Raw genomic sequence first — 72089 nt, 5'->3', positions numbered from 1 at the left:
AAACAAACAAAGGTTGAGAAAGAACACAAAGGAGTGAATTGACTTATCCAAAGTTACACAGAAGATCAATAGCAGAACCAGGAATAGAACCCAGGTGGCCTGAGCCCCTGCCCATTGCCTTAATATGGATGTAGGTGCTCAAATTTAGGCCTGCAAGGTTGAGAATTTTGGCCTACATGACCTATTTGTGATGTAGGCAGGTAGTGTTATCCCCATTTACAAGGGGGAAACTGAGGCTCAGAGCTGGAGTGACTTGCCATGGCTCTCATAGAGTCAGTTTCAGCCAGGACTAGAACCTACAGGCTAAGCTTCTGTTTTCCATTCAAATGTGAACATCTGTCCCAAGTATCTGCACTATGAAATGGAATGTTGTCAACTGGATTTAGACATTTTTAGTTTACCCAGGGGTAAACATTTAGACTGATGGGGAGATATTCCCTTCAAAGAGCCATCAGGACATCAGCATTTTGTCAGAATTATGTGGGGGCATTTCTTACATTGAATATTTCTTGGAAAGAGTGACACAACTCTGCTCCATCCCCGTACAAACTCTGTATGCAAACAGAGCCAATCCCAGCACAGTGCAGAGAAAGAAAGTAATGCTTTTTGTAACCGCTAAGTGGCAGTGTAGCTTTAAAGTGGCTGTATTAATCACTGCTGGGAAATATATTCTTTCCAGAGCTATGAGAAGAACTATTGGTTTTTCCTTGAGATAGCTACAGTGTTGAATTTCTCATGATCACAGATGTGATAATGAGAGGAAGATGAGATTGTTAAGGAAGTGTGGATGATGGGAGGATTTTCTTGTCCATGTAGTTGCTATTTAATGTTTAGGTTTGCATCTTTGTTTTAAAATCAGTAGAGAGAGGTTATTATTAGGAATAATGATAACAATACTAATTAGTATATAATAATTAATCCTACAAAATCTGCATGCCTTTTCTCCACCTGAAAATGTATATTTTTGTGGGAGGAAAATTTGGTAAAAATCCATTTTCATTTTACTGAGCTGTCCAAGAATTTGAAAGGGCTAACTGTTAATATAATACAGATAATTATTAATTATAATGGTCTCTTATTGGTCCTCATCTGCTGTGCTATTTAAAATGAGACCAGTAACCTTTACAGGCATACATTAAGGCTTTTTATCTATTTATTTGACAATTATTTTCTTTCAGTTACAGATTTGGTTTTCCCCCCTACTTTTACTCTTTAAACAATTTAATTTTATTTCAATTCCATTTCGTTTATTATAAGCAAGCTCATTTGTTGTCAACTCTTTATGAAAAATAAGACAATGTGTGAACCAAAAAAACCTGAAAGCAAACCACAAATGCACCCCAGAGTTCTCAATTAACTGGGTCTAATGCCAAACTTTCTGCACTGATCTTATCATGTATTGACTCATTCATTTCTTAGCCTTTCCATCCATACTGACTCTCTTTCCGCACAAAGTTCAGCTTCATTTAATTACTGTGATTATTTCCTTTTCAAGGCACTGTTGTTTCAGGATTTGTGTCTTTTACTGTATTGTAGTTTTGGGGGAAAGATGTGTGTGTTTTAATTGCTGGATGAGGGGCTCAATCCAAAGCCCGTTTAGGTCAAAAGGAGTCTTTCTACCAACTTCAAAGGGCTTTTGGATCAGGCTACAGCTCTGGTGTTCATTGATGAGACTATGCGGCCTTTGCTTTTGTTTAATTATACGTGTTTAGTTATGTAGCTATAAGCATCCAGGAATTTTCAGGCTCTTCATATACAGACACTTGTTATTAATTATTATACTTTATCATGATTCGTTTTAAACCTTGCTGAGAACTTGGCTCAAAGGGCAAATACAGGGACTGAGTCTCCTCTCCCTTACACTGGTTTTATACCAGGTAGCTCCAGCAAAGCACTTACTTAGCTTTAAGCATACAGTATGCTTTGTCAAATGTTTTGCTGAGTAGAGATGGACTTAATCATGGGCCTACAGATCAGCACCCACTTAAGTGCTTTTCTGGACTGGGGCCTAAGCTCAGTGGAGTTTTTCCAAGGTGTAGAGTGAGCACAGAATCAGATGCACAGAGTTTGTCATCAAGTCACCTGTTTGAGACTCTGCACCTCGATTCCCCATCTGCAGTGTGAGGATGGGAACGGCTCCCAGGGGTGTGCTGAGATCAGCTGTACAGTCTGCAGCATGGAATGCCATGAAAATGCCTATACATTATGTTGCCTTGATGTACAAATTACAGTTGAATTGGCTTTTGCTTCTCCTCACCTGTAATTACTCATTTCCATGGGACAAATCTTATGCTCTAAAAGTCAGCTCTCTTGTACCTTTGTTCCTAAATTAGAATGATCAGTGGGGTGAGTTAGGAGCTAGGATCAGATGGGAAACTATTCCTTTGATTCCCTGTAAAGTTTTAAAGTCAGGCAAGAATTCTGAATGGCACTCAGCTGCAGGCAGAGAATGCCAGAGCTTGTGAGACTGCCAGTTCAAACCAATTATGATTTAACTGACGTGCCTGGGCATTAAAATGCCTAATAAAACTTGCTCAGTCATTGTAATATGGACACTACATTTCTGTGCTCATTATCTGATTTGGGAAGGTCATGGACCTGCATATACTAGTCCACAGAAATCATTTTGGTGTATAATTAGCTCTGATGGTGCCCAAACTGAGCCTCATAACAAACTTCCACTCTGTGTACAGCTCACAAGAAATATATTGTATTGAGGCTGTGTACCTTGAATGGTCCCTTGAAATATGTATTAACTCCTTATGCTAAACCTTGTATTTAGCAGTGACACTCTGAGTTAGTTTCCCAGACCTGAGGAAGAGCTCCCTGTAAGCTCAAAAACTTGTCTCCCTTACCAACAGAATTTGGTCCAAGAAAAGATATTACCTCATCCATCTTGTTTCTGTATGTCAGGAAGGAATTTATCTTCATGAATGAGCAACATGCTTATATCACAATGGCCTAGTGTGGAATGAACTGTGGGCATGTGAACTAATGTGCATACAGGATTATTTTAGACCTGTCCTGACATCACGCTTTGGAGAATGTTATATAAATCCCCAGAGGTTCAGACTGGAAGTGATTCCAAATCAAATTTCGCACAGAAAAGGAGCAAGTTATATAGTGGGTGATATTGTAACTTCTCCGAGGATTAAGTTTTTCCTGGAGGACTGCAACACTACAGCTACTCATCTTTTCTATAGTAGTTTTCATCCATTGATCTAAAAGTACTTTACAAAGGTGGATATGTATCAATATCTCCATTGTACAGATGGAAAAACTGAGGCACAGTTTGAGGCACTGAGCTTGGCAGTGACATGTTCAAGGTCAGTGGCAGAGCCAGAAATAAAACCCAGGTCCAGATAGTTACCTGTTATAAATCAGCATAACTCCACTGAAGTCAATAGACATGATGCCAATTCACACCAGGATCTGGCTCTCTATTGGATATTCCATCACTAAAGTAATTTCTGTTGAAAAAGCGAGAGGGTCAGATTTTCCACTTGCATATCATAATGGTAACATTTTACACTCACTTGATTTGCCTCTGTATTGCTCTGCACCTTGTGTAATCGATTATTCCAGTGCTAGTGCTTTATACCCAGTTTGAACATGAATGAATGACAGCAAAAGGTACTGGGGACATGAGGTCTATATTTAGGAATAATGCCAATCTTTATTAAAGCAACTACTATTCACATGAATAGACTTGATGCTCACCACAGAACTAGCTTGTCTTGTCAGCCAGCCCTAACAAGCGCTTCTTCTGAAAGCTTTGTATCCTTTCTCACACTGCCCAGCCTTGTTTTACTGCAGTGTATACATATGTTTGGCACTAACCTAATTCCCTTCATTTCTTCTTCTATTGCAGGTCATTACTACGCCCATTGGTAAGCTCATTTTATTGCCTGGAACTGAAACGGGCCACAGGAAATCAGATTTTGGAGCTGCTGCCACAAACAGCTGACGTAAGTGACCTGTCAACGGGTACTCCATAGGTCCTTATTCTGCAAGTGTCCCTTCTGCCTGCACAGAACTCCATTGTAGTCATCAGATCACATCGCAGAATCAGGGCAATAACTGGGTTCTAAGAACAGCATTCAATAGTGATGACAGAACAGTGTCAATGTGAAGTGAAATGAAATTGTGATAGCTCAGTGCTATTGGCATTTTCTTAGATGCATCAGGTGTTTTCTATCTAATCTATCATCACCTACTTATATTGCACTTATCATCACAGTGCAAGATTTTCAAAAGTGACTGGACATTTTGGATACCCACATTTTGAGGTGCCCAGTTTCAGACAGTGCTGAGCATCCACATGCTTTGGAAAATAAGGCCCTTCAACATGCCTCGAGTTAGGCACCCAAAACCACTCATACCTTTGGAAAATCTTGGCCGTATTAAACATCTGAGAAGCTCAGTTTAAAAGGATCCAGCCTGGTATGTAACAGTGCAGGAATGGGATGGTGTGCCTGGGCCCCTTATGACAACCGAATGTGGCTCTGAGGTGGGCACATTTTTAAATTGGAATTGTTCTAAGTCAAGATAGAGTTGCAAAAATAATGGAGGGATTCAATGAAGTGAGGTTAAAGTACTGAAGGCCACAGGTTTTCTTACATGCTTCCTCTCTTTTTAACTTTCGCTGTTACTCTCCCATATATACACATACACAGTCTTTCTCTCTCTCTCTTATACTAACTCACACGCTCTCAGTATCTCTCTCCTACACACTTTGGCTGTGTCTTTTCTGCTAAGAAAAGGGGTGTTTTTACTATGATGTAACTAACACACATTAGCTATCCCGCAGTAACAACACACTGGTGAGAAGTCAAGTTAGATTCACTATGAGGGAAACTAGGGGAGGCCGGTACCGTACCTCCTGCCTGGGGTGACCTCACCTAGTTTACCTTGCAGTAAAACTAAAGTCCCTTATCTCCACTAGCTAATGCATGCTAGTTACCCCATGGTAAAAATACACCTTTTCTCAGCAGCACAGATAAAGCCTCTACCTACTTCACTGTCTTACACAGACATCCACCAATTGGCAGCCACAGAAACTCCTTTCATTTTATGCTAGAGGCTAAGGAAGCCTGTTCGTTGGTTAAGTAACTTGCGTTAAGTAATTATTTTCTAATGTAATATCTTTCAGAAATGTCAAGTGTGCTGTTCCCAAGGCCGCGACCAGAGGCAGTTGGTAAAACCACTTTATCTTAGGAGGTATGTCTTCACTGCACAGTTAACTTGGGTAATCAGCACTGGGTCTGAGTGCTCAGGTTGGCCTAGCTGGGGCAAGAGTAGCCACACTGTAAAGCCCTACTTAAGTGGGTGTGTCTTCATGGGTGCGGCACTCATCTTAATTTACATGCCAACGAAGAGAGATGGATGAATACCTTTTGTCTAGCAGAAAACGTGATTGTCAGTTCTGCCTTGATACAGACTTTAGGAACATATTTGCAGTATGCATACATAACTCCTCACTAGTATCTGTACATACATTGCACCATGATATAAGCGTGGCCCTTTTTCATTTAAGACTGCAAATGATATTCTTTGGTGAACCAGGCCAGACATACCAGGATCAGGATATTCTTGTAACCCCCGGCTAGGTGACATTGAGGGGTTTATGGAAGTTTCTTTTTCAGTGGAAGCCATTTTCTCCTAAAGCTATTGGACCTTTGCATGGAATTGCAACATCTCAGGCTGCAATTAACCCACAGGTATGGGGATTTCTAGGATAGAAAGAATTACTGCCTGTGGAAAACCAGACTGCAGACCCTTTTGGTTTAGAGCTGATGAAAGGTGCTGCAGTGACCACTGGGTATCCTGATGTCTTCTGTTTCTGCCCAGCATGGGTGCAGCACAGGCAGTGTCAGGACCAACTTTCCTCCACCCCTGTTCTGTCTTTTCTGGTGCACCTCAGGCCTTCCAGCTGGGCTGGATCCAAAGCCCAATGAAGTCAATAGAAAGAGTTCCATTGTTAATAGTCACCTCAAGGGCTGATAGATGAGTTCATCTCCGTAGCCTCTTCATTTCTCGTCTTTCTGTTAGGACTGTTATAAAGGAGGCCAGTTGTTTTCTTATCTTCAGCAGAAGGGTGGGCCTGGAACCAGCCCTCAGAGCCTCCTGTTGGCACAGATAAAGAATCACGTGCTAACAGGGGTGGAGTTCATCCAAGGCGAATATGGCGAGCAGAGATCTTAGCAGCTGAGTAAGAAAGTGGGTACTTTTGGATCAGAAATACTGGCAGGACACTGAAAGAACTTCATGGGAGACTGGAGCTAGTACACTTGTCCTTGCTTTTCCAGGACACGAGAGACATGAAACCTTTAGCGCAGCAGCGGTTGCTTTCTGCTGTAATGGCTCATTGGTTCAACAGATGTGAACAAACCTATAGATGGGCTGCATCTCACAGTCTTAAAAGGCATGATCAGCATGTGATCCTCTTGAAAGCATATAAGGACCATGCTTCCATTCAGTCATCTGGTAATGATGTCAAACAGCTATGCTAGATATAGATGGTTATTGATACATTGGCTAACTGTGCCGCTATAACTAACATAAACCTTATTTCCTCTCCTACAATATTGCACTTACTCGTGTGTGTACAGGAATTTTAACAAGTAGTGTAGCTACATCAGTTTGTATCACTGCAGTGTGATGTGAACCTTGTTGCAAATACTGCTGCACTGGTGGAAACCATTACAAAAAGTTTTTTTCTCTCCTGCTGGTAATAGCTCATCTTAACTGATCACTCTCGTTATACAGTAGTGTGTATGGTAACACCTATTGTTTCATGTTCTCTGTGTAAATATATATCTTCCCACTGTATTTTCCACTGCATGCATCCAGTGAAGTGGGTTTTAGCCCAAGAAAGCTTATGCTCAAATAAATTTGTTAGTCTCTAAGGTGCCACAAGTACTCCTGTTCTTTTTTGCCAGTGTAAACCAGCATTAAGTGATCTCTTCTGCCAAGACTATTTTACTAAGGTGATCTCTCTGGTCCCTTTTGTTTGTTGTTCTCCCCTTCTTATTTTTTTTTCACACAACAAATCCAGTTGCCTTCAACAAACTGCTCAGAGACAAGGCTTCTGTATATTTTAGAGCAGAGGCACAGTCCACAAAATTGGGACCCAGATCCACATGCAAATAGGCTGAAAATAGGTATTTCTAGGATTCATAATTCCAGCCTGGGCCTGTTATAGGATGGGTCTGAAATGTGAAGTTCAGGAACAGTCTGAATTTTGGGAAAGTTTATCTCTCTGCAGAAAAGTCCTATGGAATTGAATTGAGAATGAGCTCCTTTCTGTGGGTTTTCTCAGCCATCCTATAGAATATCCCCACTGTAAAGTTCTACAGAATGGTTAAAACAATCCATTCAAAGAATCGCATCCTGTATTTAAATTCTATCGTTTTTTCAGAGTAATTACTGTAGAAGCACATTGGTTCCATCCCTATTAAATTCTATAGCACACATCAGGAAGGAAGAGGAAGTGCTGGCCTGGATTCCTGGTTCAGGCCCATCTCCGTAGTGTATATGGCAAAGGGGTGACAGTTATGTCTTTTGCAGACTGAACAGAGATGAGGCAGAGGTGCATAGATTTGTGTGAAACTGGCAGCTCGCTGCAGTGGGGGTGGGACTGATAGGTACAATGTGTGGCTGGCAGTGGGGATGGGATTGGGGGCTGAAGTATGCATGGGTGGCAGATGCCACATGAAGGAAGCAATTTGAGGATCACCAACAACCCCAGAGGCCACAAATCGAGCAGCCCTCCACTCATGTCTGCTTTGCTGCTGACTCCTAACTGAACCTGACAGGAAGGCAGTTACCGGAACCATTAACTCTCTGGGGAAAAGCTTACAGGAGCTCATTCCCTGGACGCTTACTTCCTGTACAGAGACTAGAGGACTAGTGAGAGTGTGTGTTAACAACAGCTAAGGCTGTGTGGGGAAAAAACAGAGTCACCATCAAACCAGTCAAAGATAAAAACCCTCCTTTGGGACCGTTTGTTGGAAAACCAAAGTGAAGCTTTTACTTTATCAGCAAATCTTGGCCAGGGTTCGAATTTGGCCTGTTTGTTGCAGCTTGGTGAGCAGCTGCAGTAGGTGCTCTGGAATCTAAACTTTCATTTAATAAAATAGGGTCTCCTGCCCTTACAGTTGTGGAGCAAACTTTTAAAACCTGGCCTGAGTGTAACCAGTGCAGCCATATCTGCTTCAGTCTGCAAACAGCCTGAAGCACTAGCGGCTAAGAGACACAGACAAATTATTTTTATGCTGGTTCTCCAGATGTGCTAAATGCTTTCCAGGCACAGTGGGAGATATAGTCTCTGCCATTAAGGAGCATATAGTCTTTCTTTGTTGGCATATTTTCAATTATTATTTATATTACAGTAGCACCTGGGCGGGGTCAAACAGAGATTAGGCTAAGCACAACATATCCTGAGATATGGTCCCTGTCCTGAGAGTTTGCAATCTAAATAGACAAGACAGATGAAAAGTGGGAGAAGAGGAGTGTTATTATCACCCATTTCGTAGATGGGGAACTGGATCACAAGATGAAGTGACTTGTCTGAGGTCACACAGGGGGTCTGTGGCAGAGCTCTCAGATCTCCTAAGTCCCAGTCTAGTGCACGAACCACAAGGCTACCTGTCCTCTAACATTTACAGTTACAAATCCATTATATTTATATGTCACACTTATTCCAAGGCTCTTTAAGTCTGAATCCTAATGATGACAATTTAAATGCCAATTTTAAATTCCTGATCATAGCATCCAAAAAAGGAAAACGGCCATCCTATTGTGAAGATCTGCACAGTCTGCTGAGTAGCGTCTCATTTTGGTAGCATGACTAGGAAGAGTTTGGCTTATGGGCGGAACTTGGGAGAACCACCATCACTTATTTTTCCTGTCTGAACCCTGTTTAAGACCTCACACATCTTGTCTCTAATATTATTATTATTATTATTTATTCTGGGACCTACATGGCTACAAAGTACACTGCATAAGACAAAGTTGTAAGGCATTGTTCCCAGCCTCTCATCTTAGCAAACAGGAATGATATGCTATGTACGTAAGAGAAAGATAAACAGAGATTGATACAACTGGCTAGATGATTATTTGTCACATTATTGACTCTGCTCATTGCTTCTGAGGGGTGGGTTACTAAAGTGGACACCTGAAGGTTAAGGAAGAGCAATAGCAGAAAAACAGGAAATAGAACATAGAGGAGCAGAGGCTGATAAAGGCCTGATTTTCCATTGCCTACACTTTGTGCAGTCATTTATGTCAATGCAAACTGGATGTAAAGCCAAGCCATTGTGATATACGAACATGTGGTGCTCCTTTTGCACTGGGGGAAAATACTGCACAAGATGCAGAGTACCAGCCTTGCAGGCCCAGAAAGAGGTTAGAAAAGAGGAAAATGGATAAGTAGAGAGGTGATGTAGGTGATATTTACGGTCTATGGTATGATCTAGCTTGAAGAGAAAAAATAATTTGCCTAGGTTATCGTTCCTGGAGAGGGTAATTTTTGAGAAATGTTGAGAAAAATCCTATTTCTGTTTTCAAGCTACGAAATGCTGTTTGTGGTGGTAAAACCTCTCTGGCAGAAATGGGATCAGCTGAGCTCCCACAGTCAGATCCTCAGTTGGTGTAAATCAACATCGCTCCATGGAAGTCAAAGCAGTAATGCTGATATACACCAATTGAGAATCTGACCGTAGGTACCAAATTCTGTTCTCAGTTCTGCCTGTATAAGGTAGCAATTTTGCAACAGAAAAGCTTCAAAAACAGACTCCAACAAGAAGCTGCTGAACTTGAATTAATATGCAAACGAGATACCATTAACTTAGGTTTGAACAGAGACTGGGAATGGCTCGGTCATTACACTAATTGAATCTATTTCCCCATGTTAAAGTATCCTCACACCTTCATGTCAACTGTCCGAAATGGGCCATCTTGATTATCACTTCAAAAGTTTTAGCTTCTCTTAATTAATTAGCCTCTTACAGTTATTATGGGTACTTCCACCTTTTCATGTTCTCAGTATGTATAAATATCTTCTCACTATGTGTTCCATTCTTTGCATCTGATGACGTAGGCTGAGCCCACGAAAGCTTACGCTCAAATAAATTTGTTAGTCTCTAAGGTGCCACAAGTACTCCTGTTCTTAAAAGCAATGGAGTTACTCCAAATTTGCACAGGTGTAACCAAGAGAGGAATTTGGCCCTAAGGGTTCAAACTTGTGGTCCTCACTCAGGCTGTTAGCGATATTACAATAACTGTGACTGCCCCAAATGCACTCCCCTACCTTGGGGCTAGCATGATAACGTCTTGGCCAATGACTAAGGCTCCTAGGTGCTAAAGTAATACAAATAAATAATATTAATAATAGGGCTTGCTTTCAATGAGTTCAATAGGCTTTGGATCAGCCGCTATTGCAAAAAAGGAGTGGACCTCATAGCACCCCTCCCCCCTCTCAGAATAAGGAAATCAATATCGTCCAAAAGCAAGCAGGTTCTAACTAGGGTTGTGATGCTTGAACGCAACAAACCACAATGCTGGTTTTAGTTTATTCCATGGCCACATACAGCGCACCTGTTTGGGGAAGAAGCTTGCACATGGACTTCAGCCATACCCAGCTAAACGTGGCAAGGAGACTTGTAACTGGCACCTTGAAGTCCGCCCCGCTGCCTTGGCTTCCAGTCCTTGCAAACATCTTTCCTCCAACCATCTGTCAAGAGATGCCTACGTTGCGCGAGTACAGGAAAACTCTTGCTAACCAAAAGCTCTCGCTCCATGGCAACCTTGCTCACCTGCCTCGTGCTCATCTTAAACCCCACTGACCATTCTGAGTAGCCAGAGAAGCTCTTTTTTTCATCCAGCTTCAATCCAGAAGACACCCAGTGAATGCAATGGGCTGGGTCTGATGTAAACAGCAAGCACCTTGTAGATTATCTCATGTCGAACCTCCTGGTTTCTTGCTTTGCCAAAAACAGTGGATGACCGTCTTAGGATGTTACATGGAAGATGCATGCACCTGTTGCATAAATGAAGAACCAAGGATTTGCCACAGTGTGAATGGGGAGACCTCCAAGCCACCAAACACATTGTGAACAAGTGTCCCATCTTTCTATCACCAGGAGTTCTAGGAAAAGTGCACTCTGCATCTCCTGAAGCTCTCAAATGGGTTTTGGACCTTTCTGTTAACTTGTAAAAGTTGCTAGTTCCATATGAAAGAAGAAAAGTAAGGAAAGAGAAGAAGAAAGACTTGGACCCAGAGTTAGGCACTCCATTGATTGCACGTGCCTAGGGCGTCAAGCGAAGGGGGCGCCCTGCCGGTCCCTGCGAGAGCGGCAGTCAGGCAACCTTCGGCGGCGCGCCTGCTGGAGGTCCACCAGTCCGCGGATTTGGTGGCAATTCAGCGGTGGGTATGCTGAAGCCGCGGGACCGGCGGACCTCCTGCAGACACACCCGCTGAAGGCTGACTGGCTGACTGCTGTGCTTGGTGCGGTGAAAAAGCTAGAGCCACCCCTGAGTGGGAGTCAGGCACCTAAATACCTTTGACTATCTGGGCTTTGGGGTCTGGTTTTCCAGTGTAGTTACTGCTGATTTCTACCACACAAGGCTGGTGCAAGGAAGTTTCATGCCCTAGGCGAAACTTCCACCTTGTGCCACCCCAGCCCTGCAGCAGCTCCCCGCCCTGCAGTGTGCCCCCCGCCCCCGTGGCAACTCCTCACACCCCGCGGCAGCTCCCCACCCCCTGGCCCGAGGAGCCCTGCAGTACCTCCCCACCCCAGCTTACCTCTGCTCCGCGTCCTCCCCGAGCACGCTGTCCTGCTCTAATTCTCCTCCCAGGCTTGCGCCGCCTAATAGCTGATTGGCACTGCAAGCCTGGGAGGCCGGAGAAGTGAAGCAGCGACTGCGCAGTGGAACCCCAGGGCTGCCAGCAGCACGCTGACCCAGGGGAACCCCTGGACTGCCAGCTGCCAGCAGCGATGTGCTGACCCAGGGGAACCCCTGGGCTGCTGGCGGCAGCGCGCTGACTCAGAGGAACCCCTGGGCTGTCGGCTGCCAGCGCACTGACCCAGGGGAACACCTGGGCTGCCGGCTGCCGGTGGCGGTGTGCTGACCCAGGGAAACTCCTGGGCTGCCGGTGGCAGCGCGCTGACCCAGGGGACACCCTGGGCTGCAGGCTGCCGCGGCAGCACACTGACCCAGGGGACACCCTGGGCTGCCCGCTGCCATTGCCGCCGGAAGCTCAGACTCCCTCTTCATCCCAGCAGCAGCGGGCCGCTCAACCACTTAAAAAAAAATTGGAGGGCGCTGCTTTTTGGCGCCCCCAAATCTTGGTGCCCTAGGCAACCGCCTTGTCCGCTTAAATGGTTGCACCGGCCCTGCTACCACAATAAAGGTGAGGAGAATCAGGTTTCAGGCATTTCACTTAATCTGTACCATTCTTCTGGATCCTTGTCCCCTGTTCAGCGCAGCCCACGTTGAACAGAACAGCCCTCCACTTTCTATTTTAAAACATCTGTTAGTCTTTAAGGTGCCACAGGACTCTTTATTGTTTTAAAGCAGAAGCTGCATCTACAAAACAACCTTGTTAAAATATTGTCCCTTGGGGAGGCTGATAGAAGAGACAAGGTGTGTTCAGAATGGGTGGGCTCCTATCTCTTTGTAACATATCTATGGCTAATCCACTATCCTGCCAGCACCCGCCCGAATATCTGGTTGCTGCCTGAACAGCAGCAGGGAGATACAAGCTGAGGACTGGAAACACACAGCTGTGTGTAGGGGGGTACCCTTTCTGATCAATCTAAAGTCACCATTTACCAGTCGGAGTTAGAGGGAAACTTGCGGAGGAGGAGGCAGCATATGCAGGACAGTGTACAGCGGTGGAGGCGGAGCATTGGTTTTATCCTCTTTTCCCGCATTTTTATGCATTGTTCTTAATCTTCCTTGTGCTCTGGTTCCAAAACCAGATGGGCACCTCCACAGACTAACTTGCCCCTGCTGCCTGGCATTCTTTGCTTAATATAGATGGTAAATCCAGAAGGGACCATTATGACTCTTCCAAACTTGTTGGGTTGTAGGTGTTCTATTAATTAAGATACTTGCATAGTCCTGATTACTGTAATGATAATTCAGGCACCTCCAACTCACTAATGACCATGCCCCTTGTCTAGAAAGTCTGTTTTATTACCTCCCTTCCCTTTTTTACAGGTGGGGAACTGGGGCACAGAGAGATGAAGTGACTTGCCAAAGGGCACACGGCAAGTCTGTGGCAGTCCCAGATTTGAACCCAGATTTTCTGAACACTAATACAGTGCCTAAAACACAAGATCATTCTTTTCCCCCCTCCATTCCAGCCCATTGATTTCTATGGATTTAAGTCTGCTCACACTTATAAACAGAACTAAATTGAGGACCAAGGCAGAAAGAAACCAACAAAATGCAAGTTCATTCCAGAGAAGTCACTTCTACATGCATTCCCTGTCCTGGCAATATGCCTTGGAATCACAGGCACCACTTCAGACAGCTGCACCTTCCCCAGTGTTTCCTGAGGGCTTCAAATCAGAAAGGCAAGGTGACAAAGAGGTTTGGTTAAGGGAGAAATACAAAAGTGGGCATAATTACCCAGTTCTATATAACCTCTCTGTGTTATATTAATCCACCATGCTAAATGATGACCAATTATTTCAGATTATGTGCAGTGGGACTTCAGGAACAATGCCCATTAGTCATTTTTTAGCCTCAATACATATGTGAAATCATTGGGGGCTACATGAGTATAGAATCTAGCTGCATAGCTTTAATGGAGCTGCATTGTGTAGATTCTCTCTTTGGTTTCTACTCATGGTGGGACCATAGTCTGATTTTAGTTACATGGTGTGACGCGGTAGGGAGTGGGGTGGATTGACCTGGGAATGTCGTCTAGTTTTACTGGGACTGTCCTCATTGGGGATAGGATAGCAGGGGATGACTTTATTTGAGGGACAATACCTGAGCCTGTAACCTGAGCCAGGAGAGGGGTGGGGCCAAGTGACACCTTTGCCCCAGAAACTGGACAAAGGGAGAAGAGGAGCCAGGGGGAGGGGAGTGAGTTGGCTGCAGGGGGTTTTTTAGTTTTGGGCTGGCTGGGAAGAGGCAGGGAACCTCAAGTCTGGGGTCTAAGCTCCTTCCCCCCAGAGGGACCTGGCTGAGGGGTCCTGGTTGTACCTACATGCCCTGCGGCTGCTTGGGACTGTGTTCCTGTTGTCTAATAAACCTTCTGTTTTACTGGCTGTCTGAGAGTCATGGTGAATCTCAGGAAGGGAGGGTGCAGGGCCCTGACTCCGTGACACATGGGTATAAATGTGGAGTATCTCTACAGCAGTCAGGAATGCTTGATTCTCTCTGAGTTACTTCAGTTTTGTGCTGGTGTAACTTTTCAGCTTGGAAGAGGGGGGATATGATAGAGTTATATAAAATCATGAGTGGTGTGGAGAAAATGAATAAGGAAAAGTTATTTACTTGTTCCCATAATATAAGAACTAGGGCCCACCAAGTGAAATTAATGGGCAGCAGGTTTAAAACAAATAACAGGAAGTTCTACTTCACACAGCACACAGTCAGCCTGTGGAACTCCTTGCCTGAGGAGGTTGTGAAGGCTAGGACTATAACCGGGTTTAAAAGAGAACTAGATAAATTAATGGAGGTTAAGTCCATTAATGGCTGTTAGCCAGCATGGGTAAGAAATGGTGTCCCTAGCCTGTTTGTCAGGGGATGGAGATGGATGGCAGGAGAGAGATCACTTGATCATTACCTGTTAGGTTCACTCCCGCTGGGACACCTGGCATTGGTCACTGTCGGTAGACAGAATACTGGGCTGAATAGACCTTTGGTCCGACCCAATATGGCCATGTTATGTTGTTATTGTTCATTGATTGCAAAGGCATGGCATTCTGGTGTAAATCTATTACTCTGTAATAGACCTACTACCTAGATGATGATCTTTTTATAGGCTATAAACCTATTATTGTCTGGTAAATCTGGAGCAATGCAGTGGTCAATCAAGCCAACAAAATTACTCCAGATTTATAGTAACTGAGTTCAGTATCTGGATCATGTCCTGGGAATCACATGATTGACAAAATTCTACTTTTCTCTGCAGCAGTTATGTCTTTGTAGAGAACTAATGTTTTGCATTGCTGTTTTTCTGTTATGAATCTTAAGTTGTGGAATGCAGGAAGCACTTTAGAGAAGGGTTACAAATACAAAGGTGTCTTACGCTGCTATTTGAGTTAGTGGATTAAGCTGTGCTGAAGAAACAGAAGATGCCTTTGTTTGTTTTTATGGCATTTGCCAACATTATGAAACTGAAATAGGGCATAGACTGTACAAGTGAACTTTTTTCCCCCGCTGATTTTTCTTCTCCAGTTAATCAGCCATAATAGTTAAATTTGTCTCAAATGGCCCTGGGCTAAGGCCTGATCCTGCAAGATTTATCCAAATGAGTATGCCTTGCTCCTGGGAACAGACTCATGAAAATCAAGGGAAACTGGTAGCTTGAGCAAGGAGTGATTGCATAAGTAAGGCTCACAAGATCTGCCCTAGGGTCTGTCTTCTACTGTAATTGCCTGTTTTTTATTTACCTTGCCAACTGTGTCAGATGCTGCATGCAGAGGACTTTGGTTAGAATCAAAGATAGATGAAGGTATGAAGTTCAGTGCTGAAAAAAAGAGGACGCCAGAGAAGGGATTCAAAGAGGAGAGCTGAGGTAGGAAGGGCTATGAACACAGATAGAGCATTTTGATAAGGGGAGATGCAGGGGGCTCAGAGAGGAGGAGACCATAGTAGTCATGGCACAGATAGAAAAGGTGTAATGTAGAGGAAGGAGCAGGATTTAACAAGAACCTAGAGGTGTCGAGGGAGAAGGAGAAAAAGAGTCTACAGTGTACCTCAGACTTGGCTGTTAGCAAATGCAAGTTCATTGATCTTAGTGAGATGCACTTGCCAGCACTAAGTCTTACGAGTTTGTATTACTCGGGAATGGGAGATTCTTTGCACCAGGAGAATAAATAACTGGCTGGTAACTTTCCTTCTTTCCTGATAGATGAAGTACCAGAGACTACAGAGGCTATGGTGTTGTACCTTATGAACATTACTCCATATGACCCTGGAAATGTTCAGCTGCCACCCATGTTTTTTAATTTAAATGAAGAGAGAAGCACTTCTTGGAAAGCTGTCCAGCTCCCATTGAAATCTCTTAGGCCCAGATCCTCAAATGCATTCAAGTGTCTAAATCCCTTGGGAGTTAGGCACCTAAGTGTCTTTGAAGATCTGGTCCCAATTGACCTCCGTGGAAGAGGAGGCCTATTGGGCAGATAATAACTAGTCATTAGCAGAGGCAGGTAGAATGTTCCCAGCTCAGTCTCCAACTGGGTGAATCACAGCTAGCTTTGTGTTCCATTAAAAACTGAAAGCCTAACACAGCCTTGTCAAAACCATCTAAGAGGGAAGCCTGAGCCCAGTTTAAAGGGAGCATAGGGAGGATTTAGGTGTAGGAACCAACCCGACCTTGCAATCTTTGTGCAATTTAAACCAGGTGATGCTTAATGGCTTCTGATGAGCTTCACGTAGGGGTTTGGTCCAGACCTGCAGTTCAAACAAAGAGAGTATGAACCTTTATTAGGTTAAACTAAAGAAAAGGATCACGTGACTGCTTGGAAACATCACCAGTCATCTTTCACCCAGACCTGGTAAAATGAGGTCAAATACATTTCTGGTGTAACTCAATGAGGGCTGCCGGAGATCAGCACCTCACGGGATCTGGCCCCAGCTGTGTTAGGGAACAAAATATACTAATAGGAGCCCTTGAGTGAAAACCCTTAGAACATAAGAATCCATACTGAGTCAGACCAAAGGTCCATCCAGCCCAGAATCCTATCTACTGACCTTGCTTCTTAATGGTCTGAACCTGGGACAAGGCTGGCAAGAAGAGGCTTTGGGGATCAGAATCAGACACAAAGCTCAGCTTCACTGCTTTATATAATTACCTAAGATTTCAAAGGTGTTATAGCCTAAATGCAGGGCTGCCAAGTTTGGTTGGACATACCCCTGGAGGTTTCATCACATGATGTAATCTTTAATTAAAGATGAATCTTTAAATCCTGGAGGCTCCGGGACCATACCTAAACTGCACGCAGTGCATTCATTCGAATCCACCTTTCGAAGCGAATGCCTCAATACCGTACTTAGTGCTTCTGTGGGTGTCTTTCACTCATTGACATGTAATATAATTATCTTCTATAAAACATATACACACAAAGGATGTGTGCTATAACTTGCCATTAGATGATGTAATGCTTCTGAAGGCTAGATTGCCTTACAATTAGTCTCATGCCAATTAAACATAATGGTCCAAATCCTCTTCTCAGTTACGCTGCACTGTCCGCTTCAATGAGGTTGTAACAATGCAACTGAGAGGAGAGTTTGGTTGTGAAAGGGGAGGAAAGCCTCCATATAATGTCAAGTATCAGAGGGGTAGCCGTGTTAGTCTGGATCTGTAAAAGCAGCAGAGAATCCTGTGGCACCTTATAGACTAACAGACGTTTTGGAGCGTGAGCTTTAGTGGGTGAATACCCACTTCGTCAGACGCAGGTAGTGGAAATTTCCAGGGGTAGGTATATCTATGTGTGTGCTTGCTAGCATATATATACCTACCCCTGGAAATTTCCACTACCTGCGTCTGACGAAGTGGGTATTCACCCACGAAAGCTCACTCTCCAAAACGTCTGTTAGTCTATAAGGTGCCACAGGATTCTCTGCTGTTTTTCCATATAGTGTGTTAGTGAATGGCTGGAGAGTACGTAGCTTACAAAGAAAAAAATCCTGCTGGATCTTGTAGATAACCAAGACTGTTTTCGGTTCCCAGAAGGGTGTCCTCCTGCCCTGCTCTAAGCCAGACGCTCCCACGTTATCTTATTGTGTGCACTGCCCTTGGCTGTCCCTGGTATCTCACGCACCTCCTTTTCATAGAATATGACTTGCGATAAGCCTAACGTAGTCTCCCTAATCAGCTGAGAAGGGCTGAGCAGATGTCTTGGGATGCTGGAGGATGCATTATACCCTTCTTGGACAGAGGTTTCGTTCAAGACAGGAGAAGACTATTTAATTTTAAGTAGGTGGATGAAATCCAAGTAGGTGGAATAGAATTTATAAGGGCCAATATTATTGCCCTGATTCTCTACACTGAGGCGACATTACATCAGCATGGCAGTGTATCACATTTACACCCATCTAAAGACCGTGTTATATTGCCCTGGTGGTGTAAAGTAGCCTTAGTATAAGTGACACTGAAGGCCCACGGGTCTGACTGATCACTGTCTTGCATGTTGTTTAGTCATTTGCACCAGTGCAATGCTCATGCAAATCACTATTATTCCAATTTGGTAATGTTTCATGCTCACTTTGCACAGGTATAAATGACTGCATTAGATGCAGGGCAAGTCTTTATGACACTGCCAGAGCTATTTTCCTCCTCATTTTGATTGCATGACTTGCATCACTACCTCAAAGTTATTGGCTCTATCTGAGTAACTTAATAACTTATTAAACCAAGGGAAGTGAAGGTACCTGGAAGAAGAAGTTCTTAAACATATTTCACACTCATAAGAAAAGGAGCAATTTGCTTACTGAAATTGCATGAGATTCTATGTTATTTCAAGATGTTTTGTAAATATAGTCTAATTCGCCCTGGGGGTTATGTAACTGCATGTCATTATGCTAATTCATTCTTACGTTGTTAATTATTTTTAATCAGACAACACAGATAACGTGGAATCCTCTGAAAGGCAATGGATTAAATGTCTTCCTACTAAGAATAGGACGTCTGATCTGACTAAACCACAGTATGGACAGATTCTTCAGTGGGATAGCAAAGATGTAAGTGAACATAAGAATAGCCAAACAAGGTCAGACCAAAGGTCCATCTAGCCCAGTGTCCTGTCTTCTGACAGTGGCCAATGCCAGGTGCCCCAGAGGGAATGAACAGAATAGGTAATCATCAAGTGATCCATCCCCTATCGTTCATTCCCAACTTCTGGCAAACAGAGGCAAGGGACACCATTCCTGTCCCTCCTGGCTAATTGCCATTGATGGACCTGTCCTCCAACAATTTAACAAGTTCTTTTTTGAACGCTGTTATAGTCCTGGCCTTCACAACATGCTCTGGCAAGGAGTTCCGTAGATTGACCGTGTGTTGTGGGAAGAAATACTTCCTTTTGTTTTAAACTAGCTGCCTATTAATTTCAGTCAGAGACCCCTAGTTCTTGTGTTATGAGAAAGGGTAATTAACACTTCTATTTCTGTGTTTGTACAGGATCTAGCACAGTGAGGTCCTGGTCCCTGACTGGGGCTCCTAGACACTGCCATACTACAAATAAATACTAATAATGATTTGGTCCCACATGTATTTGGGCAGTTTCAGAATAGAGCCATGCTTCACAAGGGCACAAGCAATAGGACCACAGGAACAGAACTCATTTTCTCACTCTTAGGTAAGGTCTGATAGTTTGGAATCACTTCAGCCTGTGAGGTGGAGGGCAGCAGTCAGTGCATGCTACACTAATGGAGAGATTTTAGCAAAGAACATCAGGGAAAGCCCTATTAAAAATACCCTGATATCAACTAGTAGCTGCACAGAATACGGGTTTTTAAGATGTCATCCAGGAGACACCCTTACCTCATACAGTAAACAGCAGGAGATAGATTTTTCAGTAGGTATAATTTGCTCTAGCTCCATTGAAGTCAATGGAGCCAGGTTGCTTTATATCGGGGTAGGCAACCTATGGCACACGTGCCGAAGGTGGCACGCGAGCTAATTTTCAGTGGCACTCACACTGCCCGGGTCCTGGCCACCAGTCCGGGGGGGGCTCTGCATTTTAATTTAAAATATTTAAGAAGCTTCATTTAAAATTAAAAACCTTATTTACTTTCCATACAACAATAGTTTAGTTATATATTATAGACTTGTAGAAAGAGACCTTCTAAAAATGTTAAAATGTATGACTGGCACGTGAAACCTTAAATTAGAGTGATTAAATGAAGACTCGGCACAGCACTTCTGAAAGGTTGCTGACCCCTGGTTTATATCAACTGAGAATCTGACTGCATAACTTCAGACAGATGAAGGCTGTGGCAACTGTGCTGGGATATGAGCATATGGTTCCAGGGAGCACAGGTATTTCAGACCTGATGTTTAGACCACTAAAATCCTCTCTAAGATTGCTAGACAAAGTCTTTTGTCCATTTATCATCACCCTTTGTATTTTTGTCTGGATGAACTGGACACCATCTTGTATACTGGCACCAATACACATTCCTGACAAAGCAGGCCCCATTTGTGCTTGTGCAGCAAAAGAGATAGTAGGGCTGATCAACAGCAGAATAGACTCCTGCTGCATCTACTGCTTGAGGTTAAATTATAACCAACTTTGGCACAGAAAACGCAATACCTTTTGGATCGGTTCATGCAGCTACTCTTCCAGGAGCAAGGTGTAAGACTGAGAGAGAAAGGGCTCACTAAGACAAATGACACACGGTAATTTCTCCACCTTGTCATGCCAGGCCAAATAAATTGGAAAGAGATTAGTTATGATTGACTCTGTCATTTATCGAGCAGAAATTGAGATAAACTAATGGGAGCAATAAATGAAAGTGTTCTCCTTAAAGGAGTTTTAATTCAACAAGTTTTGTTCATTGACTAATTTTGCCTTAAAAAAGGGATCTTATGCCTGTGTTTAACTTTGTGAAAATAAGAGGTTCTATTGACTTCATTTGGGACTACTTATGTGATGAAAAATAAACACATACAGAGTTGCTTGTAGGATCAGGGTCTTAAATGTTGTTTGAGCCTTAGAAACTAAGTAAAATTGTCTGTAAACAGCACCTATTTTGTTCAGCCTCATAGGAGAAAAACAATCTATTACAATCTCTTGTTCCATGGTGGATTGTAATGCAGCAAAAAATTGATAGGAAGATAAAACAATTGCCAAGTTATTTTAAGTATCAGAGGGGTAGCTGTGTTAGTCTGAATCTGTAAAAGCAGCAGAGAATCCTGTGGCACCTTATAGACTAACAGACGTTTTGGAGCGTGAGCTTTCGTGGGTGAATACCCACTACATATGACGAAGTGGGTATTCACCCACGAAAGCTCACGCTCCAAAACATCTGTTAGTCTATAAGGTGCCACAGGATTCTCTGCTGCTTTTACAAGTTATTTTAGTTTCGTTTAAAGAATTTTTTTTAAGTTATAGCCATTTCTCAGTGACATAGAAGTGTCAGGGGATTCATAATATCCAGAGAGAGCACCTTTGTTTTTCAAGATTTCATCTGAAAGCTTTGACACATAATAACCTGGATGGCTGGAAGGTCTAAGTTGAAGCAACTGAGATCTGAACATGTGGTTTAATAGGATCTAGCTATTCTAAACATAGGGACAGTTTCTGCCAGTATAGAAGAATAAGGGAGGCACAAAGGGGACCTGTCAGAAAGCCAGTCGGACTCTGTTCCTGACCCCAGCCCTGGAACAGGTTAGAGCAACCTGGGGGTTGCTCTAACATGTGCCAACTGATAATGGTCCCCAGGGGATTGTCTACTCTGACCATGGCCCCGACCTGTACCTGATGCCCCTCCATTCCCTGTGAGAAAGGCCGCAAGGATGGCAGCTCCTGTTGTTGTGCCTACTCAATGTCAGAAGAATCTCCAGCAGGGGAAATAGGATTAGATTCTATTTCCTCTGTGCTGTCACAGTGGTGCAAAGGAGATGGAGCAGGACAGAGAATCTGGCCTCTGGTGTTTGGATAGCTGAGACATCACACATTTAGATCCTTTTAGCAAATAAATTCAAACTGGATCAAAGCGGTCTGTGTTTCTGGAGCACCTAAGGTGAAATTATGGAGTCCCTGAAAGCCCCATAATGCAGCAGAACAAATTGGTTTATGAAGGTGCTGCACCAGCGATACTTTTTGCCTCATGGTGCCTAGCTTTATACTGGCACAGAACGGGCATAGTGGCAGTGAGCTAGGGGCATAGCTAATAAGTCCATGCCTCCTATACACACACACGGGGAGGGAGGTAGAAGCATGTTGCCAATACATTTTACTCATACCCTGCAATAACAGCTAAGCACCTAAATCCTCAGCCCACTTCCTAGTCACTTGGTCTGCAGATTCTTTTAAGGACTTCATCCTGTCCAAGGACTGGAGGGTTTGGCCCAGGGATGCTACTCCAGACCCTGAAAATCAGCTTAATTTCTCCCCCACTAGTGAGCCACTTATGTGGCACACATTACCTTGCTGTAATGTATTTGGGTAATGCCTAGAAGCCCCAGTCATGGAGCAGGACACCGTAGTGCTAGGCGCTGTACGAACAAGGAACAAAAAGATGATCCCTGACTCAGAGAGCTTACAGTCTAACCATAACCCTGTGATTTAACTCTGGGGCAAAGAGGTTAATAGTGGGGAGTGGAGGGTTGTGTGTATCTGGGTTTGGGTGTTAGCAACACAACTCAAATCCAGTTTTGCACAAGAAAAGACATTCCCTTTTGTGGTATTTGAAAGCTTCCTCCTTTCCTGGTATCTCCACAACTTAGTGACTGAGTTCTCTTTGTTATGTAAACTTCCCAGAATGTAAAGTGATGACAGAAAATACCTAGAATAATTTATGCTTCTCAGTTTCATTCTTTGAGACTCAAACTAACTCAACTGTAATTCGAATGTGGCTTGGTTTAGGCTTAAATTTTCAAACATGGCCACTGGATGTGGGTGCTTAAAATATTTGGGGGTCTAACTTGAGATACCTTGGGCCTGGTTTGCAGAGGCATTGGGCACTCGCAGCTATCAGTTAAGTGGAGCAGTGGGTGCTTAGCACCTGTGAAAATCAGGTCCAGGGTGGGTCAAACTGGGTTCCCAAAATCAGCAGCAACTTTGGAGAACATTGGCCACATTTATTTATTCTAATTTCAGTGGCAAAACTGAAAGCTGTTCCTTCACCTTCTCTGTGATTTATATCTTCATAAGCATGTTTTACAGGGATCCTTTCATTCTTCACTCTCTGTGGCTGAAGAACACAGTAAAGACCTTTATAGGAGGGTGACAATGGCTTCCATGTATTGAAATTGTTTTGATATAAGTACACATCTAGCTGCATGACATACAGCAAGACACTGAATTATGTGTGACCCACAAAAGAGGTCAGAAAAAGTCCCCCACTCCTGTACCGCTCCCAGACTACCCTAAGTAAGTCCTCTCCAGAGGTGTCAGACCAATGCTGGATCAGAAAAAAAAGAAAAAAAAGTCAAAAGGAACACCTTTCATAATTGAGAACCTTCTGCCAAGCATTCTGCCTCCAGCTTTCAAGTTTGTAGCCAAGGGTTGTCAGCACATAGTCTCAGTGGGTTTGGATTGATTTTGTGGTGTTGCAAAGGGAGTATATGTAATTGAAATATGCATAGGAAAACAGGATTGGGGGGTGTGTGTGTGAGAGAGAATGAGAGAGAGAGAGAACACACACAGTGCCTGATTCAATTTTCATTGACATTGCTGTAAATCAGGAGTAACTCCACTGAGCTCAATCAACTTACAGTAAAAAGCACTACAGAGAAAGGGAAGAGGCATGCAGAAAGAAGGATGCTACAATTTTCCAGTCGATGGTGGGCATGGTAATTTCAACATTAAGGAGTTTACATAAGATTTTCTGCAAATCAGCAAGTCATGCTAAGTTTCCTCGCTAAGCCTAGGTGGGGTGGAGCATGAGACAAGTTCTAGTAATGTTCCCTCCTCATGTTGTACTTCCTGTCTCCACAACCAGGAACACTGCAAACAGTGGGAAAACAGCTGCTGTTCTCTTCTGAAGTCTCTGGCTTGATCTGCTTTCCCTTCAAACTGAACTTGTAAATCTTCCAATCCCTACGAATGCCCCAGTTGCTCCTGAGGTGCGTGGTCTGCTCTGTTCATACCCATCCAACCATTCCAAACTGAGTAGTTTATCTTTGCTTGGCCTAATGGATGGGGCACTGGACAGGGAGTTGGAAGACCTGTGTTCCATCTGTGCCATGCCTCTAGCCTGCAGCCTGACTTTCAGCAAGTCTGTTTCCCCTCCCACCTTTTGTCTTTTTAGAATGTAAACTCCGTGTGGCAGCGATGATCTTTTAGCCTAATGAGACATACTACATATGTGTATGTACAGTGCCTAGCCCAGGGGTTCTCAGACTGGAGGCTGGGACCTGTCAAGGGGTCGTGAAGTTATTACATGGGGGGGTTGCAAGCTGTCAGGCTCCACCCCAAACCCCACTTTGCATCCAGCATGTATAATGGTGTTAAATATATAAACAAGTGTTTTTAATTTCTAAGGGGGGGTCGCACTCAGAGGCTTGCTGTGTGAATGGGGTCACCGGGACAAAAGTCTGAGAACTACTGACCCAGCCTAATGGGACCCTGATCTTGGTTGGCTGCCTTAGGAACTAGTGTAATATTCTATAAATAATAATCCAGTCCAGGTTGATTTACTGGTCTGGGATTATCAGACCTCTCTAGCACTTGGACCAGGATAAAGCTGTGGAAGGGCTCAAAGGATTGAAAAAGAAGAGAGTGACAATGGATGGGCAAGAAATAGGAGAAAGAGAGAAGACATACAGCAGAAAAGAGGAGGAAGAACAAGGAATGGCTGGAAGAAGAAAAGAGAAAACTGGAGTTGGCGTGTTTACTTTTGGGTTTTTAAAATACAATATGGTATGGAAGAAGTGGTACTTAAATGTGTGGCTTGGCTTCTCCTCTTACTTATCCAGTTTTGCACCATTGTAACTCAGCTTCCACTCTTGAATTACAGAGTCTGCCCCGCTCATTGGCCATTTGCACTCATTCCACGCTCAATATACAATTCCATGCTAGAGATGCTGTAGATTTCAGTGTGATAAAGTACAGAGGTGGACTGGAAACTCTAGCAAAGTGGAACAGAAGTCATGAATGGTTTCAATACCCTGCTAATATGCTAATTGCAGTTTTTGGTTACAATATAACAACTGCCTAGAGGCTGAAGCTCACACCAGCACAAAAGGACCATGCACAACCAATGAAGCCACTTAATTCATATATCAAGGCCTTAAATGGTCTGGGCAACCTGAGGTGGGCCCTCTGTGTTGGGGTGAGTTTTACCTGGAGTGAAAAGAAATCACTTCAGCTTGGGCAAACTGCTGCAGGCTCTATTGAGAAAAACAACCCTTGAAATCAAATGGGTGTTTTGCCACAGTCAGGACCGCATAATTAGGCCCCCGAAGAGGTTTCAATATACAAAAGAATGCTGCATTCATTAAAACCAAGGAAACTTTCATCCCAAGGCACTATGCACAGCTGACGTGCAGCAACTTCTGGGATGGAAGGTGACAGTCACCTGGCACATTGTCCAGGGAAGTTTTGCCCAAGCCTTTATTCTTACCTTCAGCACTGTGGGCAACCTTCCTGTCAAGAAAACTGCATGGAACTCAGATAAGCTGCTAGGTTAATGCTTAAGAGATTTGAAAGTGTGGCTCAGGCCAGCCTGAATCCCAGACCACTAGATCATCCAGCTCTGTATTTGTATGTCAAGCATTTGTATTTATTTATATGAGTATTTACATTCTGCCCCATGGCTTAGGGAGGCCTTTAGAAGATGAAATAGTGTAAGATAGTGTTCTTGTGCATTTCAGTTCCTGAATGCTATGAATACCCTGAGAGTAGCAGATTGCTTGTAACTTTGGCCCTATATATATATTTTATAGTCTTTCCCACTGCATCAGGGAACTATTTGTTCCCTGATGCAGTGGGAAAGACTATAAAACCCACATATAAACCTGGCATTGGCTCCTATTGAAAGACAGGATACTGGGCTAGTTGGACCCTTGGTCTGACCCAGTATGGCCATTCTTATATTACCGGTATGTTAAGTAATTAGGCAAGATTCCACCGAAGTAAGTGGAAATGCTCCCATTTAGAACAGCAGAGAATTTTGCACAGATACTCAGTTTTGTTGAAGTTCAATGGAATACTGCTCTTTTTGGCTTTATGCAGAAGCCAAATGCATACATGCCAAGTGTCCTTTTCCCTGCCGCTCCCCCTAATCCCTTAGCATCTTTTTTTTTTAAAGGAAATATTTATAGTTTGCACACATTGTTCTTCCAGAAGGCTTCCCTTCCTAAGAAGTTTATTTTGTGTTAGGTGGTATCTCCACTTTTCTCCTCAGTCCTGCACCACAACACAAAATATATTAATTACTTATATATTCAGGCCTCCTGCTGATGCACTGAAGACTAGAATTGATTGGCAAATAGTTCCCCCTGCCTCTTCAGCAAAACATCGAAAACCAACATATTTTATCAGAATTTTCTACAGGAAGAAAAAGCACATACTTTTTTAAAAAAAAACAATGAGTCCGGTGGCACCTTAAAGACTAACAGATTTATTTGGGCATAAACTTTCATGGGTAAAAAAACCTCACTTCTTCAGATGCATGGAGTGAAAGTTACAGATGCAGGCATTATATAATGACAAGAGAAGGGAGTACCTCACAAGTGGAGAAGCAGAGGGGGGAACACAATCCCTTGAAGGGGAAAACTCAATTTTCCGTCATAAAAAACAATCACCCAAAAAACGTTTCAATGGAAAAGTCTGCAACCTGCCCTAAGGCAGATGCTTCTATTTCAGGCCCTTGCTCATGCCCTGAAGTCTCTAAACATGTAAGTCTCTTGCAGGGAAGAGCCTGATCATGCATTACAGCTAGGATGACCACACATCAAGTGTGAAAAATCAGGACAGGGGTTGGGGGATAATAGGAGCCTATATAAGAAAAAGACCCAAAAATCAGGACTGTCCCTATAAAATCAGGACATTTGGTCACCCTAACATGCAGGTCTCCTGCTTGTAGCCCACTCCTGTTCTTCATGCAACTATTCTGCTTCTAGCCCAGGAGTTGGCAACCTTTCAGAAGTGGTGTGCCAAGTCTTCATTCACTCTAATTTAAGGTTTCACCTGCCAGTAATACTTTTAACGTTCTTAGAAGGGCTCTTTCTATAAGCCTATAATATATAACTAAACTATTGTTGTATATAAAGTAAATAAGGTTTTGAAAATATTTAAGAAGCTTAATTTAAAATTAAATAAGCTGCAAAGCCCTCCAGATCAGTGGCCAGGTCCTAGGCACTGTGAGTGCCATTGAAAATCAGCTCGTGTACCGCCTTCGGCACTCGTACCATAGGTTGCCTACCCCTCTTCTAGCTCATCCCTGTCTTCCAGTTCTTGCTCTCAACCCCCTGCGTGTTGCTTCCCCGCTGCCTCTACCCAGGCCCTGCTGCAGCTAAGGGGTGAGGGTGGGTGGGGAGAGTCTGCCTCACAGACCCCGCCCCTTCCCCTGGGATTTGCTGCCGCGCCTCTGAGCCACCCCGGGTTCCTTGGGCCATTGCAGCCGGGAGCTGACATCAAAATGGAGGGGAACTGCCCCTTCCAATCAGCGCCCAACTCAGCCTCTAAGCCGGACTGCCATTGGCGGACGGTGCTGGGGGCGTGGCCCGACTCTAAGAAGTGAGTGCACTCTCTCCCCTGCCCCTCCGCACCCGCTTGCGCCTCGCTTGTTTGCGCCGATGGAGCTGAGCTGCGGCCGGCCCGCGGCAGCGCTGCCCGGGATGGAGGCCGAGAGCCCGGGCGAGGACTACGAGAGCCTGCCCAGCGGCGCCTCCCTTTCCACCCACATGACGGCCGGGGCGGTGGCCGGCATCCTGGAGCACACAGTCATGTACCCCGTGGACTCGGTCAAGGTGCGCGGCGCTGCAGGGCGCGGGCGGGGGGTGCCCCTCGCTGGCCTGGGGCCACTTACTGCTCTTCCCTGGTGCGGGAGCTTGCTGCTCCCCCGCCCTCATGGTGTGGCGCTTTTCTCGGCGTTATTGCAAACGGGGTGTGCGTGTCCCTGGAAGCGTGTATTAGTGCAGGCATTGGGGTGAGTGTATTCCCGTCTTTCATCTGTGTGTGGATTGCAGTTTCTCCTGTCTCGGTGTGAGTGCTCCCTTTCTCTGCCGGTTGTTACATCTATGGGGGAGTGAGTGTGCTTTCAACTTTGCAGTTGAAATGCACGGGGCTGCTGCCCTTTCCCCCCATCTCCCCTCTGCATTATGTTTCCTCCTCTTATGCCTCCTTGCATAAGGGAGGTGCTCCCCCCAGCCCCTTCTGTGTTGTAAATAGGTGGGCATCTGTTATTTCTCCCTATGTATTATTCTGCGGTAAGGTAGAAGTTTTTCAGCCCCCCACCTCCCGCCACTTCCTTTCTGTCCTATTGCAAAACTGGGGCACATGGGGCATTGTGGTTCTGTGCCATAGAATATGAAGTGGGCCTAGGGCGTGACTGCAGCGTCTAGTAGTAAACTCAAGAAAGCTGTCATCCTGCTTGGGAAGGACTGTGTTTCTTGGACTAATGTATGTGCTGCTTTAAACACGTGTGAGAGCTTCAGAAAAAAGCATGCAAGGAAGGGAGGGTTGCAGCTCCTGGACTGTGATCTGCAGCCTGAAAGAAGGTACAAAGGGCTGTTGATCCTGCAACTGCATTTTACTCTTCTCTTACTGACTTTGAGGGGACCCAAATAATGGGAAGGATGTTGCAGTGCTGTGTCTGAGGAACAGGTGGGTGCAGCTTGGCTCATTAGAGCCGTGAAAGTCCTGTTGGTTTGCCTTTCAAGTGTCACGTTAATAACTTGGGTTGTGCAACCAACCGTGAACCTGTCTGTGGAACCTGTTGGATCCCTTTTCAAGGGTGTTTTTAACATGTTCTGCTTGCAGAGATATCTTGTAAAGAAGGTGGTAGTACCAGCTGATGATGTCAGTTTAGGGGTTCTGAGGAGTCTGTCTCTCCAGGATGCTTGACGTAGGAGCCCAGGTTAGAGTGATCCAGGTGAGGGTCAAAAATGGTGGGTCAACAGAAAGGAGCCAGAGCAGAATCCTTGTTTAAATGATGAGTGCATAGAGCCTAGCAGCAACCCTCTTTGCCCAGCATGACGGCAGAATTTGATTAACGGATCTCAGTGGCCAAGTGCCATCTCGTCCCCTCTGGTAAAACTGTTAGCTAACACTGTGGTTGTATGCATTCATTTCTGACTTGTACATGTATATGCCCATCCAGGCTGGCTGCTGACTTCTGACAAGCTGCTAATACAATAATATTGTTAGGAAAATAGACCCCCTGTTTGTTCTCTAGTCTACTCCAGTAGAAGTTATCATGTATGTTAGGACACTGAGGTGGTTGTTAACACCTCTATAAGGAATGGAAGATTTTAAAGGTGTCTGAGGTTGTATGGATCTTGGAGTAATTATTTTGACTTCCAAAACTTGTTCTTGATTTCTTTTTAATTATATATCCATTCTCAAATAGACTGTAGCTTAAAATCTGCAAAAAAAGGTATAAAGACTGCAAACAGTGTGATTTGTAAATGACAAAGACCTTGTCAACATTTTGACAGTGGATTTAGTGAGTAGGCAAGCTTAAGAATAGGAACAAAACAGAAGTAATGAAAGCTGGCAGAATTCTCCTGGCCCCAGATTTCATTGCAAATCCCAGTTTGCCGAAGGTTGGCAAAGCTGGGCCAGTGTATGGCTTTTGAGTGGGAAAAAAATTTGAAATTGATTAGCTTCATATGGTGTTTGTCTGAAACCAGACAACTCTGCAGTGACCTAGAACTCTGCAGTGAAATTAGTGGGTTGTAAATGGACACATCTGAGTCTAACTGCTCTGTGCATGACATCAGCCAAGTCCAGTGCAAAACTAAAAAACTTAATTGGGAGGCTCAGTTTGCTTACAACAGAGGCCTGGGACTAACTAACTGTCCTGAGAGAGAGGATGGCCTTGTAGCTAACTGGGCATTAGGATCCCTGGGTTCTATTTCTGGCTGTGTTGCAGGCATCATCTGTGGCCTGGTGTAAGTGTCTTAAGGTAGGTCTACACAGCAAACAAAGCAAAAAACAGCCCACAGCAGTTGAGTGTGAGAGCTTGGGTCAACTGACTCAGGTTTGCACTGTGGGATGAAACATAGTACTGTAGACATTCCCCCCTTGGCCTGGAGCCCAGGCTCTGAGACCTGGCTCCCGGCTGAAGGGGAACATGTATACTGCTAATTTTGCCTGGTAGAATGAGTCCGAGGTGGTTGACCTGGGCTCTGAGTCTTGCTGCTGTGTCTCTCGCTTGTGTTTTGTTTTCTGTTTTGCATTCTGTTTTCCCTGTTAGTCACCTGGGGATAATATCTACTTCGCATGTGGCCTGAGGCGAAGTTGTTAATATTGTAAATCTTTGAGGTCAATGCACAGAAGTAGCACTTACTGACCAGGGATAAGAATATATTGTAGATAGTTGCTAGTTTTGATGATCTATCTAGTATGTCTTATGCCCCAGTATTCCTAAGTACATAGTTTGATAAACACCTCTATAATAGTGGGACACGTCACTGTTAAGAGGTGGATTGTTTCAAAATATTCCACTAAACTTTCTTTCCTATTTCAAACAAATGATCCCTGCCTTAGTCACTGTAACTATCTAGAAGCACGTTGTCCTAATCATAAGTTAGAAATGGCAAAGACCTGTTAGGCCCTTTAGATTGTAGGTTCTCAATGTGGGGGTTGCGTTGCCTGGCCTTCCCCATCTTGTCAAATGGGAGAGGGATCGCAAGTAAATCCTGGTATGGAAAAGGTTGGGAGCTGATACTCTAGTTTATCTTCTGTATGTGCAGGGCTGTTTGAAACCACAGCAGAAGGATGAGTGTGGAGGGAAAGGGAGGAAATTCCAGCATCAGATACTGTTAATGTGCAACACACTTCCATGCTGATAGATAAATGAACAGAGAATATTCCTGTGCTCGTTTGTTGGCCTCTTATTTCTGACATCAGTTCTAGTAGGAGTATCTCATGATGAGCCAGTTGCTTTTGGTTCTTTCGTGCAACCTTTTGAGGTCACCTGAATTGTGCTAGATTAAAAATGCTGAAGCATGCTTTTTCTTACAGTCTGCAGGACGATGTTAATCATGGGGCATCACTTTTCTCATATGGCTTATATTACGATGTAAATAGTGTTAACCCCAAGCCACCTTCATATTCATGCCAATAGGCAGGTATAATAAGCTTACTGTATTTTGCCAAGTCATGGTTAGTTGCACGTCACCACTTAGGACTTTCCGGTGTTATTCAAGAGGGCATTTCCTCTACCGGGAAATTGGTAGGGAGAGGGAGTAAATGAAAGTAATGTCTGTTTTCTTTTAAGTAGAGCTTCTCTGTAGCAAGGTTAAGTACACTGAGGGTATGTCTACACTACGGGATTATTCTGATTTTACATAAACTGGGTTTGTAAAACAGATTATATAAAGTTGAGTGCACGCTGTCACACTAAGCACATTAATTTGGCGGTTTGCGTCCATGTACCGAGGCTAGTGTCACTTTCCGGAGCGTTGCACTGTGGGTAGCTATCCCATAGTTCCCGCAGTCTCCCCTGCCCACTGGAATTCTGGGTTGAGATCACAATGCATGATGGAGCAAAAACAGTGTCGCGGTTGATTCTGGGTAAATGTCATCACTCAATCCTTCCTTCATGAAAGCAACGGCAGACAATCATTTTGCACCCTTTTTCTCTGAATTGCCCTGGCAGATGCCATAGCATGGTAACCATGGAGCCCGTTTAGCCATTTTTCACCGTCACTGTATGTGTACTGGATGCTGCTGACAGACATCGTACTGCAGTGCTACACAGCAGTATTCATTTGCCTTTGCAAGGTAGCAGAGACGTTTACCAGCCCTGTTGCACCGTCTGCTGCTTTGGAAATTGGCGATGATGGGTACCAGTCATGTTGTACCATCTGCTGCTGTCATGGGTGCTCCTGGCTGGCCTCGCTGAGGTTGGCCGGGGTGCATGGACAAAAATGGGAATGACTCCCCGGGTCATTCCCTTCTTTATGTTTTGTCTAAAAATAGAGTCAGTCCTGCCTAGAACATGGGGCAAGTCTACTAGAGAACCAGAGAGCACAGCCACTCCGGGTCAGAGCCCCAGAGATCCCGCAGAAATGATGAGCTGCATGCCATTCTAGGAGGTGCCACTGCAACAACCCCCCCGTTGCTTCCCTCCTCCTCCAACCCTCCTGGGCTACCATGGCAGTGTCCCCCCATTTGTGTGATGAAGTAATAAAGAATGCCGGAATAAGAAACACTGACTTTTTAGTGAGATAAAATGAGGGGGAGGCAGCCTCCAGCTGCTGTGATAGTCCAGGCAGGACATCTCCATTACTCATTAAAGGGTGGGGGGAAGAGGAGCACAGCCTCCAGCTGCTATGATGACAACAATTAGCAGTCCTATTGCACCATCTGCTAGGACTGAATCTCCAGGACACAAAGCTTAAAGAAGGGAATGACCGGGAGACATTGCCATTTTTGCCCAGGCCCCCCCCAGCCGACCTCACCGAGGCCAGACAGGAGCATTCACAGGATGATGAATAAGACGGCTATCAGTCATTTTGTACCATACCATCTGCCACCGGGGAGGGGAGGGGAGAGGATGCTGCTATTTAGCGCTGCAGCGCCCCGTCGACCAGCAGGATCCAGTAGGCCAGGGGTTGGCAACCTTTCAGAAGGGGTGTGCCGAATCTTCATTTATTCACTCTAATTTAAGGTTTCGCGTGCCGGTAACACATTTAATGTTTTTTAGAGGGTCTCTCTCTACAAGTCTATATATAATATAACAAACTAGTGTTGTGTTGTAAAATAAACAAGGTTTTCAAAATGTTTAAGAAGCTTCATTTAAAATTAAATTAAAATGCTGATCTTACGCCACCGGCCCGCTCAGCCCACTGCTGGTCTGGGGTTTTGTTCACCTATGCCGGCAGTGGGCTGAGTGGGGCCTGCAGCTGGGACCCTCAGCTGAGAAGGGTCTGGCAGCCAGAACCCCAGATAGGCAGCAGGCTGTGCGGGGCCGACAGCAGGGACCGCAGACCGGCTGTGGGCTGAGCGGCTCAGCCCACTGCCGCTCAGGGTTCTGTCCTCCGTCTCCTGCCAGCCGGGGTCCCGGCTGCTGGACCCGCTCAGCCCAGTGCCGGTCTGGGGTCCTGGCCCTGCCCACAAACAGTGGGTACCTACCTTCTCCCTGGTTCTGGCCCATTCTCTACCTCTCTCTGCACTGAGCTGAGAGTTGGAGTGGACCAAGCACATGGCTGGGGGCGAAGGGTCTGGCCAGGAGCTAGAAAGAAGGAGGGGACTCAGGGTTGGGGCAGGAGGTTTGGGTGTGGGGTCACTTACCTGGGCAGCTCCCATTTGGTGTGAGGGATGCAGGTGGGAATGTGACTTCCATTTGGTGCTCAGGGTGGGGGTAGGGATGTGTGGGGTGCATGGGATGTGGCAAGGCTGGGGATGTGGAGGGTGCAAGAGTCAGGGCAGAGGGGCATGTGAGGGGATACAGGTGTCAGGGTAGGGTAGGGGGGCTGGGTATGTGTGTGGGTGCCAGTCAGGCTGGGTCATGGGGGGGGGGGTGAAGGAGTCAACAGAGGCTGGGTGGTACAGGGCTCAGGGCAGGGGCCTGGGGGTGTATGGGGGTGCAGGGCTAGGGCAGAGGGCTGGGTGACTGTTCCCCCAAGAACCCTCAACCCCCCAACCGCTCCTTGTCCTGACTACCCCTCCTGGGACCCCACCCTATCTAAGCCTCCCTCCCCTTGTCCCCTGACTGTCCCCCTAGGACCCTACTGCCCTACCTGTCCCTGACTGCCGCAACCCTTATCCACACCCTCGACCCAGACAGACCCCCCGGACTCCCATGCCTATCTAACCGCTCCCCACCCCGAGAGGACCCCAGAACTCTGGATCCATCCAACCCCTTCTCCACACCCCTACCTCCTGACAGCGTCGCCAGAACCCCGACTTATCAACCCCCCCTGCTCCTTGTCTCCTGACCACCCCCTCCAGAGACCTCCCAGACCCCCTTGCTCCCTGTCCCCTGACTGCCTTGACTCCATCCATTCCCCAAACAGACCCCGGGACTCAATGTCCCATCCAACCCCCCCACCCCCCACTCCCTGACTACCCCTCCAGAGACCCATGCCTCTAACACCCCCCTGGGATCCCACCCCCCATCCAACCCACCCTGCTCCCTGTCCTTGATTGCCCCCACCCAGCCCCCTTACCATGAGGCTCCCCACTCATCTGGAGCCCTGCTGCCCCCCTCAGAGCAATGTGCGTGCAACAGCAGGTCTCTGGATGAGCAGGGAGCGTTTTTACCTCTCCACGGAGCCAAACGCTGCCCTGCGGGAGCGTGCAGCCCCAGCCCCCAGAGCGCTGCACGCCACGGCAGCAGGCCTGGGGGAAGGCAGGGAGGAGCCGGTGGCTTCTGGGCTCGCCTGGTGCTCCGCCTGGGACCGTGGACCCCGCGGTTGCCCCATCGGCAGGATTTTTAATGGCACGTGGAGTCCCAGCAGGCAGCCGCGTGCCATTAAAAATTGACTTGTGTGCCATAGGTTGCCATCCCTTGCAGTAGACGTACGGTGACATTGAAAAGAGGCAAGAAACAATTTTTTTCCCTTTTCTTTGAGGGGGGGGGGTAAATTGACAACATATTTCCTGAACCACTGGTGACAATGTTTTTGACCCTTCAGGCATTGGGAGCTCAGCCAAGAATGCAAATGCTTTTCGGATACTGCAGGAACTGTGGGATAGCTCGAGTCCTCAGTCCCCCCTCCCTCCCTCCATGAGTGTCCTTTTGATTCTTTGGCTTTCCGTTACGGCTGTCACACAGCACTGTGTTGAGTCCCTTTTGTGGCCTCTGTCTATCAGCCTGGAGACTTGTTCAAATGCTTTCGCATTTCGTCTTCTGTAACGGAGCTCTGATAGAACAGATTTGTCTCCCCATACAGCGATCAGATCCAGTATCTCCTTTACGGTCCATGCTGGAGCTCTTTTTGGATTGGGGACTGTATGGCCACCTGTGTTGATCAGCACTCCATGCTGGGCAAGCAGGAAATGAAATTCAAAAGTTCACAGGGCTTTTCCTGTCTACCTGGCCAGTGCATCCGAGTTCAGATCGCTTTCCAAAGTGGTCACAATGGTGCACTGTGGGATGCTGCCCGGAGGCCAATACCGTTGAATTGCGGCTACGCTAACCCTAATCCGCCATGACAATACCGATTTCGGCGCTACTCCCCTCGTCGGGGAGGAGTACAGAAATTGGTTTAAAGAGCCCTTTATATCGATATAAAGGGCTTCGTTGTGTGGACGGGTGCAGGGTTAAATCGGTTTAATGCTGCTAAATTCAATATAAACGCATAGTGTAGACCAGGCCTGAGATCTGTGTCATGGTGAAGTGGAGTGACAGTCCTAAATTGCTTCACAGTCTGATTGCTAAGAGTGTAAAGTTTTCTCTGATGGATGGGTTGACAACTTGATTGTAATACTTCACACTTAGATGGCACTCTCCATCAGAAGATCTCAAAGCACTTTAAGGTAGATACTGAAACTGAGGCACAGAACATAAGCAAATAGCCCAAAGTCTCACAGTGCCACTGCTGGGAATAGAATTCAGATGTTCAGATTCCTGGTTTTGTGCTCTGCTTACAGTGGAAGGCATTATTATCTAGTAAATCATTTCTCAAATCCTGGTGTGTTAAGAATGAAAGCTGACAACAATGAACTGCCAAAAAAAACCCTTTTTCTCAAGCAAAATTTTTTTTATTTTAAGCGATTTGATTTCTCTCTCTTAATCATATACACCTAATTCTATTTGCATGTTCCCTTTTCATCATCAGACATTGCCAATCTGTTAAACTGCAAATTATATACATGTAGGGGTCACTTGCCCAGCACTGAAGTGTAGCCACTTATGGAGCATAACACAACAAACTGTGATCCTCACCCTTGTGCAGCACTGTTGGAAGCTGCAGTTGCTCATATAGGCAGAAAACAGATAGGCCTTACCACTTACATGGCCAAATTCTGCCATCATATACCCCATTGGGATTGCACAGGTGTAATGGCAAAACTCGGTTTCTGTAGGCTGCTCTTAGACAGTGTTGCCCAGTGGCTAGAACACTGGACTGGCGGTCAGGAGACATAGGTGCTATTCCTGGCTCTGAGTGACCCTGAGCTGCTAGCCCTTTTGTGTCTCAGTTACCCCATCTAAAATGGGGATAATGACCCTTACCTCCCTTATAAAGTGGTTTGAGAGCTACTCTTGAAAAGCTTTATGTAAGAGCTAGGTATTACGTTGAGCCACCATGCTTGCTTGTACAGCAGAATTTGGAAGTTCAAGATGCTGTCTACAGTTTCTTTCCTAAAGGTTTATGATGCCACAAAGAAACTGCAGGGCACTTCGTGGGAGTTTATTGGTGTCTCATTGCTGCTCCTGTGCCAGGTAAAGTGAAAGGAGCAGAACCCATTTCAGCAACAGTATATGAAGAAACAATAGCAGTGACGATGCTAAGGACTTTCCCTACCATCTATTTCCTGGAACTTCCCAGCTGCTATGAACTCTTGTTATATCTCTGATCATAATTTTCATTGCTAAAGGCGTCCTTTTTAATAGCTTAATTCAAAGCTTCCTCTTGTAAAGGTTGTTTCAGATAGCCAGGTGTTCTGTGCTGACTTCAGTAGCAACAGCTGCACTACAGCAAACTGCAAAAAATGAAAAGTGCTCTGTAGGAGCAGGGTGGTAAAATATTGCTTCCATCTGTAGGTCTCGGAGCTTTTTACAAAGGAGGAGGTCTGTATCATTCCAAAGAGGGGAAGTAACTTGCCCAAGGACACCCAGCAGACTGGTGGCAGAGCCAGGAGTAAAAATAGGTCTCCTGAGTCCTCGTTCAGTGCTCTATCCACTAGACGACTGTCTGTTTTATCGTTCTGCATCTGACCCCACAGACTGGCCACGCTTCTGTCCAGTACTATACTTAGCACCAAATGGAAAGGTGATTCTGTGGTTAAGGCAATGTACTGGGACTTTGGAGATCTGAGTTTAATTCCTGACTCTGCCACAAACTCCCTGTGTGCCCTTGGACAAGTCACTTTGTTGGTGTCTTTCGCAGTCTATAAAGTGAGGATGATAATCCTTCTCTTGTGTACTTTGATCATAAACTCTTTTTAAGGTGGGGAGCGTTAGGCCACATTCAGATCCGTCACTGAGTGGTTAGAGATGTTAGTGTTCTCCCACTGGTTTTTGAATGTTATGTTTCCTGATTTCAGATTTGTGACCGTTTATTCTTTTGCGTAGAGACTGTCCAGTTTGGCCAATGTACATGGCAGAGGGGCATATATCACGTTGGTAGATGTGCAGGTGAAGGAGCCCCTGATGGCGTGGCTGATGGGATTAAGTCCTTAGGGAGAGAGATTTTCCAGCAGATCGCTTGTAATAAAATGTGTTGGTTGTGATGCTAAATTTCCATCTTCTGAAAAAAATTCACTAAACATTACTTACAAGAAGACTGATTAATTTCTGTTTATACTTACGTAATGCTAGTGGTGAAATATAGGGATTAACTTTGTGCAACTTCCAGGAAAATACCTTTATAAACTAACTAAATGTCCGGATCAGGGTGGGGTGGTGTGTGTGTGTATTTATTTGGAGTTCTCTTATTTACTATTAAGAGGTCCTTAATTTGACATGCAATTTATTGAAGTAAATTAAGCTCTGATTCTTCTGTGTTAGTATTGCTCTGCAAAAAGTGTCTGTCAATGTTCTTGGTCCCCTTGAAAATCTTTTTAAGAAATACACTAACAAATAAACAGAGGCATTACTTACCCCAGCTCAGGTCAAATAACCCAGGGACAAGATAGCACAGAGTAACCACCCCACCGCATTCCTCTACCACCACTACCTACTCCTGGCCAGCACCTCTCTCCTCCATGTGCTAAAGTAAATCCGATTTCCCACAGATCTCACAATGACTTTAGAGTTTCTCAAACTTTTTGTCGTGTGAACCTCTCCTCTTCCCACTGGTGTCTGAACAGTATTCCAGTGACAGATATAACAATTGTTTTCATGAACATGTTTTAGGAGGATAATGTATCTTTAACTCTTTTAATGCAGTTTCTTAACTGGAAATGAAGGGGCAACTTGTGACCCATGTGCAAAGTGCTCTGCAGACCACACTAGGGAATCCACTGCTCAAAAGCCACAACTGTAATGTGTCCCCTGCTTGGTGAAATGCACCTGCTTAAACTGCTGTGCTCCTTTGATCAGCCCATGGCAATGGCATACATCAATTGAGGACCACAGTGAAGAAATTGGTGTATCACAGGGGTTTCTCAAATCTTCTAGTATCCTGATCCTCCTGTCTGCTACCCTTCCCAATCCTGATTCTGTACCTTCCTGTCTTTGAGGAGCATTTGCAACACAGCTTCAGAAACACTGCTCTATTCCTATATTGACTGAAAAAGGTAGCAGTGGTAGCTCTGAGCTAGGGAGTAAGAATCTTGTGAAGGGGCTAGTAAGTAGAAATTCAATACTGAACTAGCCTGAAAGTAAAACTTGGGGGTTAAACTGGTGTACGCAGCATTGAATCGCTTTTCCTTTAATAAATAGTTACTATGGCTCTGCCTTGCAGCTTTTCATAAGTATCAGAAAGGGTTAAATAAAATATATGTTACAGATGAAAGCTTCCTCCTTTGTTTGAAGGCCTGGGTCATGAAACAGGAACTGAACTAATGCAATGCTTAGGGCAGGACTAATCCAGAATGTGGTAGGAAATCCAGTAGCCAAATCTCTTGTTATAGCCATGTGCTCACTAAGCGCTAGGGAGGTCATATCTGGCTCAAAGGAGAACTTCAAAATTCTTTCTTAAATGGTTAAAGATCTTAAATGATCAGCAATGTCTAGAATTTCTTGGGGGTGGGGGGAGGGAAATTTAAAATAAAAATTTGAGTTTGTCTTCTTTCAGTTGCCTGCCCAGACCAAACAAATAATTTCAGGTACCACTGTATAGCGTTGCCTAAGAGATTTATCCAACTCCCATTGACTTCAGTAGACTTTGGATCAGGCATTAAATGCACTTATCAAATGGATATATAGTGCATCCTTATAACAGGGGTTGAATGTATCCTGGTACATGAAGGGTGTTAGATAATCCAGCCAGTCATGTACATTGTTCGTGTCTTTTCTGCAAGGAGTTCAATGGCTTGTTTTCAGCATTGCATCCTTTAGGTAAACTTATACCAGCTTAACTGGATAATCTTAATTGTTCTGTAGGTTTTTGCTGCTTATGCAATGAGGATTATTTTAAGTGGCCAGGGGTAAAACTCTTTCTTGATCACTTAAGTTATAAGGATGTGAGGTTTTTAAAAAATCTTTTGCTGACTTCACACAGGCATCTGAAAAGGTGGAGCAGCCAACCTCAGCACCAAATTGCAGTATCTGAGGCTGTCTCTATGCTCCAGACTTCTGCTGATATAGCTGCTGTGTTGACAGGGGTATGAAGAGCTGTGGTCCCTGACGGACACAGCTGTGCTTGGAAAAGCCCCTAGTGTTAGATGCAGTTACACAGACAAAGTCACACTTCTCCTGGTATAGCTTGTTTGACTTAGGGGAAGTGTGTGCATGTGTAGGGTGTGTGAGACATGAACTATACTCTTGAAAGTGCAGCTTTACTGGTATAGCACACTGTTAATGGCTAGTTCCTGGTGTAGATGTGGCTTATGCAAATTGCAGCTTATGGTAGTTTCCATATATTAGACTTGAGAGGTTCTGAATGCATAAGATAACTGCTGCACAATTCCTGTCTCTTGAGGTACGGCTAGTTGAGCTACTGTGCACTTCGGATGGATCCGATCACTGTATTACAAGGAATTAATATTGCAAGAAATCACAACAGGTGCAAAAATACAAAAAGAAACATTGAAACATCTTGGCTAGGGAAACGTACACCTGTTAGTCTCCTGCACCACTCTCCGAGTCCTAACCTCATGAGTGAGATGTACATTAGTCGACAACTATATAGCCACTACTGCAGCTTTCTAAACGTAGAAGTATGTTCAGGTGTATCTTAGCGCTTACAGGAAGGCTCAGTGCAGAAGAATGTACAGCAAACTGTTTTCCACACAGCTCTGCAGAGTTGATGTCAAAACAATAATTACTTATCCAGTGCTGCAAGTGTGAAATCCAGTATGGCCCCTACTCTGTGAAGAATTTCAGCTCTAAAAGTCTTGATTATAGACATCTGGTTCTTGTGGGGGAGAAGGGGACAGGAGGAGAGAGGGAACAAGGATTATAGTTACCAGGGCACAAGGTTGCTTTGACAGTTCAGTACATGTCTTGCTCTCCTGGAACCTGGGCTCACATCCCTGGCTTTGTTATAGGCTTCCTCTGTGATCTTTGGCAAGTTGCTTAGATTACATGGACACAGCAGAGGGTGGGGAAAAAACCCCATGCAGCAGTGGGTCTCAGGGCTTGGGCCAACTGACTTGGGCTTGCAACTGCAGAGCTAAAGATAGTGGTGCAGACTTATTCTGCTTGGGCTGGACCTAAGGTTGAAAGACTCTTCCCATGCCAGCTTTTAGAACTCGGGTTCCAGCTTGAGTGGGAGCATCTACACGCCTATTTTTTATGCCCTGCAGCATGAACCTTTGTCCCTTGACCCAGGCTCTGAGACTCTCAGCTGCCCAGCTGTTTTTGCTATGTAGACATAACCTAAGTCACTTGTGTGTGTGTGTGTGGTCACAGAAGAAGCCCTCCAGTGTGAGCCTGAATCAGTTGGCTTAAGCTTTTAGACTCACTGCTGTGGGTCTCTTTTTGCTATGTAGACACACCCGTAATCTCATTGTACCTCAGTTTACTCATCTGTAAAATGGAGATGCTACTGCTTTTCTCCCATTCCTTGTCTTGTCTCTATAAGAAAACTCCTTCACAGAGAAGCTTACTGTATGTACAGCACCTAGCACAGTGATTCCTGAACTTGATTAGGGACTTCAGCTGTTACTGTAAATCAAATAAACTGAGAGTGAATTAACGTGCCAGTCCTCTTTGCTCCAAAACAGTGAAGGACACTTTGTGGGATGGGTAAACTTAAATCCTTTCAGATTAAAGAAGACTTCTCAGGTATGTGCCTGCACGTAGACTTCCACGTTAAGGTGACACTTAAAGAGAACAATTGTTTAGGTTCACTGCAATTAAAACTTCATTAAGAACAATATCTAGCTCTTGCATAGGTCTTCATAGGATCTCAAAGCATCTTACAAAGAGCTATGTAAGGAGAGAAGTGTCATTCTCCCCCCTATTGCAAATGGGGAAACTGAGGCACAGAGGCAGGTGACTTGCCCATGGTCACCCAATAGGTCAGTGGCGGAGCTGAGAATAGAACCCAGGTCTCCAGAGTCCTAGTCCAGTGCACTGTCCATCTCATATAAACTTATTCCTGGCTGCTCTTAGCATAAACCAATCAGGAGGAGGTAAGGTGCTTGGCATCTCACAGGGTCAAGCTCTGTTTTAATGATACACTTTTTTTGCATTGTTTGACACTTGGTGCTTTGGACAGGATAGAACACGGAGCATCATTGATAACATGCGTCTGACAAAGTGGGTATTCGCTCACGAAAGCTTATGCTCCAATACATCTGTTTAGTCTTAAAGGTGCCACAGGACCAGGGGCGGCTCTAGACATTTTGCCGCCCCAAGCACAGCGGCATGCCGCAGGGGGTGCTCTGCCGGTCGCTGGTCCCGCGGCTCTGGTGAACCTCCCGCAGGCGGAAGCCGCGGGACCAGTGGACCCTCCGCAGGCATGCCACCGAGGGCTGCCTGTCTGCTGCCTTCTCGGTGACCGGCAGAGCGCTTCCCATGGCATGCTGCTCCAAGCATGCGCTTGGCGTACTGGGGCCTGGAGCCGCCCCTGCACAGGACTTTCTGTTGCTCTTTACTGATAACGTTGTTTTGTTTATGAGTAAACATTAATTCCTTTTAAAATTCTGGATTGGACAAAAAATGTTCTAGCCTGTGCAAAAAGAGCGGACAGGAGCTGCATGCTTGTGAACCTGTGAGACTACAGAGGGTGTGGCACAGAGGTATTTCAAAATTCCTTTAGTGCTTTGTGTGCAGTCACATGTTTTCATTAGTGCCGATGATTGGTTGCCTTTGAAAACTGAGTTGTCTTTTCATGCTTTTGTTTGGCACGGGGTTTAACTAATCAGGCTTCCCTGGTTTTCAGCCAAGACTCTGGATGTACTGTTTGAGTGATCTAAAATTTATAAAACAAATCTGGCCCAGTGAATATCAAAACAACTGAGCCTGGATGTCAGTAATAGCTGTGGTCTAAGGCCCTGATCCAGCAACGTTTGTGTGCATACTTCATTTTAAATAGTCATTACTCCCATTGACTTTATTGAGGGCGTGTCTGAATGAGGAAATTGACCAGAAGAGCTGTTGTGGAATAAATTATTGCAGAATAAATATTCCAAAATAGCTCCCCTTAATGAACTTTTATTCTGGAATAATTGACTCGCTCACAAAGCAGAATAGTTGTTCTGCAATAAAATCACCTTGGTTCTGGAATAGTGTCTACATGGGAAACTATTCTGGAACAGTCTGTTCTGCATTAGGTGTTCTGGTCGGTTTTCCCAAGTAGGCAACTTTCAGGACTGCTTGTGAGGCCTGGTCTGCACTAGAAAAGGTTTGCTGGTGTTGCTGTTCCAGCAACACCTATGTGTAGACACAGTTTATAAGCTATACCTGCAAAAGAACCCTTGCTGGCAACAGTTCCCTGAACAAAATAAGCTGGAAAAGTGCTTTTTCCCCCCTGGTATAAGTGGCTGCACTGGGGCTTTGCTGTTATAAAAATGTCACACAAATCACACTCCTAACAGACATTACTGCTGAAATTTAAGCGTAGACCTAGCCTGAGTCAAGCTAAGCATGTGTGTTTGCAGGATCTGGGGCCTCAAATGGCATTTGTATGCACTGACAATCATAGCAATTAAAACTCTGAGATGGGGCAGGGTAAAGCCATTGGAGATTTTTAATAAATTACTGTGCCTGTTAAGTCCCTAGTCATTAAAACTAAGTTTTTTTTAAAGAGAGTCTCATCAATTTGGCTTCTGACTTTCCTTTTGAACTTGCTTGGATGCTGAAGAAATGACAGGAACAGAAAGTGAAAATGTCATATTACATGGATCGTGGCAGTAATACACTAGCCCAATGGAGCAATGTTTGGGTTGCATAACCTTCAGGGAAAGGTTTTTTTGTTTCTTGTTTTTTTTAAATAGTAATTTTGATTATTTTTAAAGAATTTCTATAAATACAAGATTAGATTCTGTGAATTTTCTCTTGGAACATAGTTATTACTTGTATTTAAATAGCTCTAAAAGCACTTTACAAAGGCAGCTAAATATATTTTAAGATGGGTATTTGAAAACTGAGGCACAGGGAAGGGAAAATTGCTTTCCCAAGGTTGCCCGTTGAGCTTGGGAGCATAACCCAGGAATCTTGAGCCCAGTCCTGTGTTTACAATTAGAGCAACTGCCACCTAGTGTCCCTTACATAGATGGCCCTTCGTGACTTGTCAGGGCAGATGTTTAAAATCAACTAACATGATTCCAAAATAGACTGGAGGGTGGCTATTCCTCGTGTCAAGTCAATGGTGGCGTGAAGCCTCTTTGACAGAAATCATGATACCTCGCCCTCCCCCGGCCTCATTAAGACACTGGTTAATTTACTTTACTTTCCCCATTAAATCTTTAGGTTGTCTTTGTTTGTTTTCGGAGTGGTAGCCGTGTTAGTCTGCATCAGCAAAAAAGAACGAGTACTTGTGGCACCTTAGAGACTAACACATTTATGCTCAAATAAATTTGTTAGTGTCTAAGGTGCCACAAGTACTCCTTGTTCTTTTTGATTTTTTTTGTTTGATTTCTCCACCCCCCACCTTTTTAAATAAATAAAAAAAAAACCCAGCGCTTCTCAATTAGAGCAGTGAATACAGTTTGGTATGGGGTTGTTAAAGGAACTTGATTAAACTTCAGAAACAGTCTGGGGAGGGAAACTTGTGTAACGCTTACTGTGCTTTGGTTCATGATCCTGCACCTGAGTCATAGACTACCACCTAGTAGTAGGTTTTTGTTTTTATTTTATTTTATTTTATTTATTTGGACTTTAGCCGAACTTCCTCTGTTTTTTGGCGTTCATTCAGGAATTCAGGTTTTCCACTTGACAGAATTAGCACCCTCCTGTGCCCAGCGAGTCTTAGGGAGGGTCAAAGTAACCATTGTTTTATAACAGGCAAAAGGCTAGCTGAATTCTAGATGCTTTTGCAGTAAGCAGGGGAAGTTCTGACATGCTTTGTAACTAGATGCTTAAGCCCTTTCTTTTTCTTTACCTTTGGATTCGACTGATTATGGTGCGAAGTGTTGGCTTATATAATAAAGGCGTGTTTTATAGTATCATTAAAGGCTTGCTGCCTAAACTCTGATTATTTTATTTTATTTTTTTTTAAATTAGGTAATCTGTTCCCCATGTGACTGCTTTAGAGCATATGATGACACATGGCCAGGGAGGAAGCGTAGTCTTGTGGTTAAGGCACTTGAGAGATCTGGATTTAATTCCTGGCTCTGCTGCGGCCTCGGCCCGGCCTTGCGCAAGACATTTAGTTTTTTCCTGCTCTGGTTCCCTGTCGGTAAAATGGGGCTAACACTTCCCTGTCTGCTGAGGTGGTGAGGACAAACACTTCAATGATTGAGACATTTGGGGTATGTCTACACTACAGGATTATTCCGATTTTACATAAACTGGTTTTGTAAAACAGATTGTATAAAGTCGAGTGCACATGGCCACACTAAGCACATTAATTCAGTGGTGTGTATCCATGGTCCGAGGCTAGCATCGATTTCTGGAGCGTTGCACTGTGGGTAGCTATCCCATAGTTCCCGCAGTCTCCCCCGCCCATTGGAATTCTGGGTGGAGACCCCAATGCATGATGGTGCAAAAACAGTGTCGCAGGTGATTCTGGGTAAATGTCGTCACTCATTCCTATCTCCGTGAAAGCAACGGCAGACAATCATTTCGCGCCCTTTTTCCCTGGATTGCCCTGGCAGACGCCGTAACACAGCAACCATGGAACCCGTTCAGCTTTTTTTTACTGTCACAGTATGTCTACTGGATGTTGCTAACAGAGGTGGTACTGCAGTGCTACACAGCAGCATTCATTTGCCTTTGCAAGATAGAGACGGTTATCAGTCGTTCTATACCGTCTGCTGCTGTCATGGGTGCCCCTGGCTGAGGTCGGCCGGGGGCGCAATGACAAAAATGGGGATGACTCCCCAAGTCAATCCCTCCTTTATGGTATCTAAAAATAGTGAGCCCTGCCTAGAATATGGGGCAAGTGTACTAGAGAACCAGTGGTGTATCAGAGAACCAGAGAGCACAGCCGCTCCGTGTCAGATCCGCAGAAATGATGAGCTGCATGCCATTCTAGGGGGTGCCCCTGCAACAACCCCACCGTTGCTTCCCTCCTCCCCAACCTTCCTGGGCTACCATTGCAGTGTCCCCCCATTTGTGTGATGAAGTAATAAAGAATGCAGGAATAAGAAACACTGACTTTTTTTAGTGAGATAAAATGAGGGGGAGGCAGGCCTCCAGCTGCTATGATAGTCCAGGCAGGACATTAAATGGTGGAGGGAGAGGAGCCCAGCATCCCGCTGCTATGATAGTCCAGGCAGTACAGAATCTTTTCTTTAGACATGAAAGGGGGGGGCTGATGGACTCAGCCCCCAGTTGCTATGATGAGGACGGTTACCAGCCGTTCTGTACCATCTGCCGGGAATGACGGGAGTCATTCCTATTTTTACCCAGGCGCCCCCGCCGACCTCACCTGAGGCCAGCCAGGAGCACTCACGGGCTGATGATGACGGATATCAGTCCATTTGTACTGTACCATCTGCCACCCGGGGAAGGAGGGGAGAGGATGCTGCTGTTCATTGCCGCAGCACCCCGTCTACCAGCAGCATGCAGTAGACATACGGTGACATTGAAAAAAAAGTCAAGAAACGATTTTTTTTCCCTTTTCTTTCACGGGGGGGGGGGAGGGGGGTAAATTGACGACATATACCCTGAACCACCCAGGGACAATGTGTTTGACCCTACAGGCATTGGGAGCTCAGCCAAGAATGCAAATGCTTTTCGGAGACTGCGGGGACTGTGGGATAGCTGGAGTCCTCAGTCCCCCCCTCCCTCCCTCCATGAGCGTCCATTTGATTCTTTGGCTTTCCGTTACGCTTGTCACACAGCACTGTGCTGTGGACTCTGTCTATCATAGCCTGGAGATTTTTTTCAAATGCTTTCTCATTTCGTCTTCTGTAACGGAGCTCTGATAGAACAGATTTGTCTCCCATACAGCGATCAGATCCAGTATCTCCCGTACGATCCATGCATTGTTACCTGTGCTGATGAGCTCTGCGTGGTCACCTGTGCTGATCAGAGCTCTACACTGGGCAAACAGGAAATGAAATTCAAAAGTTTGTGGGGCTTTTCCTGTCTACCTGGCCAGTGCATCTGAGTTCGGATTGCTGTCCAGAGCAGTCACAATGGTGCACTGTGGGATACCGCCCGGAGGTTGATCCCGTCGATTTGCGGCCACACTAACCCTAATCTGATATGGTAATACCGATTTCAGCGCTACTCCTCTCATCGGGGAGGAGTACAGAAACCGGTTTAAAGAGCCTTTTATATCGATATAAAGGGCCTCATTGCGTGGACGGGTGCAGTGTTAAATTGGTTTAACGCTGCTAAAATCGGTTGAAACGCGTAGTGTAGGCCAGGCCTTGGATTCTGCAGCCCTAGGGGCTATAGATAAACTTAGATACACCATCTTCTTGATGGTGTGCAGAAAGGAGAATGTTGTGGAAGGACATTGACTAAAACTACAAGGTGTAAATTAGCATCTGTCCATTAACAAATATATGTGGTGGTGGTGGTTTGTTTTTTTGGTTTTTTTTTAAGGGGGGGAGTTGCTGCAAATAAAACAATGTGCAGGGAACTCGCTTCTTGTGCCTTGTACCTTTCTTTAATCGGTAGTTCTGTCTAAGTTGGGTTTACTGTACAGGGTTGGCAAAAAACAGATTTACAGCCTGCAATTCTATTTGGGTATTATGTGGGTAAGCAGGGACATGGGGTGGCTCATGCAGTCTGACACTTAGCACCTAGATGTAATGCCAGGCCAGGAGATGCATTTAAATTGCTAAATAATCCCTGATACTGCCCTTGATGGCTCTGGCCAGTGGAATTGAAGTAGTGTTCTTTAGTGGTTAGAGTAAGGGACTGAGAATTGGGATGCCTGGGTTTTCTTCCCCACTCAGTTGCTTTGACAGCGTGGACAGTTTACATTGAGTCGTCTATGAGGTAGGTAAACGGATGTTCTCGGGTATTAGTAAAGCATTCACGTCCAGGAGTAAAATGTGGCAAAGGAGTGATTAGTGGTTGAAAATGTCTAAGCTAATAGCTGCTTTTTCTGGATCTAATGGATACAGTAGATGGAAACTTTTTTAATAATCATTTTCTGCTTATCACTGGCTTCCAGGCTGTTATTACCTATGCATTTTGAGCAGGAAAGCTTTGACCTCTTGCTCATAGCACTGCAAATCATCTTGTAAGTACACTTGCAATGCATTCTGCTTTAGGTACAATAGAAACCCTTCTATTTTCAGACTAATACTACAACTTCGCCTTTACTCTGACCTTATGAGCCATTCCCTGATGAGTGTAGCTCTTACGCCTCAGTTTAGTCTCGCCTGTGACACTCTAAAATAGCTGTGTTTTAAAACCATGAATTCAAAGACGGATGCAATATTGTTACACTTGTGTCAATCGTAGATATTGCCTTGGTACTTTATAGTAGCAGTACCATATTTCTTAATGCAGGGATTGTCCAAGGCCCTGAGCTTGCAAACACGTATATGAGGTAGGCTGTCTCTCTACTGTCAGTGCTACAATGCAGCCCTGCAGCTATGCTGCTGTAGTGTAGGCGCTTGCTACCACAACTGAGGGTTTTTTCCATCACTATAGTCAATCTGCCCCCTCGAAGCAGTAGCTGGGTTGATAGAAGAACTCTTCCATCTATCGACCTAGAGGTATCTATTCAGGGACCTAGGTTGGCTTTATTACGTCTCTCAGGGGTGAATTTTTCATGCCCTGACCTCTGCCTAGTTGGCTGACCTAAGTTTTAGGTGCAGATCAGGCCTAGCTTTGTGCAAGTGAGCAGTTCCATATTTGGAGGGAGGTTAAAATGAGTACAGGAGTGCTCACATCAGGGTATGTCTTATGCAGTCTTTGTAGAACAGAAGATGTAGTATTAGTCTGTGATGGTACTGTGTGGTCTGATTGTGTCTCAAGCAGAATGCACTAAAATACTTTTCAGATCCCTACATCTACCAAAGCAAGGTATAAACTTACTTGGTATTATAGTGGAGGCTGTTAGACCTTTTCTGACCTTTTTAATGGTTATCTTCTGTGTCTACGAGAGCTGAGCTGGACAAAGGTGGGGTAATAAAAAATTAATCTCTTTTATAACAACCTTTTCAGTTTTATTCCTAGTTACTCGAGCTTTGTTTACACCACACAGCTTTTAGCGACATGGCCATGTCACTAAAAGTTGGGCAGTGTAAATGCTGTTTGTTGGCACTTTCGCCAACAAAATACTTCCAGCCCCTGTGAGCGGGGTTGACAGGAGAGCGCTCCTGCCAACAATGAGCCATTTACACTGCCACTTGCCACAACAAAGCTTTTGTATTTGGGGGGGGGGGGGCACTTTTTTAAGCACCCATGAACAACAAAAGTTTTGTTGTTCAATTGGCAGTGTAGACACAGCCTCAGATACTAAAGTGTTTGCAGAGCTGAGGCCCTAAAGTCTTGGATGTGAGAGAAGGTATTCTGTTTTTTGTTTGTTTGTTTGTTTTTCAAAAGCTTTAATAATGACTTCATTGAGTAGCCAAGCACTTACTCTATAGCTGTAATACTTTCCATTGACTGTTCTGAATCAAAGGCGTTCCTCAACATCCAGATCATGTGTCCTCTGGTCAAAACAGACACTGTGGTATGTTGTCTTATTAAATGGCCTGTCAGAGGAAAGCAGCAGCACTGGAAAACTCTGCTAGTGAGATTAAGGAGATATGACGTCTGCTGTCTGTTAGAAATGTGAATAAACTTCTGTAGAACCTTCTCATTAAGTGGTCAAAAAATGGATCCTGTAGGGCCACAGTTCTGTCGTCTGCTGTCCCTGTGTAGCACTGCTTACCAGTCACTTCTCATCTAGATAAACTAGGCTTCTCTAGAGATCTGCTTTTCTTGCTTACAAAATGGAAAGCCTCTTTGCTGTTCCAGGTGGCCTCACCTTTTGACAACATTCTCAAATTACATTTTTTGGGGGGCTGACAAAAATGTGACTGTGTTTTAGAGGCATGGTATGTTACAGGCTTGTCACTAATTACAAAGCACTCTGTGCTGTTGTAGGTGGCAGTTGAGGTTGAAATAATTCTGTGAGCATTTATGTAGGAGAGTCCTCACCCTGCAGAAGAGGAGAGGAAAATATGGAAGTTTTTACACACACACACACACACACACACACAGCTTAAAGAGTTGCACAAACCCTGTTTTCCCCAACCCTGTTGGAGAATTTACTTTTACAGTAATTTCTGCTACACGTGATTCTCTAGATCAGGTTTAATTGCCTTGATAAACAGTATCTGCCAGGAAATGACCAAAGAATCAGTAAAACCAGGCTGAGAGGTGGAATGGGGAAATGGCATATGCGTTATAACAAGAACAAATTAAAGGCATTTCAATCCTTCATGCCTTGCTCAACCCGAACTCCCTTAGTGGGGAAACTGGCAAACTTGCTGTCTAACTCACCCCACTTGTATGTTCATGCTTTGACTATATGACCACTGAATTATAAACTCCCAACCTCGTCATGCTGAGCATATTTTAAACACTTGGTCACTATGGAGTTTTGGACATAATGCAATATAGTCTAGCTGGCCTAATAGAGTGAATATGTTCCATTGTCTTAAAACTTGGGAAGAGACTGGTTCCTGGGCTCTGTGCCAACAGAGATGCACTTCTCTTTTGTGAAAGAGCCCCAAGGGCTTAGGCTGTAGCAGCCCCTGCTGGCATGATGGTGGAATGTCTGCAGCATTGGTATGCATTGCACAAATTGTTTCTTGGGCACCCTTCATCATAAGAAATCTGCTGCCTGCTTGAGTTCCCTACCACAGAGGGAAGGAAAGGTGGAGATGGGGAAGCTGTGTGTCTGTTACCCTTGGGGACTGCAGTTCTTTAACAAGCTGCAGCTGCTAAGGACTTAACAGAGAAGTCCTTGTCTGGATGTTAGTATAAGCAAAGGCATCATGGTGTCTTCTGGAATTTTTAAATGTCTGTGATGGATTGTGTGACACAGACTGGAGCGTGTGCCTTCTCAGTTTCTAAACTGGGCTTCACAGCTTCTGTATGGCACTGAGCGTGTCTTTGGTACTTGCTAAATGTTTGTTTTTAGATTTTCTTCGTATTGCGGGCTAAGGATTAATATGGCACACTTTGGAGATGTCAGAGCTCCGCTGAACAGAATTGTTCACATCTCTAACCAGGAAAGCGTACATTGGCTCACAGGGGCTTTGCAGCACTTTAGCACGACTGTTACACCTTGTTCTTTTGAAGACCGCTAATTAAAGTCCTCTTCCTCTTCTTACAGACCCGAATGCAGAGTTTGCAGCCAGATCCCAAAGCCCAGTACAAGAGTGTGTATGGGGCCCTGAAGAAGATTATTCACACTGAAGGCTTCTGGAGGCCTTTACGAGGAATTAATGTCACCATGCTGGGGGCTGGCCCTGCCCATGCAATGTATTTTGCCTGCTATGAAAAAATGAAAAGGACTTTAAGTGACATTATTCACCATGGAGGAAATAGCCACCTGGCCAATGGTATTTTGCAGTTGTTTGCAATTAATAGCCTGTCTCTTGCCTGCTTCCTGCTCTTAAAGTGGCTTGGTATCCTTGTCTACTCTGGTGCTTTGGGAAGAACTGGACACTGGCTTTGATTTGTTGCATTCAGCCTGGTCTCGCATAGACTCTTGAAGTGTACATGTATTTGGGGGCGGTGGAGAAATATGAGATGCAAAACCTACTTCCAAGTTTCCAAGTGCTCGGCAGCCAGCAGGTTCCATTAGGACATTTACAGCCAGGCATCCAAAAATGCTCTGCATCCACCATGCCGAGCTCTTCTTGAAAAGCTGACCCCTTCCTTTGGTGCTTTATGTAGTCACTGAGCTGCTCAGAATATCCGGCCTCTAGAGAATGTTAGTTGGCACTGTGGGACTTTGCTGTGTTAGGGCTCACCAAACATAACACTCAAGAATTGCAACGTAGGGTATATCTGCACTGCAGCTGGATGGTGAGATTCCCAACTCAGGTTGACATTACACATGCTAGCTCTGATTGAGCTAGTGCACCAAAAATAGTAGTGTGGTAGCAGTGGCATGGACGGCGACTCAAGCTAGCTACCTGAATACAACCCCATCCAAGGCTAAGGTACCTACTTGCTCGGCTAGCCCCAGTCGCCACCTGGGTCATCACAGCCATACACAATTTATAGTGCACTAGCCGGAGCGGCACAGGCACGTCTGTATATCTGAGCTTGGAATTACATCTCCCAGCTGTTTAGACGTTCCCATAGAAAACAGATTGAGTTTGGAACAAGCTTTCCTGTTTGTAGGCTTCTGCTTTGAGTGGGTTTCATCTTTCTCCTACTGGGTAAGAGAAACAGAAATGGCTTATTAGAACTTATATGGGAAGCGACTTCTTAAAAGGGGATGCTGGTGTGTGCGTGTCTGTTTTTTGTTTTTTGTTTTTTTTTAATTACAGCCCAGTTGCAGTATTCAGAACGTAATAGTTTACCATTTTAATGCACAGCAGCTTACTTGGTCAGACAGTGTCTCTGACTGAGGTACTGCTGGCCACCAGAATGTCATCATCGTTCTACCAAAAATAATTTCGGCCACACTGCAAACTCTGGGAAGAATGCTCTGTCTCCATCAGAAGTTACAGACTGGATGCAGGAATCACTTGGTGAAATCCTGTGGCCTGTTAAGCAGGTCAGGCTAGAAGACCATGATAGTCCCTCCTGGCCTTAACCTGAGAGAGCTTGAGTCCCACCCTATTGTCATAACATGTGATTAATTTTGAGATGGGCTTGAAACTGAACACTATGTCGAACGTTCCATTTCCAGATGGACCAAGGTTCAGTTATGACGGACGCTTGTAACACTTAAATATCCCCCACGATAGCAGCGTGGTGAATGCCTTTGTAGTTTAAAAAACTCAGGGCTTTGATCTTACTGTGCTGATGTAGGGTTTCTTGGGTTTCCATGCAGTTCTCAAAGCAGTCACTGATTGCCAGTTGCATCTGTCATTTCTGTTTAAACTTGATGCAGCAGAGCAGATCTGCACTAGATCTTTCATTAAATTGCTTGACAAAAGGCCTTCAGTACACAGTGGGTTTTGCCAATTTAGCTATATTAACAAAACCGTCTAGTTTGGACGCTTATTAGTATAAAAATGCTTATACCAGAATAGCTTATGCAGGTTCCTGTGACCATCATAAACTGTACCGGTATAGCTGTGCCCACACTAGAGGGTTCTATTGGCATACCTATGTTCTTTAGGAATGTTCCCCCCGCCACACACACACACCCTTAACAGACATTGCCATGCCATTAACACTTAAGTATAGGCTGAGACTTAAAAGTATTTTTTTCCTTAACTACACCTTTAAAGTCATGTGCTCTTATTTCTGACATTTATTTGCTGAAACTGTACAAGCTTTCAGTAGCAGCAGTGGAAATTTAAGTTAAATAGTGAGGATGAGGAGAACTGACTAGAAAAGCCATTCAGGCAATGGAGAAATTGGCTTAGGAAGGCTCTGGAAATCTATCTAGGCTTGAAGTGAAGCTCATCTACCAGTGCTAATTAAGGAATCTGTAAGGCCTTAAATACACCAAAGAGTACATTAAACAAGTTAACTTTTTAAAAATCAGTCTAGGTAAGTTGATGCAAACTCTTGGTTAAAAACACATTTAAACCAGTGTTAACCTTGCTTATATCAGTGTAGCTTGGATATTTTTACACTGATCTAGTTAAACTGGTGTAGTTTGCTAGCATAAGCGAAGCCTGCATCCATTCTGTCATAGGGAAACAGGATCGACTACATGACTTATCATATTGACCCAGCTCCAGTCACAGGCACATTAAGTTGTAGCAGATGTCCCTTCCAGCCCATTCTATGGATGGATTTTCTCATGGTTTCCATGAAGAGCTCAGGACTGTTAATTTGAGAATATACTGTGGGAGCTGAGGCTGTTGCATAACTTTATGCACTGCCTGACTAGAATTGTGACTTAACACTGGTCTAGGTTAACCTACAGAAGCTGTCCAGAATTGTATTGTGAAGGGAACTCTTCTGTTTTGCAGGGATAGCTGGGAGCATGGCCACATTGCTCCATGATGCAGTAATGAATCCAGCTGAAGGTAATGTCTTTTACTGTATGTGGAAGTGGAGTTGAATTGGGGGAAGAAAGTAAGTTGCTTGGAAACGCACCAGTTGAGTAGTATGTAACAACTACTCTTTTTTTCCACTGACTGTGGGCTAAGGGCCACGGTAAGCTTGTGCAAGGAAACTCTGATCACTTCAGTTGAAATTGATAGAACTTCTCAGTTGCGTGGATTCTGAGCACATTTTCTCCTCACATATACTGAGGAATAAAATAGATCCTGCATTTGACTGTTGACATTTTTATCCGCTTCTCTAAGCCAACTATTGAAGAGCAAAATATTCTGGCTCTTGTTGGTGTGTTTTGTTTTGTTTTTTAAAAGCCTCCCTAAATGTATAGCCTCTTATTTAGTTAAAAAAAAAAAAAATGTAGCCAGAGATCAGAAAAATAAAAACCAATGTGTGCTGCAAATATGTCATCCAGGCTTAGGTGGAAATTATACCCATGAGCAGCATTCATTGGGTTAACTGGGTTGGTACCATTCTGAAGGCAAATATCATCTTGGGGAAATTCTAAGGAAGTTTTATTGGTAATTATTCATTTTCTAAGCATGGTACTTGATATTTAAAACCCTCATGCTATGGTGCTGAGCATACTATGTATATACTTGAGTAGAACACCTGTTGGTTTCTGCATGGTGTTCCTTGCTGTGCATCCTTTTCAAACTGATGGGAAGACTTCTGGGGTGAAATTCTAGTTCCATTGGAGTCAGTGGGGCCATGATGTCACTCCAGAGTTCCAGAGTCTTTTGAGTTTCTCACCTGCACAATAGATCACTTGCAGAGTAACTACTGGCCAGAGCCCATAACTTGCAGTGTTGCATGCAAAATGCACTCTTGGATTTGCAAGCAAACAGACATTATCTACCTAAAGTGTCCCAGCACTCCTTATTTCACTCTGTGTGACTTAACATTCACTACTGCATGTTTATCAGCTGCTGAAGTGTATTTTCTTGGTATGCTGCGGCCTTCATGTGTTAGATATCTAAGTGCTTTGTGGAAAATGATGAGGGTTCTTAATGTACACTTTAAGTAAAACTTTTCCTTAAGGGAAAAATATTTATAGTATCAGATTTCACTATATTTAAACTGGAGAATTTTTTTTTGTTGCAGAAACTCACAAATTTTCTTTTTTCCTTCCCCCCAAAATAGAAATGTTTGGAATTTCTAGTTTTCAATCTGCTTTGTCGTTGGTTCAAAACATTCTTTGAAGAGGCAACATCCTAGTGGCTAATTAGAGCCTGGGAACACAAGCCAGGCGCTTGTGAGTTGCGCTCTTAGCTCTGTCACTGAGTCTCTACAGCCTTGGACCAAGTCACTTAACACAATTGTACTTCCATAGCTGTAACGGGTGGTGCTATGGTGAGTTTTGCAACTGACTTCTAAAGAAGCAGGATCAGCCTCTTAATTTATCTCTGTCATCTCTAAAATTATCTTTTGCCTTACTGAGGAATTGAGAGTTCTATCTGGTGTGGGAAAGCTCTATGAAAGGGTGAAGTGTGTAGCTATATAGGATGATTATCACTTAGAAGCATCTGTATCTTGTATATACAGTATTATCCACTTAAGGTGCTCTCCACTGGTATATGGAGGGTTTGCAATGTACATGAATTGAGAGTATAGCTCAAGGTTGGGATGTTAATTACAAAAGAATTTGTGTCTAACTTGTTTATCTTTTATCCCATTGGCTGCCTATCTATCCCATCTGGGGCCGCATGACCTCCCGCGACCGCTCCTGAATCAGTGGTGAAGCAGCGAATGCAGATGTACAACTCCCCCTACAAAACAGTCTTGGAGTGCATACGGACAGTGCATAGGACTGAAGGACTGGCTGCCTTCTACCGGAGTTATACCACACAGCTCACCATGAACGTCCCCTTCCAAGCCATTCACTTCATCACATATGAGTTCATGCAGGAGCAAATCAACCCGCGCCGGCAATACAACCCCCGCTCGCATGTCCTCTCTGGTGCCATCGCGGGAGCTGTGGCTGCTGCTGCCACCACACCCCTTGACGTCTGCAAGACGTTGCTAAACACTCAGGAAAACATGGCCTTGAGTTCGGTGAACATCAGTGGGCACCTCTCAGGAATGGCCAATGCTTTCAGGACAGTTTATCACCTGGGTGGTATCCCCGGGTATTTCCGAGGGGTGCAGGCTCGTGTCATTTACCAGATGCCTTCAACTGCCATTGCGTGGTCAGTGTATGAATTCTTTAAGTACTTCCTTACGAAGCACAAGCTGGAAAAAAGAGCTCCTTATTGAAAGACTTGACTAGAGCGAGCCTAAGGTTCAGATGACATTTGTATAAACTCTGAGGGATTCGCTCATGTTGTGAAACATGCAAGATTTCTTGTGGATTCACAATTGAATTTCACTGTTCTGTCATTGGGGGTGAGGGGAATTAAGTGGTCATTGGAGAAATTTGGCACCCTCTTTGCTAGAATCTGAAGACTTTTTAAAATATATTTATAGCTTTAGAGAAGTGAAATTACTGATATTTTTTTTTTCCTCTGGATAAGCTCTAAGATGTAGTGTTACCACTTCACCAGAAAACTTGGACTGCACCAGGGGGGAAAAAAATGGTATTGTGAGATATTTTATAGCAAAGAAATTAAATATCCTGTCACTAAACAAACTTTTATATATGATATAATATAAAATAGGTGGATAATGTTTATCCTTTATTTTTCTATGTAGGAATTTTGTTTTAATAATATTACAGCTGGAAGTTGAGCTGTTAAAAAAAACAAACAAACTGAATGCTTCCATCATGACATGTAAGAACCAAAGCATTTATTTTTGTTTAGCCAGAATGGCTTTAATCATAGCATTTAACCCAAAACAGTGGCCAGGATTTTCATTTATATGTAGGTAAGCTGCCTCCAGTTTTATGGCATCCACTTGACACCTTAAAAGGGCCCGACTTTTAGAAAGGGTTGAGCATATGCTTTCTGAAAATGGTCTGTTTAAGGGATCTCAAGTTGGGCAGCGAAAATCTGTGGTTGCTCTTGAAAAACCTTAGTTTAATTGTTACTCCCATAGCTGACTTATGATTGTACTTGAAAGATGAGCATTTTTGGCAAACTTATTTTAAAGGTACATTTTTGTGGTGTTCTAATAGAGAATAGGTTTCATTGCTCTTATTTATTCATAATCTTATTTTCCACTAACGCCTCGCTCCTGCTTACATATGAGTAACTGTGCAGGACTCATGATTGCTTACATGCAGAACGTTACTCTTGTGCATAAAAGTGTGCAGGAGCAGAGTATCGGTTTACAGTTCTGTAAGACAACTCATCTTGAATTGTAAGAGTTGCATACTGACCACAAGGAAACTGTCAATCACAATGCAAAATAAGCCCTTGGAAAGTGAAACCTTGAACAGGAGAACAGCAGAATCAAAACCTTTTTTGTAAAGCAAAGCCAACAAACAGCAGCTGTTTGTTGTCCAATTGGTATGTATAAATGAAGTGTCCTAAAACCTAAAGTTGAGTGGATTTTAGTCCTTTGGGGACTTTGTTTGCTGCTATGAAATCCTATGCTTTATTTTGTGCTTCTGTAGAAAAGAACTCTTGCGTTCAAAAAAGCACATCTGACCTTCAGTTCTTTTTTTTTTTTTTGTGGGCTTTTTTTTTTTTTTTTTTTTTTATAGGGCAGTCTGGACTTGAAATTCTCAAACACTCTATATCTCATCTTCTTACAACGTGATGTTGAATCCAATGTTTACAAAGTATAGGTCCTGGGCTTGAGGCAAGGAAAACCTTTGACTGCGCTCCCCAAATTAAACCGACCACTGTCGCAAATATAGGGTCTGAATTTTAAATGTCTAATGTTTGATCCAAGTTATCTAATTTAGGTGCAGTAATATTGTAGAAGATTGAAAAGCTTTTGTTGGTCTAAAGAGCAAAAGCTGAACTTGTTGCTGAACTATAGATGCTGAATTTATTAACTAATAGCCAGTTGTCCACCTGTTGGGACTAGGTGGCTAACATTACAATCAATGAAAGACCTAGCAGGATTTTTCTGGTTTTAGAAATGTAACAGAATAGTAACCCCATCCCCTTTGAAGGGCAATCAGTGTGAAAAGGTTGATTCTACCTGAGAACTGTCCACCTACTAGTGAAACAACAAACATTTAAACATTCCTAAAACTGATACTGCAGCAGACAGTATTTCTCTATTTGCTTGTTTTTTGCATTTGACAACTTTGTATAAGATCATTTTTGCTGTTTCTCCTGTTTTTTTGTTTGTTTGCTATGTGAAAAACCCGTACAAAAAAACCAAACAATGTGGAAGAACCCTTTTTAAAGGAAAACTATGATCCAAAAGCTGGCTGAGGGCCTGGGAGAACATATAGGACCTGACGCTACCTTTTCAAGTTGACTAGATTTGAAGGTGGCATTCTTCTAACCCCAAATTAAGTCTTGATTGTGCACCTTGTACCAGTGACTTACATTTTTCTGCTCACCTGAATGAGATGATCAAGCTTTACCATGTCTAACATTTGCATTTAATTTTTTAACATGGAGTTTTTCATTTCAAGTACAGCTTAGTCTGTATCTATCTAATAATGAAAAGTCACCATCAAACTGGGGAATTTCATTAAGGCTTGAGTGAGACAAACTGGCAGTCAGGTCCTTCTCTGTATGGTGGCTTTCATGTGATCTTATTCTTGCATTACACTAAGTTTGGTTGACCAATATTTATTTGGGGAAGGTAAATCACTACAAGAAATACTTCTCTAGTGAATGTACATGCAACTTGTGTAAATTTTTCTTTACAAATGACAAGGAATTGTGAAACATTCTTTTCACGTCTATTTGCTATCCCTTACATTCAATTAACTTCCCCCCCTTTTTTTTTTTAATAAGCTTAGTTTTTATTTAGCTTTTTCAAAGTGCAGAATTTGTAACCTCAGCCTATTCTAAGCATGGTATTGACACTAGAAAGCTTTCATGCTCATCTTTGTACCATGAGCTTGGTGTGAAAGCAGATGCAAGCTTGGCAGGGTTTTTAGCCTGAGGTATTCAAAGGATAGGTTACTTTGAAAAAATCTCATCCCTTTTAATGAAAAGTGAGTGGAGCTGGGGACATGCTCAGTGTATGGAAGAATCTTGTTAAGAATATGCTGAATACAAATCAGGTATGGGTTCGACACAAACCAGCCAAAATGCAGGCGAGGTAAACTTTCTGTAATGTAGGCCTCAGTCTTCCGTGAAGGCTTTTAAGCTTGGTTAGATCAGACTTCAAGGAGAAGACTTTTTGTATTAATCTGATAGGTGACCGTTTAAGGGACAAGCAACATTCAAGAAGTATTCCTCAGTTCTTAGCACTTGAAAGTCATTGAAGTGTGTGCGGTATTTAGAAACTAGTAAACATTTAGATTGCAGTATTTCAATGATGGTATAATAACAAGTAAACTTTATAGTCCACGGACCTTCCTCTCCATACCATCCAGCTGCAAAAATAGTAATCTCTGTAGTGAGGGGAATGTTGATGATGCTTGGGTGTCCAGATTCAAATGGAGGTGGGTATGTCACTTGTTCAGGCCCCTTTAAAAATTTCTAAGTATCACCATCTTGTTCAACAGAATAAGGGAGGGTTTGCACCTATTCAGTTATCTGGTAAAATTTTCACTACTGTTACTCCAGAGAGGATATAGTGATGTGAGAGTGAGCTGGGATTTGCTCCTGGCTCATGTATCTCAACCTTTTGTGCTGATGAAGCAAGCCAGAGCCCAGCTTCACATTCACAGTCCTGGGAGAGGTTGTAGAGCTGGTAGCTAGAAAGAAAACTCTCTAATATTGCAGGGCAAAATTCCTCTGGAAAATCATGTGGCGCTCCCGCTGTCTCAAATGCCTTGTTTAGACCCTTCTTGGAGCATGACTTGTTTTTTATATAATTCATTGTGACTCGGGTTTGATGCTAATTGAACTAAGTTTCTTCCCTTAGAATAAGACCAGCTCGAACAGCCTGTTTCCAGCGTGAACTTTCTTTAGCTGTAGAAGTCAACCTCTTAAACTCTGTAGCAACTTGCATGAATTCTGGCAAACACTTCCCTTCTATTGACTTCTTCGCTTTTACCCCTTTTGATGACTTCACCCTGGCCAACCTGCGAATAGAGCCTGATCCTATGTCCTTGGAGGCCACTAGAAAGCTTACATTGTTCTCGTGGTGCAAGATCAGATACGAAGGGCCAGATTTGCAAAGTGCTCAGTGCCTAAAGTTGGTGCCAAACTCTTTCAGAAGAGTTGAGTTTCTGTTTTCGTACCAATAGAAGAAGCAAGCTCCTTTTTTCTTCTAGCTTGCACAGCAGGTGCTGATCCTTCCTGAAAATCAGACTGTTCTAGTGGGATCTCCCATTTGCTGAGTGCTTACAAGAATCTAGCCACTTACTTAGGGCTTAAGTTATTTGGAAAATGTGTGTAGTGAGCATTTGAAAACCTAGCCCCTTAACCCTGGGCAATATTCTGTATTATGTAATCAAACATGGACCAATAACTTTAACTTGGAATGGAGACTTCTTGGAACCTTATCCAGTTTCGTTTTTTGCAGGACTTCATTAAAATTTAACTCTTGTTCATCAACTCCAATATTTACCTGCTGGATCTCCAATTTAAAGGATCCCCACCAAAGCCATGTTAGGCTGCATCTCATGTAGGTTGCAACAAACGCACAGTCAGTATTTTCTATTCTGCAAATAACATTCAGTTGACATTTTAAAACACACTTTGTATGTGAAACAGATGTACTGCTGCTTTGTGGCTGCAACAAACGCACATGTTTTTTTAAGGGAGAGGATGTGTTAAGATTTTTAAGTTGATGTTTTAAAATTGCAGTTCCTGCTTTTTTTAATTCGACATTGTAAATTTTTTGAAGAGAATACAAACGTATTTAATGCAGAAAGTTTGGCTTCTGAAATGCTGCTACAGTTATAACACTGGAGCTCAAGGAAATAAAAATTATTTGATCTTTGTCCTTCAGACTCATGCTTGATTTTGTTTTAATTTAACTTTTATATGGTGGTCGCACCTGGAAGCCTCAATACTCTGTTGTGCCAGGCATTAGGCAAACACTGTAAATGGCAGTTCTTTCCCTGAGCATGGAAAGATGCTCCAGTGGCTAGGGGTGCTGGCCTGTCATTTGGGAGAAGCAGGTTCATTCCCCTTCTGTGCCACAAACTTCCTTTGTGACCTTTGGGCAAGTCAATTTAGCTTATCTGTGCCTCTATTCCATATCTGTAAAATAGTCACAGTGGCCCTTGGCTACCTCACCCGAGTGTTGAGGATAAATATATCCAAGATTGTAAGGACATCAGATACTAAGGTCATGGAAGTGTGTAAAAAAAAAAAAAAAAAAACAAAACAAAACAAAAAAAAAACAACCCTAGACAAGGCATCACACCCACATGGGCCGGAGCAGAGAAGTAATTAACATAGGATGACTTGGCACAGATCAGCTGGTGGGTAAAAATTGTCCCTATCGGTAGCAATCTTGCAGTTCTTATGGAAGAAGACATTTGTGGAATGTTGTATAGTAACCCTTAGATAGTAAATCCTTAAGGCACTGGCTGGGTCCCAGGGGCTCTTTGGGAAGAGGGGTGGATGGCGGGGGAGTTAAGCTACTGAAAGATGAGGACAGCACAGGACACTTGAGCCAGTCCCAACATGCACTACTTGCTTGAATCACTGATCTACAAGTGCCCCCATAACTTGTCCTGGTCGGGAACCAGCGGAAACACAGTAGTGATAGACTGTGGCTCATAGTGAAATGAAGAAACCTCATCCTGGCATCTGTAAGCAGAGCAGGAAGGTGAGATGGGCAAGGAGCATGAGGGCTCTTGGTTCCTTGGAGGGATGGTGCCTTCTAGCGCTTGTTGGGATGGGATACCTAGAGAAGAGGGCTGGAAGGGTCTCGGTGGAAGGAGGTGCAAGGCTGGGAGGGAAAGGGTGAGATTTCACCTGGCTGTCATCCCTTTCCCATTAAACCTCAAGGTAAAAATACTTTGTCATGGTATTTAAAAGTTGAGTTACAATCCACTAGACACCTCTACTGCAAATCCAGGACTACCATTTCAGTGGCTATAATTCCTAGTCCAGGAGGCATTTGTTGAAACATTCCTGCTAGGAATGGGTTAGCTTGGGAGAATCAGAAGTCCAAAAGCTCTGCAATTTTTGGCTGGCTTGTTGCTGTAGCAAAACTTGTTTGTTTTTCTTCCCAAAGTGGAATTTAAAATGCTTCGCTAGCTAAAAGGAAGCCTGTTATAGACAGAGTTTTTATGGAAGATTCTTCTGATTAGGAATGAAAACTCCAAAACTTTGTTGATTTAAACAATCTGGAATATGAGTAAAAATTAACAATTTTAGAAAGTTTTTGCTTCCTTCTTTCAAAATAACAAATTTCATTCTGAAAATGTTGAAATGGAATGTTGGAACTTTCCTTTTTTCTCCAAAATAAAACTGATAAAACTGCTAGTTTGATTGGGCAACACTGTATAACCAGCTTGCCCTGGAAGAAATTACTGCACAAGATGGAGGACAGCAATGAATCAGGTGCACAGATGATCTTTTGCCAGGAGAATTGCTGCCCAGGTCTACCTTCTTGCTTCTTGCACCATTCCTTTCTTCATGAGATTTCCTCTACTGCCCCTTTTCAAAGTAACACCAGTAATACTTGGAGTTAAACTCCTAAACCAGGTTGATTTTAGCCAACTTGAAATTATATGGAACAGGGTTCTGTCCCTAATTTGTACATTCAGAATTGCCAAATCCTATTGTCCTGGTATTATAGTAAATTACAAACTATACAATGCAAGTGGAAATTATTCCTGTTTTGATCTTTATTTTGGAAGTAAAATTGGTATTGACAGCTGCTGCTGCCCAAAAATAATGAGTCTAGAGTCCCAAAAGCAAGGGGGCCTCTTAAAACACACACACCTTGGGGGGTTTGCCTTCTGGTTTCTGAGCAAGCTTTTGCCACTCTGAGGGCTAACAACTTCCTTCTGAAATGAAAGCTGGGATTTTCTTATATTCACATCTATTCAAGAGGTGCATCTTTTAGGAAAAAACCCACCAGTTATTACCAGGCTCCCCCACCCTAAAATTAAGGTTATTAAATCTACAGTGTAACTTGCTGTTCCGCTAGATAAGAGACAGGAGCTTTTAAGCTCCTATTGTTTGCCACAAGGTCGCATCTTGCTGTCATTCTTGGTTTCAAGTTGCTTACGTGTCGAAAGAGAGCAGTTCAGTCTCAAACTTTCTTAGACGCAAGGTGGATGAGGTAATATATTTTATTGGACCAACTTCTGTTGGTGAAAGAGAAACTTTTGAGCTACACAGAGCTAAAGTGTTTAGAGCTAGTACGCTACACTGTTCTGTGAGTGCCCTTCAACTTCCTTAGAGCTCTGAGATGAAAATCTCCATTGGTCCTGCAGCTGGAATAACAGCTGAGCACATTTTGCATGTGCAGGGAAACCTTCAGATTTCTGGGTGGCAGTGAGGGCTTGGCTACACTGGCACTTTACCGCGCTGCAACTTTTGCGCTCAGGGGTGTGAAAAAACACCTCCCTGAGCGCTGCAAGATGCAGTGCTGTAAAGCCTGAGTGTAATCAGTGCGGCAGCGCTGGGAGTGCGGCTCCCAGCACAGCACGCTACACCCGTAGAGGATGTGGTTTACGTGCAGCGCTGGGAGAGCTCTCTCCCAGCGCTGGCGTTCCGACCACACTCACACTTCAAAGCGCTGCCATCAAGTGTAGCCATACCCTGAGTCTGGGATAGAGCTAGGAATAGATCCCTGATATTAAGTCCTTGGCCCTCTCCACAACCATCCTTCCTCCTTAGGCCAGGGCTGGCTAGGCAGGTAGGCACACCTGGCTTTCTTTGCCATCCTCTGCAAATAAGCTGAAAGATCATTCTTGTTCCTAGAGACCTTTCAAGTGATGTGTGCACAGTGTACCCTGGCTGACTCTTGTCATGTGAGCCTATCCCAACCTACCAAGGTACTATAGGCAATGATTTTTGGCTTACACCTTGCTTCCAGGACTGTTGGAAGGCAGAATGACTAAGTACCCAAAGACTGCACTAATCCTTAGAAATGTACTGACTGCAGAGTGACACTACTATTATGAAATAAAAATTACAAATAAACTGATACAAAATCCCTTTGGACACAAATGCAGCTTTGTTTTTGGTCCTGAAGCTATTTCAGAATCCATTGGAAATGCATGCAAGATGGCTGCTTCCCAGGCAAAACTCCTATTGACATAGATTTGTGTATATACAGATCAAGGTTAAGCTATAACTTTAAGAATGTATGACTAGGGTTTAGCATTCTGGTTGATTGTGTCATTTCATCAGATCATGCAAAACTAACTAGGCTGGTAGCAGAACGTAGGAATGGCCATACTGGATCAAACCACAGTCCAGTCTCCTACCTCTGACAGTGACCAATGAGTTGTACAAATTGGGCACTGTGTGAACAAGTGCTCCACTTCAGTGGTTTTGAATTTGCCTCATTCCATTTTAATGGAGTGGGTCAGTACTTGGATGGGAGACTTCCAAAGCACCCAGCAAAGAGGATATTAGTAGATCAGTAAAGGGGATGCTGTATCCTCTGATTCAGTGTTGAAATGATGACCACTTACGGTGCCAGTCTGGTCTGCTGGAGGAACTGTCTTCAAATGAGACCTAAACCCAAGGTGTTGGTGCTAAAAGCAAGAAAGGAGCCCATGTCATGTTTTGCAGAAGTAACCCTCATGGCCTGTCCAAATTGTCTTGAGTTCTGATGACCTACTTTTTTCCTGCATTGTCAGTGGCACCTGTTCTTCTGTCCATCTTCTCTAGCAAAAGTCAGCTTTGCAGGGTGGCACAGTCCTTGCTCCAAATGTAGGAAGACAAATAAGTTAACTAGACTTATCTTGAGATACATTTTAAACATATCCATCCTTCTTCCCAGTGGGGACTGTACATTTCTTTAGTGTAAGCCCAAACTCCAGCCTGCAGGGCTACAGCTTAGCTTCTCTGAGAGATTCACCTGGGAACCATCTCATATAATGCTGACGAGGAGAACAAGGGTAATGTGTTTCCTTTCAGTTTTGCCTAGAATATGACAGGTTTGAAATGGATGCTAATCCTGAGGGTATGCATATTCCAGCAATACAAGGTGTGAATCTCCCAGTGCACCCTGCTGCAATGAGGAGATATACCCAAGACCTAAAAATTAATATTTTGTCGCATGCAGAGTTCTTTGAAAGACACTAATTCTCTCCTCCCCACCAAATGTCTCACATTTGTAATGCAAAAAACACACCAAGTCAAGGTCTGACTTCAGTTCTGATGTACACAGTTGAAAATACAGAATATACTATGTGAAGATTACTGCTATCTTTTGGCCTGTCATGAAGTCTTCTATGCATTTAGCTATTGATTTGTATATTGAAGGTACTCAGTGTGACAATGAGCTGCAGTATAAACCACTAAGAAAGACAGATTAATTGCTAGCAAGCATCTGCAATCTCACCAGTTTGTGCATGGGGAAGCAAGTGTTAAGAACACTGGCAAATGTACATTTATAGGACACATCTACACTGGGGCTGGGAGGTGCAATTCCCAGCCAAGCTAGACAGGCTTGGGCTAGTTCAGCTTGAGCTAGTGTGCTTCAAAAGGGCAGCATGAATGGTGCAGCAGAGGGGGCAGCCTGAGCTGTCATCAGTGCCTTAACGCACACGCTACTGTTTTGAGTGCTTGAGTCTGTCTACACAGGCAGGAAATCACACTCCTCAGCTGCAGTGTAGATGCATCTGTAAGCATGCAGACTCACCTCTGCGGCACTTCCTGCTGGTCTCTCAGGGGATTAGCTCAATTTCCAGCCTGGAGCACACTCCACAGGCACTTGATCCACTACTGCTTGGCCCCTGTGTCCCTCCCAGACCCGGTGCCCTGTTAGCTGGGGTGCTGCCTCTGACAGTAACCCCTTTCTCTTATGGTCTCCCCTCCCCAGGAAAACCACACCCACTATCTCCACCTCACCTAAGTATAAGGCTACTGCCAGTCATTGTCTAGTCACCATGCCCTGGGGCAGACTGCAGTATCTGCCTACTCATCACTGGCAAGGTTGGGTTTGGACCTGTTGCCTTGGCCTACCCCTGGGCAGCCCTCTGCAGCCCCCAGTACCTGTTAGCCTAATGCTAGGCCACAATCTGGGGCTTTCCAGGCTGGAGCTTCCTAGCCCTGTTCCACTCAGGTACCCCACCTCTAGCTCCCTACAGGCAGAGGGAGAGTGTTTGCTTCTGGCTTCCCTGGCCTTTTTATACAGGCCAGCTGTGGCCTGATTAGGGTGTGGCCCAGCTGCCACAGCTTCCCCAAGCAGCCCAGCTTTTAGAGCTGCTCCCAGCCACAACCTTCCCCCAGGGCTGTTTCAAGCCCTGCAGGACAGGAGCTGGGTCACCACCCTGCTACCGGGAGTGCTCTGTCTGCTTGGGCTGCCCTGCTGGCTGGAGCGTTTCCCCTTCTCTGGCTGCCCTGCTGGCTGGAGCTCCTTCTCCCTTCCTGGACTGCTGTTGTTGCTGGCTGGAGTGTGCCCTTCTTGGTCTGCTGCTGCCACTGCTGCTGCTGCTGCGTGCGGGGCGGGGCCTTGCTGGCCAGTCTCCACTCCTCCACCTCTGGAGGGAGAAGCCTGGACCCCCTCCACAACCACCACCACTGTTACCACCCGTGAGGGGTCCTTCCTGCCTGGCCACCAGGGTTGCTGCTGCTGCTGGTCCCAGTTGCCCCCGCTGACCGTCGGGAGCCCGTGCCAGAGCACTCTGCGAGTGGCAGGATCGGTCGGCTCCGGGGAGAAAAGGTGTGCATAGAAGGTCCGAGCCCTCTCGCACATCTCCGCCGGATCCGTGAGGGGGGTGCCATCCTCTGCCAGAAGGCAGGTGACGTGCTTCTTGGCCCCCCTCCTTTTCTCCAGGGCGTAGAAGAAGCGGGAGCCACGATCCATCTCCTGGAGGAGGCGGATGCGGGATCGAACAAAGGCGCCCTGGGCCCGATGGTCCTTGAGGACCTGGAGCTCCTCCTCATGGCCAAGCGCAGGGGTTTGAGGGGTAGGGAGGGGGTCCCCAGTGACGCCGGGCTCAGGCTCAACCGCAGGTAAGGCAGCCTCGGTGTTGAGAGATGCAACACCGAGGGATACCCCGCCCGGGAAGGAACTCGGTTGCCCCGCACCACCGAGGGATACCCTATGTCCGGGTGGGAGCCCATCGGTCGTGCCACTCCCAGTTGGACTGCATCTATTTGTCACTTTTCCATCTTTCACGGGCCCAGTCCTCCAGCGTCTGGCCGGCCCCTTTTTCGGATCACCACCTCGTCACCGTGACGGTCTCTATGCAGAGAGGCCGGGGCCGGCCTATTGGCATTTTAACAACAGCTTGCTGGAGGTTGTGGGCTTCGTGGCGTCCTTCCGGGAGTTCTGGCTGGCCTGGCAAGGGCAGCAGCATGCCTTTCCCTCGGCGCGGCGGTGGTGGGATGTGGGGAAGGTGTGCGTCCGGCTCTCCTGCCGTGACTACAGCCGGGGTGCCAGCCGCCGGAGGAATGCGGCGATAGGGCAGTTGGAACGGGAGGTCTTAGAGCTGGAGAGGCATCTGGCCGCCAGCCCCGAGGATCCATCCTTTTGCGGAGCGTGCCAGGAGAAACGGGAGGAGGTCCGGGTCCTCGAAGACCATCGGGCCCGGGGTGCCTTTGTTCGATCCTGCATCCGCCTCCTTTGGGAGATGGATTGCAGCTCCCACTTCTACGCCCTGGAGAAAAAGAGGGGGGCCAAGAAGCACGTCACATCTCCGGGCTGCCGGTCTTCTACCAGGACCTCCTCCAGACCTGGAAGCTGTTCTTCATGACCAGGTCCATGGCGGCCACCGAGAGGGCAGATGTCCTCGCGGAGCTCCTGCTACACAATCCCCAGCTCCCTGTGCAGGTGGTGGAGTCCCCTGTGGTGCGCCAGAGGTTGGTCCTGGTGGAAGCTACCAGGGTTGGAGACCTCCTGGACTACGACCTGGGGAGACTGGCTGGATCCCCTGACGCTCGCTCAGCGCATGGGGCTCTCCAGACCTTGCACTCCCCAGCGCGTACGACAGGAGGTGGAGGCTGATTTGCCGCCCGCTGTTTGGGCCTGCCTCGACCGGGTCCTGCGAGAGGGCACGCCCCGTCCACCCCCCACCCCAAGTCCTCCGGACCTTTTCATCGGGCCCCTGCCCGGTGGACCCGACCGGACCCCCTACCCCTTATCCACAATCCAGCTGCATGACCTGCAGCCGGTCCGCTTCCAAACCGCGCCAAGGAAGCATCTCTACATGCTCATGCTCCACACCCTTCACTTCCTCACCCTCATGTCCCGCCCCGACACAAAGTTGCGGGACCTCCTGCCACCTCTGGAGGGTGAGGAGCCCCAGTGGGCCAGCCTATACTCTACCCTGGTCCCGAGGCCTGCCGGGGATATCAGTTGGCAGCTCCTTCATGGGGCCGTGAGCATGGGCGTGTATTTGGCGCGGTTTACCCCTGTCCCAGACACCTGCCCCTTCTGCGGCATGAGGGAGACCCTGGCACACATTTATTTAGAGTGTGCCAGGTTTCAGCCCCTATACCAGCTCCTCAGCAATATCCTGTTGCGTTTCTGGTTGCACTTTTCCCCTCACCTCCTCCTTTATGCACTCCCTATCCGTGGCCCCACAAAGTTGCGGGACCTCCTGGTCAACCTCCTCCTCGCCCTGGCTAAAATGGCCATCTACGCAACCAGGGAAAGGAGGTTTGGTCGATGGAGACTCCGGTGACTGTGGGGCTTGTTTCCAATCCTTAGTCCATTCACGGATCCGGGCAGAGTTCCTCTGGGCGGCGTCCACTGGCTCCCTTGATGCCTTCGAAGAGCAGTGGGCGCTGTCCGGGGTTCTCTGCTCGGTGTCCCCGTCAGGCTCTGTTCTTATGACCCTTTGACCGCACTCCGGTCCCTGTTCTTTTATTAGTTGTCCCCCGGAATCAGTGGGTTTCTGAGGTCCTGTATATCCTCCCCTTAAGCTGGGGGGGGGATCCTTTAGCATTGGGCGGGCTTCCATCCGCTCAGTTCCCAGAAACCCAATAGCTACATTATCCATAGAAATTAGTGATGGAAAAGCTCTCTAGACCCATTTCCCTAGGGGTCACTGCAGACTTGTGCCCTACTCCAGCAGTTCTCAACCAGGGGCCTGTGGCCTCTTGGGGTCCATGAGCCCTTTCAGGGGGGTCACAGAACCCCTGCAGCTGAAACCCAGTGCACTGAGTTCCAGCGCACCACCCTACCCCCACGGGGCTGAAGCCCCAAGCCCTGCTCCTTTCCCCCACAGGGCTGAAGCCAGGAGCAGGGTGGGGTTAAAACCACAAGTCCCCCTTCCCTCCATCTGGGAGCAATGCAGGGCTAAAACCCCGAGTTCCCCCTGAAGCCAGGAGTGCTGGGCCTTCACTGGCAGAAACCTTGAGTCCATGGACAGAATTGAGAGGGCACAAGGGTGTTTCCCCCGCCCCCCCAGACTGCAGTGACTTACCCAGAGTCAGACAGTCCTGGGGCAGCTCCACCCTCAGGCCCCACCATCTGGCTACAGCCTAGGCAAAAAGATAAAGCCAGGTGGTGCTGGGCAACTGCTCCTCCAGCTGGTGGTGCCATGGAGTGGGCAGCCTTGGCATTCACCCATCTGCTGCTGGTGCCTGGGGTTGCAGCTGCTTCTCAGCTCCCAGCTCTCTTTGACTGCTCACACAACCAGTCATAGCTTCCCAGGCCTCTCTGGGCCCAGTAGCACCCTCAGGGAGCAGTCACTGGCACACAGCCCCAGACAGGTGGGTGGCCTGATGAGGTGAATTAAGGGGTGGAGGTGGCGCTTCCTCCCTGGACCCCGCTTTGCAGAGCTGGCCAGAGCCCTGCCAGACCTTGTCCCTCCCCCACGAATAGAAGTAAAACTATGCCTATGCCCCAGGCTTCCACCCCTGGTCCGGAGCCCTACCTCCCCGAGGGGTCCTGGAGTTTTTCTAGCATGTTAAGGGGGGCCTCAGAAAGAAAAAGGTTGAGAACCCCTGCCCTACACCACTATTTTGTCTTGTGTTCTTGTAAGTGGCTCCTATAAAAAGGCCGCCATCATTTCCTGTGGGACACTATTCCTCAGCCCAATAAATCTCATGGTGAAAACAATGATTTCTCTGGTATTTTGCCTTCCTTTTCCTTTTCTGATTTCTCTCCCTTTGGCCATGCTTTCCCATGATGCCTACTGGAATGAGAGCTGCATGAGTGCTGCAAAACATTTGCCGGTGATGTTTGGCCAGGTTTTTAAACTAATTTGCTTCAGTTGTGTTTGCACCGCTGGTTGTGTTTGGTTTCGTGGTTATTGTTGGCAAGCGAGTTCAACCGGCAAGCATTTTTTTCTTGTTGTTACCTAATGTTAAATGTGTTAGGAACTCAGTGCCACTGGATATGGTGTGCTAGCAAACAGTCGGGTTTGATGGCTATCAGGAGAAGAATTAAGTGTCAATTACTGCAGGATCAAACTTGTTTGCTGGCTGTGACTGAATATAATCATCTGGGGTTAGATTTATAATGTGAAATCAGTGCACAAGCACATGGAAATTAATATCCACCCACAATCTACTACCCTTGGTCTATATCCCTGTCATTTCTCAGTGCTAACTCTGTACTGCACACAATATAATTGGTAACATTGCATAACTTCTCCACCGCAGGAATCATGGGGAAAATGCTGTGGCCTGTGTTTTGCAGGAAGTCAGAGTAGATGATCTTTAATGATCTCTTCTGGCCTTAAAATCTGTGGGCTGGAGTCTCATTTACACTAAAGCCCCTTTGTGCTGCTCTGGTAATGGAAAGGGGCCTTAATGTGGGAATAAATATCAGAGCACTGTAAAGGGCTGTTCATGTAAATAAGAATCATTCCTGGGAAATATACAGTAATATCTGCAAAAACAACTAGGTGTCCACAGGGTTTTAGCCCACGAAAGTTTATGCCCAAATAAATTTGTTAATCTCTAAGGTGCCACAAGGACTCCTCGTTGTTTTTGCAGATACAGATTAACACGACTACAACTCTGAAGCCTGTCACAATAATATCTAGCTCTCTCTGTCAGTAGCTCTCAAAGCACTTTTCAGAGGAGGTCAGTATTACAGAGGGGGAAACTGAGGCATAGAGAGGGGTAGTGACTTGCCCAAGGTTACCTAGCAGGCCAGGGGCAGAGCTGGGACTAGAACCCAGGTGTCCTAAGGACCAGATAAGTACTCTGTCCACTAGGCAACCCAAATGGGGTGACATTTACCTACCTGAGGCTCCGCTCCTAAAGCTAGCAACGGGAAGGATTAGTGGGGAGCCATCATAATCATAGAGAATTTTTCATCAGGAACTCTCCAAGCAGTTTACAAAGGAGGTCAGTATCTGTTCATTTTACAGATAGGGAAACCCCAAGGCAGAGAGAAGGGAAGTAACTTGCCCTAAGTCACATAGCAGGCTAAGGATAGAACCAGGAATAGAACCTGGGTCTCCTGAGTTCTAAGCCAGGGCTCTATCCACTAGGAAATACTGCCTCAGTGGCTAGGCCTCTGCGTGAGTGTGAAAAATTGATTTAAATCATGTCCATCAAGAGCAGTGTGAGGCCTCAATTCAGGACAGCACTTATACTCAGGTTTAAATCCCTCCCTATTCACAATAGCATATACACACTTTAAGCTTATTTCCCTCGGCTCACATACCAGTTAAATATGGATTGATCCCCAATTATTACAAAAAAAGCAAAGAAAATAGTGTCTGGGTAGCAAATATGACGAACAAGAAAGAGGAATGGTCAACAGGGCCTCAGGAGATTTGTTGGATCAAATCCTGGCCCAATTGAAGTCAATAGTAATAATGCCATGGACTTCAATAGGGTCGGGATGTCACTCATAGATTTTAAGGCCAGGAAGACCTAAGACCACCTAGGCTGACCTCTTGCAGGGTTCAGCACTGGCTCGCCTACAGACTCATATGGAAACTGAAACAAATTTCATGACCCCTCTTGTGCTTTCTTTTCCATGTCTGTAAATCAGGGATAAAAACTTCCCTAACTCCCAGAGGGGTGGCGAGTCAAAACGCATTAGTGTTGGGAAGGCAACTGGATACTACGATGAGGAGGCCATGGAAGTAGGCACTGAGCCCTGCCAAAGAAAAGAAGACTTTCATCACGTCCTAAAACCAGCCCACAGCCTCCTCCCAGAAAGTGTCCCATGGCTGAGGATCCCTGAGGAAGTCTTGCCCCCAGTGTTCTTGGGAATGACAACAGACCTGCCTAAGCTGATCACAAGCACTGGGCCAGCTATAGAGTGAAAGGTAGTTAGTTACCAAGTATTCATTATTACTCTTTATTATTAGTGTAAGCAGAGTCAGGATGAGCTGTACCCTGACATCTGGTGGTGAATTATGGGAAGTGTGGAAAGAATGTCCGGAATGTGAAGCCTCAAATATTTGCATAGGCACACCCAGCAAGGAG

General features: G+C 45.0%; 1 protein-coding gene across 4 annotated transcripts; it reads left to right on the top strand.

Moving 5' to 3' along the window:
* Positions 1-27599: 27599 nt before the first annotated feature.
* On the top strand, positions 27600-60551 carry SLC25A37 (solute carrier family 25 member 37). 4 transcript variants are annotated; one of them, XM_032782494.2, is made up of 4 exons: positions 27600-27829; positions 50714-50942; positions 53487-53543; positions 55310-60551. In XM_032782494.2, exons 1-4 carry the CDS (start codon positions 27656-27658, stop codon positions 55828-55830), a joined length of 981 nt encoding a protein of 326 aa, XP_032638385.1. In that variant the 5' UTR covers positions 27600-27655; the 3' UTR covers positions 55831-60551. The 4 variants fall into 4 exon arrangements, with proteins under 4 accessions (XP_032638385.1, XP_032638388.1, XP_032638387.1 ...); XM_032782497.2 differs by having other exon boundaries at positions 27629-28008; XM_032782496.2 differs by lacking the exon at positions 27600-27829 and adding an exon at positions 28412-28685.
* The last annotated feature ends 11538 nt before the right edge of the window (positions 60552-72089 follow it).

The sequence above is a fragment of the Chelonoidis abingdonii genome, chromosome 2, assembly GCF_003597395.2.
Source record: "Chelonoidis abingdonii isolate Lonesome George chromosome 2, CheloAbing_2.0, whole genome shotgun sequence".
Lineage (NCBI taxonomy): Eukaryota > Metazoa > Chordata > Testudines > Testudinidae > Chelonoidis > Chelonoidis abingdonii.
This window is presented reverse-complemented; position numbering and strand designations above follow the sequence as displayed.

Coding starts and splice junctions, on each gene's coding strand:
- SLC25A37 (XM_032782494.2), top strand. CDS start 27,656: ATGGAGCTGAGCTGCGGCCGGCCCGCGGCAGCGCTGCCCGGGATGGAG. Junction 27,830..50,713: donor ACCCCGTGGACTCGGTCAAG/GTGCGCGGCGCT, acceptor CTCTTCTTACAG/ACCCGAATGCAGAGTTTGCA. Junction 53,544..55,309: donor AGTAATGAATCCAGCTGAAG/GTAATGTCTTTT, acceptor CTCCTGAATCAG/TGGTGAAGCAGCGAATGCAG.